The 72,089-nt window shown below is 35.2% G+C and overlaps 1 protein-coding gene across 1 annotated transcript; it reads right to left on the bottom strand.

Moving 5' to 3' along the window:
* Positions 1–37,943: 37,943 nt before the first annotated feature.
* On the bottom strand, positions 37,944–62,779 carry LOC119634398 (T-cell leukemia homeobox protein 3). Its single transcript, XM_038028532.1, has 4 exons — positions 62,222–62,779; positions 58,030–58,424; positions 47,526–47,754; positions 37,944–38,294 (listed from the first exon to the last, which is right to left on the bottom strand). Exons 1-4 carry the CDS (start codon positions 62,371–62,373, stop codon positions 38,093–38,095), a joined length of 978 nt encoding a protein of 325 aa, XP_037884460.1. The 5' UTR covers positions 62,374–62,779; the 3' UTR covers positions 37,944–38,092.
* Positions 62,780–72,089: the final 9,310 nt, after the last annotated feature.

Below are 72,089 nucleotides of genomic sequence, written 5' to 3'. Positions count from 1 at the left end.
AGAAAGAATGATCGTCTAAATGTAAATAAATCTTTACGTCTTCCTAAAGATTATAAAATATTAGATCTGGCCACTCTAATGTATATTTCAACTAATTAATAGTTTTTCTCGTAGTTTTTCAACAAACTAAACTTCCTGTTAAAAATTGTTCATCAATATTTTTAACCCCATCGTTGTAATTAATTATCAATTAAGGCAAACATTAAATTAAGTATTTTAGGGAATTTAGAGAAAGAAAAAAAATATGATTTCATTATTTTTATTGCAAAGCATTAAGAAACTTATGGAATTATTATAGTAATTACGTGAAAGCTTAGGTAAGCTTAGATGCTTTGTTTTTGTTTTGCTGTTAAATACACTGTTTACGCCTAATGAGTTTTGCAAAATAAAAAAAGACTTAATTAAAGGAATTTTTCTATCGACTCTGATTAATATTATTATATACGCGGACATTAATTATTAATTAGCTGGCGTAAGTCTTAGTTACCCATGATTAACAGATTAGATGCGATATTTATGTAACACAATCACAGTCGTTTTGTATTTTGATTACGTCATCCTAATTAATATTCTTACCTTTATCTGCAACGTCACCTTTACATTCTACGCAAAAGTTTAATTCTCTTTCCGCTTTTCGCAGCCTAACTGACTCCCGACTTTGAATCCCTCTTTTAAGCGGCACAACGATTGGCCCACATACGCAAGCGAACGATTATGCAGGCATTAGTAAACCTGGTAAATACCGTTACGCCTTTCCCCATTTGGTTGCTCTTAATAACTCCTTACTTACTTTGCATTCGGATCGAGGGAATTGTAATTTAAAGAACAAGCTCAAGTTGTTCAAGTGCATCAGCAGGCTCTATAATTACTTTTCTTCTCTCAGCCGAATACTGAGTCGCTTACTACGCTATTTCTTCCTTAATTGTCTGGCTTTCACTTAAGATCTCCTGCTGGTCAAAGACGAACAAGTTCGAATCGAAGCAAGCATTTTTATCCTATTTTGTGCGGTTATAAACAAAGGCAAGATTTCGAGGCAACGCAAAAATAAAGTCATCTTCTACCTCAAAAAAAAAATTAATTAAAGCCATCTGCGGTTATTGTTGCTATCGTGGCGGGTTTGCAAAAAAAAATAAAAAATAAATAAATAAATAAAAAAATAAAAAGAAAGGAAAGGAAACAACAAATATTACATGCAACGAAAAAGAATATCTGACGAAATTATAATCGAAGGTGCTAAGAAGGTGTTGTTCTTTAGCGCCTTGACTGCACAAAGGATAATTACACCTTATCCAATAAACGAAGTAGCCGCAGTTTGTAAACCATATAGCAAAACAAAGAGAAGGAGAACAAGAAGAGAATTGATCTGTATTGTGTTTTTATTGTTGCAGTTGTTGCTATGTTTCATTGTTCAAGACAAGAAAAAACAATTTTCGTACAAATTGTTCGGTTCTTTTGCTATCCTGATCGGCTCTTTGCAACAAGAAATATAACAAGAAGTATACAAACATTCGCATATACAAACGCTCCTAAGCTGAATTCTTCGGCCTTTTTTTAATGCGGTATATATGCGGTACGTATGCGGTATGTATAACTAAAGTCAAGACAAGGATAACGAATGATTTAATGAATTTTTTTAATGCCAGAGAAAAGATTTATGCGGGTTTAATGAAGACGCTCTCTGCTGCGTTAAAGTTAAAGCGGTTAAGTTAACTGAAAGTTAATATGCCGCACACACACTCTCATATATAGTTCATGCGTATGATAATCAGAAATATATACGTTTAGGACACGTGTTAAATCTGATCATTGATTTCCATTGTCATCGATAACAATAAAATGTTTAAAATGCTTTCAACTAAGAGCATTGCTCACCACTTCTACTATGGATTGTGCATACACATTGACACATTTGCCCCACACAATCGTACCTGATGCAACCTGAGGCTGTTTTTAACAATGAAAATTCTGTGAAGATTGCTTTTTTTTTGCAAGTTTTATAAGCGATAACACAAACGCTGACCGGCGAGTCGCTAATAGGTAATCTTGCATAAATAATTGCATAATATTAGGCGCCACATCATGTTCGCTTTATTTACTCAAGTTCAAGCAAATAAAATGCACGTAAAAACGTGTTTTGTACCACCTCCTAACTCGTGCATACAAAGAGTTTGTGCAAGCTACAAAAATCAAATTGAACTAAGCGCAAGAGTTAAACAATTGCGCTGCCAAGGCACAGCAAGCACGATAACCGCCACCACCTTACCTAGCACACAATGTTTTATCAATGCTTCGTTCCTGTATTCACTTTATTTCATTTCATCTTTTCGCCGTTGTTCGATTGCCATTGACGATTACCTACAGCAGTGCATAGTATTTCATCTGGAGAAACGTGACGTTTGCTTTAGTTTAGTTTGGTTATTTGCTCTTCTACGTCTTCCTTTCTCCACTAATAATGTGGAGCGCGGCTAATTTCCAACTGTGCTATTTACCATTGTAATGGTGTGGCACACGATCGGCAATTTATGAACACCTGAAATGAAATCTCTTTGCACACAAGCGTAAACTCTAGTTGAACACAAATCTTTCAAGCATCGCCATATTAAAGACACTTGCTTCAAATTATGAACATACAGGATAGTTGAGGCCGCCTCCCCAGTATCATTATTATAATATGAGAATTGAGTAAAACAAGTACATAGTAATATAGTGATTTGTTAAGTTAATATTTACGATCAAAACTATTTACAAAATGGCATATATTGTTATGCTTAAATCTATCATTTCATCGTTGCAGCAAAGCATTTCAATGAGTAAATTTCCACTAAAAGACAAGTCGACGTTATTACGACTTTCAGTTACTTTTTGCATAATTTTTTTTTTTTTCTCTTGAAACTACACAATTACTTTGTTGTAGTATTTGCCACAGCCATTGGATACATCTCGTGGGAATTACACAAGAAATTTTTGTTTAACGATCAATCGTTTCAAAGTTGCTCGCTCTCTATTTAACCGTAAGTTTCTTGCAAAAATTTGTGGCTTCATTTAATTGTGTATTTCAACAGAACTATCCCTGACTTTCACTACTTAAATGTGTCAGGTGGTATTGCTGCAGTTAAACCTAGGCTCAGCCTAGAATAACTGCACCAATCTTAATTCTAAGTGCAGGACCCAAATGAGGAAAGTTCGCAAGTCAAGTTTAACAAAGGAGGGAAATAGAGTTAATGAGAGCGACGTCAATTGCAAATCTTTTCGTTCCCTTTAATCGCCCCTAGGAGCACAATTAGGAACTTTTCGTTTCGGTCGGGCCAATAGTTCGGCAAGTAACTGAAACTAAAGTCGGTCACATATGTTGTTACTTGTAACAAGATAACAAACAAAATTGATAAAAATTTGCGGAAAAAGGCGCGGAAAACGCTGTGACATTGAAGAGCTCGCAGTCTCTACCAGTCTAAGAAAAGTGATCGTTCCATTAGAATGTCTTTCTTCAGGGATGCATTTCGTATCTAATTAAGTATACGACTATTCTTTAATGGAATCAAAACGTCCTCTAAAGGATACAATATACGATTAATTTTCGATGCTATAAAGAGAGAATAATAAATTTAGTCACACTTTGAAGACAGCCCTCAGGGGAAAAATTGTAATTGATATCATTATTATTGACAACAAGAGCTAGAGGCAGATAAAGCAGAGATTATTTGTGATTGCTGCGCGCATCAGTTTCATTTCTTTTTAAATGTGTTGCTTTACATTCTTCATTCTTGCGTTTAATTGTGTAAAGAAATAGTTTTTGAAAAGTGATTGAATTATAATAGTAAACAGAGAACCTTAAGAAAACAAGCAAAGACAACCGTATGCTTGTTCTTCTTCCTCCATGGGATCGTATGCGCGCTGCTTGTGTTTTCATAAAGACAGACAAGTTCTGGGTGTTCCCATGCTTTGTTTCAAGAATTATGAATGCAATCAACACAAAGCCTAAAACAAATTTCTGATACCTGCACGAGAAGGTTTGTTTGTACAAATGTATGTTTTTTTTTCCAATGATTAACTAACTCTTTGTTCAAATTATCCATTTGGGTCTAACGCACATTTAGGCATGGACCTTACAACTTTATCGTCAGTGCTTCGCGGTAAATTAATTTGTACTTAGCCTTGCCTTTTATTACATCTCCACTTCTGCTCGTATGTTTATAAATATATGTGCATGCGTGTGTGTACTGCATATGTTTTGAAATTATTTTATACTTCCTAAATGTTATTGTGGTTAGTATCGATTAAACATAACGTTTAATTTATTTATTTTACAGCGTTCTCTCCCAATTACTTCGACAACCGGAAAGGAAGTCTGCCTTTTTTTTACTCATTCTCTACGAAAGTTTCATAATGTTTTCCTTTTTCACAAAAAATTTTCTGGATTATTAAAAAATTATTTTCGAAAGGAATTGTTTAGGAAACCACAAACAACATATGTATGTGGTGGTTAAGTGTTCTATTGCGTCTACAATTACGGGTTTTACCAAATGTTCTTTAATACCCGCTAACGAAGGTTAGCTTTTCCCACATTTTTCTTCTATATGCAGAGCGATGTATTTCGAAGCAATCAAAGATTTTTGCTTAACGTGAACGTTGTTATTAAGCCTCAAAGAAAATATCGCTAAGTACACAATACATTTATTGTAAAAATTCGAAGTTGAAAACTATTATGTACTTCGATTAAACAAAGTTTATTTGATCATCGGTTTTGTTGTTGCTTTGAGAACTTGATGTTCACGAGCATACTTTTGTTGTGTGCTAAGCGTTTTCTTTTCGTTTTAACATTTATTACTTTGCATAACCTGATTTAAGCAAAGTAATCCGCCTTATGTCGCGTCAGCCACACTGTTGCAGCAAGGATATCTCCTCTCATTGGGCAAGACCAGCCCCGATCTGATCTTGTATAACTTATGGGCAAGCTACCTTCACTTACATGTTTACCGGCTCACAAACCCTCTAAGTATTCCATTTCGGATAATGGCACTTCCACCTCAGACTAGCGAAACGTAGGTTTCCCTTCTCTCTTTGTTCATAATCAAATTAAAAAAATGCTATTACCGAGTAACCGGCTTTAGAAGATGAGATTAATTTCAACATTCCTAACTGTTCTTCCAGGAAACTTGACTTTCATAAAGCCAATAGAATTACATCTACAGACTTTTCGAACCGTTTAAGTTGCTTCGCTACGATCTAAGCGAAGTCTATCGAAGAAACTCTTCTTAATGTGGCTACGATGTCGTACTTGAGCTAACTTTTATTCTTTAATGCGTTAAGATGTTTACTACTAACAGTAGGCTTGGATCCATATTAGCTATAAGTGTGCCTGTTTACTCTGTGCCGCGTACCAGATGTGTAAACGCTTGAGCTTCTTCTTTTTTTTTTAATTCGTATTTTTTATTTACACATTTTATGAAAAGTTAAGTTCAAACATTTCTTTTAAGAGTCCGCCATTACGACTTTGTAGCCTAATTTTCTATGCATAACATTTAAATAAAGAAGAAATTCGTGCAGATTGTGCATTGGCACAAACTTTCGCAGTAAATAAGACATTGAAACAACTTTGCAACTCTGTTGCAAAGATCTAAACTATCTAGCCTATCTTTTCTATAAAATGTTTATATGTTTTTGCCACTGTTAAGTGAAAGAAATCCTCCCAAAATTAACGACCTGTAGAAGCGAATGAGTATTAACAGCTTCATCGTTCAAGTTCGTTCCATTGCTTTTATGCTCGCTAGCCGGTTACCTGGTACTTCCTTTTTTACCAATCAATCAGGAGCAATAATAAGAGATCTTTAAGTTATACCTGCATTCTGGGTGAAGAGGACGTCTGCAAATGATTCATTTATGTCCCTTTGCCCGTCACTCTACTGCTAATATTCTGAAAGTTTTCAAAAAATGAATAAGAAAAAGGAAATTGGACTGTCAGAGAACTGAAACAATTTGAAAAATCCGACATACGTACCGAATCCGAAATATGTATTCAGATCACCAAGTATGTAGAGGCAAGGGTCAAGTATTCAAACTTTTTTGAATTTACGATTTGGCAGTGCTATCTTTATTATCAAAATCGTTGACTTTCAAATTGATTGTAGAGCAATTCTTGGTTAAAGCCAAGCTCCAGCCCAGTGTTCTCAGTAACGATTGCCACACATATTTTTCGAAGACTAGCAATCAAAAAGAAGTTTTTTTGTGAAATTCAAGCATAGGGTTTTATCACTTATGAGGACAGGCATTAATAGGAAGTAAGTAAGCAAGTGAACAAGATGGGACGTGAACGTGAGGAGAGTGTCCCGTGCAAGCGGGCAGACCAATTTTGAAGTCAAACAAATTGATGCTCGCAAGGCATTCGTGCCATTAACTTTATCAACTCCATCGTTCGTGTTGCAACACTACGTTTTTTGACGTCTTCAATATAACTATGCACATAAGCATATTGATGCTATACGGTAGTAGTTGTTTTAACGGTAGACAGACGCCTCAATACGCCTCTTCCTTACTCTGTCCTATCAATTGAAGAATGAAGAGTGAATTAGATCGGCAACAGCTTTTATCGAAGCCTTGCTTTCTTCTTCTCATTATGGATGGAACATTCTGAACGTCGTTAGACTGCCAGTCAGTTTAGGGAAAAGCGTTTCGTAAAATTGAATATATTATATAATTCTTAAGAATTTTCAATTAACCGTAATAAGTAACTTACTAATTAAGAATATGCCGAAAACCAAATTGTAAGCAGGCGTAGCGGAGATTCTTCACCAACGCGCAATGCGCAAGAGCGCTAAAAACGAATAATTTAAGAAAAATGTATTGTAGTTTTAAGATATTCAGACAAACATATGATCGTCGGAGTACATCCGCTTGATGTTTATTTATGTGAATTTATAATTTTCGCTAATTGGACTGTCATAGGAAGAGTTTCGCTTTCAATGACGGCGGCGGCACATATCGTTCTATACAAATGATTCTTTTGTGATGAGAACGCAACAAATAAATTTCACTTTAGTCTGGTTAACGCCTTAACAATGCCGCAAAGGCAAACGAATATTATACGCGATATGTGACAGAATGTCAAAAAAAAAAAAACAAACAAACCAACTACACTACGGGCCAAGGTTTCTGGGTTGGTTCCAAAAGATATAAATACACACAGTACTATCATTATATATATTTGTTTCGTTTCATACGAGTTATTATTATATGTGCATATATTTTAAAGAATTCTGCGAATTGCGTTCAGAGTATTTTTCACATAATCTTTTTTTTTTTCGTTTTTGTCTGCCGAGTGTAACGCTTCACTGCCGATTAAGCTGATGGTGATACTGTTCTGGTATGATTCTTGAAAGCAAATCATCGTACATTTAAATAAATTTATTGTCAGTCAAATTATTTGACTTGATTAATACGTCACGTACCGTAAAGGTTCATGGAACCTAATACATATATAAAAAACAACAATTTTTCCGTTTTTATTTATTTTTTTATTTTATTTTTTTTTTTGTTATACATCCAGCGATTGGAGTCTTTCTTAACTGACCTCTCAGACGCCTTTCGATAAATATTGATTTTAAATTTTATATGCTGCTACTATTTTCTATGATTGCTGTAAATACCAACCTTTAACTTTGTATCTCAACCTTTTACGACCATCTACTATCTATTAAGAATCGAATTTTAACCACAAGAGATATAAAATTATAGAACGGAAATTACAATTGAAATTTATTACTAATAAAAGAAAATTTTTCACATTTTTTTCACGTCTCCATACAATTTATTTGTTTCAAAGCTATATAAAAGTGCTTAGAATGCATAAATAACACATATATACTAACCCATGTATATTAATGTATACCAGTGGCATAAGAAGATTTTTAATGTGCCAACAAAAATGGTTAGTAGGTGTTGTAGAACGCAGAACATATTATATAATTAATTAATAAAAAAGTATTATTTAATGAATTCATTACGACGTGTTTGGTTCATCTTATCTTCAACTTATCTTTACTAGGGCAGCATGAATTGAATACTGAGGGAGCATAGTAATACAAGTCTGTACTTAAGTGACTAATATTATCTATGTGGGCTTTGATAACTTAAACAACAGTAAAATGAATATTTCTTCGACGTTTTTATTCGTAAAATTAAGCACAACACCTCGCCAACGCTGCCATTTTCGGAAAGAAAATATATGATAATAAAAAAGATTACATAACCAAATTGATGGGTGAAGTTAATAGAAATCTTACAGGAATCTTAGAGTAAACATCTTAGTTTACTTTGAAATGAAGAGAGACAGTATGACTCTCAGGCACTTGCTTGTTTATATTCAGAAAGAGATGTTTTTGGAAATGCGTATACAAATATGAAATAATCAAAAATCTCAAGTCGAATGTCAAAATGTGAATTGAAAAGACACATTGTGGGTTGGTTCGGATTAAATGTTCACTTATCGAGATAATGTATTGATGAATATTCAGAGTTTAAAAGCAGCCAATGAAACGAGGCTTTCTTCAAGCAAGAAAAAATTCTTGTAAATAATGGTATTCTCTCACTTCAGTATTAAATACCTAATTAAAATCCATTAAAGAAAGGATATAAACGCAATTAACGGTAAATAAATAAAACACATTCACACTCAAAAATAATTTTAAACGGCTCCATATGTCTTCTCATCAGCAAAATTATCAACAGATTTTCGTTTGTGGTGCCAAAGTGTCATTAAATATTTTCATTTACACAATTTTTGTTTTTGTTTTTTTTTTTTTTTTTTTAAATAATTTTAATGGATTTGTGTGTCATTTTTGATGGAGCAAAACCCTAAAAAAATAAAGCTAATTAGTTTTCTTACAAAAAAAAAGAAGACGACGAAGAAGAAGAGGAGACGCAAACGAAAAGAACTTGAGAGGAGTCTGCAGAAATGTAGAGCAATTGCTTTTCGACAATGAAACGAAAAACGGAGTCTCATTAAATTGTCACGCATGTCGTACAATTGCAATACTTTGATGTTCAAATTGTTGAATGATGAAGTTCTTAAATGAAAAGTTTTCTGAAAAAATTTCTTCCTTTTCTTTTCGAAAGATGTGGTGAAGGGTAACACTTGATATGTGTTGATGATGGTGACACAAACATTGCAAATATGTTAATATTTACATGTGTCAGCATATTTGTATCAATGCATATAAAAGCATTGCTTGACACTTGTGTGACATTTTAGTTGACAAGCGGTTTGCTGGTGAACGTCTTGCAGCGAGCAGAGCAATCATCCACAATTCTGCCTTCTTCGCTCTTGGCCTTACTCACCTCCGACCTAAAATCAAAATTAATTAAAAGTGCAAATATTTGCATTCACTTATGCCGATGGCTGTTGCCTTACTCTGGTGCATTTGCGCAATTTAAAAGATTTTTATTTAAACCGTTATTTTTTGTTCCTTAACATTGTCTTCATTAGGCCAACTAAGGCCATTGCCATCTTTGATTGTACACATCAAACATGGAAAAGGAAACTAATTTTGCGAAATAGATCAATGCTTAGTAAAGCTGTAATAGTGTGTATGCGGATTAGATTCGTTGAAGCGTAATGAGAAAAAACCCAAATCCCTTCTATAATATGACGACATAGGCCCATCCCTTGCGCCTTATACAATTCCCGTATAATCTATGCTGCGGTTGTTTCTCGTAATTTGGCTTATTTAGCTCTAACTGACGGACGTACGCACTTTGCCCCATTTTGCTTTGTTTATCAGCAATCAATTCTCATACTAAACGTAATGGCGTTAAATACTTTTGTTTTTTTTTTCTCTCTCTTTCGTAATGGTTGAGCTAAGTTGTTGTTATTGCGTTGTTTTATAAGTACATTTAATGCTCGAGTAAATTTTAATAGACTTAACAAAACATACGCAACACCACCTCCTGATAAGTAAGACCTTTTCAAAATATTGACAAAGATAAATTTGTTTGTGCTGCGTACCAACAACAACAATAACTTCAATAATGGTGGTTGATTGCGTTGCTATTGCAATCACTACAATGGTTTTATTACATTTGCTAAACGTTTGGAACGCATTTAGTGCAGACGGCCTAAAGTCTATCTTCTTATATAATCTCAGGACAACTGCTGACAAGTACACGCCAGCTTAGGTGTGTTCGAAGAATCGATTACAAATAGCAAACCTCGAAGCTTTAGAAAGAGAGACAGAGACAGAGAGAGAGAGAGAAAAGTCTCGTTATTGAAAAGTCCCTGTAAAGCTAGTAAATCAATTAAAATGAGCCAAGAGTCCGGTTACAAATACCATGACATCTTCAATACTATATGCACATCGAGCGAATGAATCTTCGCTATATCGCATGCAATCCGATGACGGGTGTTGAAAAATTCGATCCAAGCCAGCTTTCTTGCTTTCCTTATTTCTGTTTTATTGACAAATTACGAACGCATACATAAATGAAGTTAGTTTAGGTTAAGTAAAGGAAAACGTCTATTTGTGACAGTTGTATAAACTGTGGTTGAAAACTTAATACAGTGCAGTAGCCTTACCATTGCGTGCATGCTGTCAATGGAGGAGCATTTCATTTAACTTATGTTCGCATGTTTATACTTATGTTTTAATAGGTCTTTACTGCCTAAAAGCATTAAGGGTGATTATTAGTATTATTGTGTTTCCAGAAAGTAATTTAGTTCTAAACTCCATCTTTAATTTTAACGTGCTGTCAAAACATGTTCCATTCTGGCGTGTGAGGCCTGGAGTTGAATTAATCTATTACTCTCACAGCAGTGGGATAAGCTATGCCCTGTTGTTATACGTGCAGTGCGCAGCTCTATGCTTTCCACTCCTACTGCACTTTTGTGCGAACGTTGTACTTTTGTCCTACGTCCTATGTCAACAAAAAGATGGCGCCCGTGAGGCGGTTTAACGATAACTGGATTAGCCCACATTGATCTAGGGACCTCTTTGGTCCCGGCAAATTCCGGTTTTGATTTACCTGAAAGACGGTTTATGAAATTTTCAATCTTGCTTTCCACTAAATATATGTAAGCATGACTTACCCACTAAAAGATATTTTTTAGTATACAGTAACCAGGTGTTGGCCGGAATAAGTTGTACTAGTTTGCGTAGTTAATTCACATAATATTTCAATGCAGAAATCTGTTGCTTAAAAACATGTCAATGCATTAGCCTTTGCGCACATAACACAAGGTGACAAATAATTGCCATTAGCTATTCCTTAAAACGAGAGAAAAAAGTCACTGAAATAGTTGCTATTGAATACGTATGTATATCTTGGAATTGAAAAATAATAACAAATATTTCTTCTTATGTATTTTCAGACGCTGCGTTATGCGTTCACCAATAGCTCGTATGGTAAGTAGCCAAGAGGAAGAAGAGTAGTATAGTAAAACTTTGATCATAAACTCATGTAGACGTCATATTTTATTTATGAATTGTGACGCTTGGCACGTCTATCCCAAACTTCATTTTAAAAAAAGAAAAGCAATAAATACAAACGCAAACAGCTTCAATCCATCTCCTGCTATTAGGAACTCTTTTTATTTTTATTTTATATTAACATACAATTAATTGAAAGATAAAGGAGAGCATTAACGCGTGCAGCATATGGCCTTAAGAGACCGCTAATGTATAAAAAATATAGCTGCAATTGCAGTTGTTATTTGCAACTTATCATGAGTGATTGCTTTAAGCCCCATTACAAATCGGGTAAAGCGAAACGAAAAAATCTCAGACTTGTTTCAAGTTTCACGCAAAATTCCGCTCATTACATTGCTCTTTTGTTGTGTTTGTATCACCAATCGTTCAGACGATGTGCCCGATTTGTGTAATACGGTGGCGGTCAGGAAGAAGTGACGAAAGGAAAATAGATAAGAAGTCAGATTGGATGTGCGCCCAATCGGGAAGTGCTAAGCCTTTATCGACTGAGCACTCACTATAACATCGGCCAAGGTAAACTTTCCCGGACTGAGGTTTGAACCCGGTACCCCACTGACTCGGGTCTTCTTGTGGAAATATTAAAAGGGTAGGCGAGACGGCAAGAACACAAAAAACGGGCATCGAGTAAAGGAAATTATATTTTAAAATAGCTAATCTAATAATCTATCTATAGGAATTTTCCGATTTGATGAAAAATATCTTTTTAAAGTTTTTCGTAAAATGAAAACGGTCCATCAAGACAACCATTAAATACTAAATCAGAAATGGAACTGAAAGACACAACTGAGAACGATATGTTCCGTACGATCAAAAACACTCATGGCTTTCAACGGCTAAATGTGTACACAACAATGAATGCATGCGAGCCGACTTAATGATCTGGGTTGGGTTAAATTTAATGAAAAGTCACATGCCATACCCTTTAACAATTAGTGCATGGTCGGATGGTTGCAGGCACACAGCCCTGTTTAATTTCTTCCGCCAACAAACTATGATTAATGACAATCAATATATTAATATTAAGTAAATATGTGGTAATTAGCTACCAAAGGTCGAAAAATGTTTTGTCTGTACGCTCTTTGTGAGCTAATCATGGGTTAAGCTTAACAAAAAAAATTGCGAAATCGCATCTAACAACCTAAGATATGCAATAATGTAGTGAACACGAGCGGTTGTTTGCGATTTTTTTGGTTCTAATTTGCGAATACAAAGAAAGCACTTTATGGCTTTTGCTAAAAGCAAGACAAAAACGCCAGCAGAAAGTCGCAAGACACCTTGGCTGTTACGATTGAAACGAACTTTTTGTCTCTGCACTAGTAAGCGACAAATATTTCAGGTGAAGTGTCGATTATGTCTCAAAGAGAAATAGACCGAAACAGCAGTTAGTGCTATAGCAATAGTATTATAATAGAATTTTCCTAAAGACGAGCACCATAAGGCCACTTATCGGAGGGCACTTCTTGTTTAATGCTTATCTTAACTAAGGATCAATTGTGACTATTTTTGGGACAAATCTTTAGCTCGTTCTTCTGCTACCTCTAAACTTATTATCTAAATCGACTTGGAATCTCATGCGGAATAAAAACTTTATAGGATTTTTGGAATTGGGGGCACAAACAAAAAAGGATGTAACCTAACGTAATACATCTAAAGCTTGTATTCAACCAATGAAAATCGATGTTGAATGCATAAGAAAAGTTTTAGCAAACAAATGAATTCGTTTTAAAGTTTTAAGCAGAAGGCAAGCACGGCTCTAAGAGCAAGATTTAATTACATCTCGCAACACATATTAATGCAACAGGAGCCGTGCAACATAAAAATTTTAGTGTCTGATTGCAAAGAGTAAGGAAAAAAATTAAAAATATATCGAGGCGAAGGCTGAAGCTGTGGAGAGCAGAAATGCAATAAAAATATTAACAAATATGGCGTTTCATTAAGGCTTGAATATAAGCCGAGACAGCTTTTGGTGGCCAACAGCAGCAGCTCCTATAGTAACCACCGCCATCATTACATACACATTTATAGCTTAACATACACATAAACAATTCATCTTTGATCTTTCACCGATCTTCATGTAAAAAGGAGAATGGTCTTTGACCAATCAGACCACTTCTTCATGAAAACTTTGGTAAAGGGTTTGCGCACCGTGTGCGGCATGCAAGTTGGCAACTTAAGTTTGACAACAATTTATGAGCCACGCGAAGCTAAACTTAAATGGCTAAAGTATATAATAAAGTCATAAATTCATGCATACTCTTTTTTTTTTATTTATACAGAGAAAAAAATATCTCACAAAGCTATGATATATATGTATGTATATGCATATGTATATGTACATCTATACGGACAATTTGTATATCTTTTGAAATCCAATTAGTTAGAGTACGCAGACAATCATTGGGTTATGAATTCCTTCAATTGTAATTTACATAAATATAAAGCAAAAAGTTGGATTTAAGCCGCCGCCATATTATGCCATTATGTTTTGAATTTGAAAACCAATATTTGTAAAAAAAAAACGTACACAAAAAAGGGAAAAAATTAATGCGAACAGAACGCTTTGAAGAGGAAAAGCGGCAAAGAAATAACAGTACCACCACCTATATATATTCGTTAATGTTTATTGACAAATGTATTCGTACAGACAGAAAAGTAATTTCGCCATGCAAATGGCATAGGATTCGTCAAGAGGCTCTTTACCATGTAATTTTCTTAAAAACACTTTGCATTTAGTTAGCTCCCAAGGTATACATACACATATATATGTATGTTTATATATATACACATATATATATATATATATATGCGGCTTTTTTTTTTGTTGCAATTTACATTTAAATATATGTCGGAAAGTATTTAACTTTTATAATGTTGACAGCTTAGTAATTTGCTTATTTCAATGTAGAGTACGTATAATTTGACAGCATGAAAACATATATATATATATATATATGTGATATGTATGTGTTGAACTGACAAGACAATTGTTATCATCCCATAATATAGGATAATTTATTCAGCTTTATTACATGTACATGCATGCTAATAAGAGGAACATTTCTTGATTTGCGTTCTCCGGTTATTTTGATCGATCGGTGACGTCATCCTTACAAATCCGAAGGTATACAAAAGCTTAACTTTAAAGGCTTGCACTAAAAGAGTTCAGAAATTATTGTTTAGTAAAAACTCTTTCCTCGAAATGTGTTTGTTTGCGATCTACCTACAATTAAACATCTAGGAATCAAATATTAAGTATCAGACATTAAAAGTATCAGTATATGAAGGAGTGGTCTCTTCAGTGTTCTCACTTCATAACTATCATGTAAGAAGTCTAGGATAAGGCGTTTTATGAACCTACTGTTAAAGCGTGTTTTTCCATCTATGACTATCAGGACATCAAGATCGAATGTGGTTGCTCACGAGCCAAGGCAGAATTGTGATTAGCCTTAAGTTCTTAGATTGATATCTGCGTAATATATTCACGTTATAGTTGCTAGTTGTCCCTCATAGCTGGATCTCATATGTCCATAATGGCTTCAGAATGGTTTGCTCTTCAGCCTAAGCTTGGATTTTGGTGCTAAAAGCCACTTAGTTGATATTGGTGTTGACTGTAATGCATATGCTTTCTCCAAGACAGTCTTCTGTCGATATTAAATATCTGAATCTCTATTTTAAACATTTATTTATTTATTTATTTTTTGATAACTCACTTGCTGCCTTTTAACGTAACCTATAAAGCCAAAGTAGGAAAGACTAATCAAAACTAAGATTAAGTAGTGGGAAATTCCACTCCACGAATTACTCACGAATTCACACACTCAATAGTTATTAAGAATCGCTTATCATCTCTCGGAAGGGAGTATTTGCTCTCTCATAACATAGTACCGTTAGCTTTTGAAACATGTTTTGTCTATTGTAATACAAACGTATTTCCACTATCTCGCCCTAAAGAACTAATCTAAGTGCGGTTCACACTGCCTGTGCGTTCATCTCACCGCGAGACACAGTATTACTTTCATCCACAACATTTTTAACTATGCATTTAGTTCGTACGTGTAGATGCAACAAAGCTTCAAATTTTCGTTAATTTAGTTATTTTAATTTAGTTATTTTAGTTAATATTCATAGTATATGACATGAGGGATAAGAAGCGAAGTGCAGACCAAGAGCTCGCACCCGATATAAATAGCGTGTACCCCCTGGCTATGTACGATTGCAAAACACATTTTCGGCTCATTTTTGATAAGAAACAAAAGTTATTCTAATTAGATCGATATAAGCCAGTAAGTAATCCTCTGGAGAGGCCAAAACGCCAAATGCTAAGATAAAGCTTTATTTTGTTTGTTGACGCGATTCTATGTCACAAGAGTTGTAGTTCATATCCAATAGTGGATATGAAAAGTAGCGAAGATTCGCTCATGCAATGACATCTGCCATCTTTTAAAAACTTTCGTAGTGTACCAAAGGTTTGCTTGCGGTAACCGTAATTAAACCACATGCAAAGGCAAATAGTGCGTTTACATAACCATGTGACTTGGCGACGATTTTCTTTTCTAATGGAATTAATAGCTAGCTAATGCCAGTATGCACAACAGAGTCGGAACAAATTGGCACGATTCAGGAGGGTGGTCTTATTTGGTTCATGGAAAACCTTATGTCACATAAGAAAAGTATCCCTTTGCTTCCACTCCCTCAAAAAGTTTGTTGAAATTGTAAAACCATGCGGTCAAACAATCGCGGGACGAAAGATGAATCATAAGAAAACTTAAGTGCGAAGTAACGGCAAACGTTATGAAAACCATTTGTGGGTAGGGGTTTTTCTCGCACCTAAGGCATTAAATGATCAATAGGTAGAGTAATGCGCTGGGGATTTTGAAAAATATTGCTTTGTGTGTAATCGGCGAGTATTTGACTTCTGGTCAAAAACGAGCTAAATTTTTTACGGGCGGATAATGTTTAAATTGATTTATTGATAATATTCTACTTATTTCTCCAGCCGTTTCGTTACTTTGGTGTCTTTCTTTCTTCCCCTTTTTCATTTAAGTAAAGGCCTTTGAAAAAGAGAAACTCAATTTTCCCCAATCCCCTTTGCCGCTAAACCCTTCACTCACGTACATGAGCGTATAGGTAATAATTTATGTAAATTCTGACCAACATGTCTTAGGAGGTAACAAGTCTTTGATTAGAAGGGCAAATGCATATATTAAAAGCACATAAAGTATATACTTAAATAGAGAAGTCATTGCTAATTTCTTGTATTCGTCGTCGAAACACAAACACAAAAAGGAAAAAACAAAGAGACGACCATATCTATGAATATTGTTAACATTTCTAATCGACTTCTAAGATCGCGTGTAAATTCGTGCTGGATATTAAAGTGAACATGATTAAGGTGATATAGCATATTTACATGCATACAGGCACGTACATAAGAGCAGTGTGCGTGTATTGCTAACATTAAATTAAAGCAGAAATGCATTTAATTAATCATGTTACTCTTACGAAATGCACGAGAGTGTGCGAGAACGTTGTGCTGAGGAATGGTCGTGGTATTGATATCAAACTGCAGCCAATAAGATGCTTTTGTGCATACTAGTAAGAAAAACCCTCATAGCTTGTAATTATAGCTTCTCTCGAACCTCTTAAGAATAGCTTGCTTTCTTTGCTTTAAGAAATTCATTTAAATTGAATTCAATAGCACTTACAACTTGGCCCAATTTATAGTTCACGAGTGAAAGCACTCTTATTTTCTGCTTTCCCATTCCTACCGTGCGCCTTGGCCAACACCTGTTTTGCTTAGAACGTAGTTAGGCATTAGGCTACATACGGGAATGCATCGTAGAATTGCTATAATTGCACAAAGTTAAACGAAAAATAATTTAATGCTTTTGAACGTAATAGTGCCTCCGTCAGTCAGGAGCCCTTATAATAACAAACTAAAAAATTTGATTAGCGTTTTGAAAAAGGCAAAACAAATAATATCGTTCGCCACCATCATTCCCCATTCTGGTTGTTTGTTAACTGCCAGAATAAAAGGTCTTTCATTATATTGACAGCCGACTCACACTATGACATCCACCCTTAGCCACGATCATTCAAATGTTAGTTTAATTGTTTTCAGTCGAATCGTTTTCTCCTTTCAACTCATCACCAACGGATCAGAATACAGTAAGTTGTCATTTCGCTTGTAACACTCAGTCATGTACCTTTCAGAGGCGTCCGCTTAAAAGGCAGAGAACTCTTCGATCGGCTTGCAATTGTCTGATGGTACGATTATAACCGAGACCCATTTAAATTGGCCGGACCGAATAAGACGTTCAGGCAGTTTTTATAAACGCACTTTTTGTGACGAGCAACTGAGATTCGTCTCAAAACGCTAATGGCATTCTTCAATGCTTTATTTTGGTTGTTAGTAGTGGCAGCAGAATAAATAACAAAGATCTTCGAAAGCAAATTTCAAGCAATTAACTACGCTCCGGATACTTATGCCGGCCAATAGCCAGCCACTTATTGAATCTTTTGCCGCAAAAACAAGAATTGCTTTATGTACACAACATTAGCAAACAAGAATGCGCTCCTCTGGCGGCACATTTGTAACCTATCAACGCCGCAGTCATAGAACGCCGAGCACGTGTTTTTAAACTGACTTTTTTTTTTTCCTTTAAAAATGATTACCGTAATTAAATCATTTTAGTGGTTACCGAAAAGAGTATGAAAACAACATTTACAGCCGCAAGGTGATGTTTAAGCGAATTTGTTGATCAAATAAATGTTTTTGCTTTTGGTCGCAGCGACCAAAGTGCTTGCATATCAACACAAATGCAGACATTTGAACGCCTACATACCAGGCTTCTATTGAGTAAACATATGCTTAAGAAATGAATATATTTTTGAAATAATCAACGGATATCCCCTTGTTCGCGCTCGCTGCTTATTACCAGTGCGTACATACACCTTAGGCATTTGCCTTTATCGTGAACCCTTTTAGTCTAATATTTAGAAATTGATGTTCTTTATAATTAGTTGAAATGAAGCATGAAACAGGTGTTGCGCGTTAAAAAACAAAAAAAAAAAAACGGGAATAGGATTTTAAAAGGTCATCTCTCATCTAACGCAGACAGGTGTCTGTCTCCCAATCATTTTTGGTCAATTTACAAAATACAAAACTTATAATGATATCATTTCTGCTTCCTATTTTCTCTCTCGTTAATCCTGTAGAATTCCTTTTCACGTACACTATCCTTAAGTTTATCATTGCTTTAAAACACAATGAATTTGAACCAAATATTTATCATAAATATTCGGTCAGATAGATGTACAAATGTGTTGCGGTTTGGGGGGAAAGAAGAGGGGGAAGAAGGATATGATGCGGCTGCAGCTTGGAAGCTGCTGTATGCAAGGCCGATGGAGCATTCACTGCACCTATGACCACTCTAATCGAAAACGAGGTGCATACTACCGCGCTGGGAATTGAACACAAGCACGCCGACTAAGCAGTTTCGCGACTCATTTACTAGGCCAAGTGTTTATAATCCCTAGCATTAGAAACTCGTGCGAAATTATGTGTCAGGTGGTGGCTTTTCTATGCAAATTGCTCTGAATAAGGGCAGTAATTGGCGGTGGTCGAAGGAGTGATTCAGAGCGAACCACTTTCAACAACACCCATGGTTGGGCCAAACTCCGCCAGCGTCACAAACTTTATCAAAATATCTCAAAAATTGCGGCCCGTAGGTGGACCACGACAAAACAAGACAAGCAAGACGAATGGAAATCGTTTCAGAATCGACCGGCATAATAAAAGTTGCGTCTATCCCACGTCCTCCCTGCTTACGTCTACACAAACTTAATATATCCTTGTACCACAAGTAGTGTAGGGCATGAAAACATCTTACAGTTTCTCGAAATGTTTTGATGGAAAATACCACCCAAGACCAACTTGCACTACAGTTACGATTGCATTTACTAAAGTTAGTCGTCGAATATGTGGGTATTGAGCTAACCTTCCATGAACAACCTTAAAAACCTTGCTGCGAGAGACTTGCCTACATTTGAAGCCTGAGTCAAGCTGCCTAAAACTAAACTTAGGTAGTACTGCTTGGGAGCTGCTTGCAGCTCTTCGTCTTAGGGAGTCGAACACCTTTGGAAATGCGTTTCGTAAGACCAATCATTAAACTTTGCTAAGAATAATTTATTGATGATGGGAAGAGGAACAAACACAAAAACGAATGGAAAACTCTTAGTAAAGTGCAGGCGGAAGTACTATTTAGTTGGAACTAACATTGCGTGCGTAGCTAAGACCACTGCGTTCAGGGAAGAGAGAGAGAATTTTCGCATAAAAATATTATCGTATAGCAAATCCATTTAGTCTTCATCGCGGAAACCCAAACGATTCTTATGCCCCTCGTTGCCATCAGTTAGACGATTTTAAAAGAGATTACGTAAATGTGCGGATTAATTTTGTCTTAAAATGAAACGGTTTGGCTTTGAGCCCGCATTACATCTCTCTCTCTCTCTCTCCCTCTAAAACGTAAAACCAATACTGGGCTATTAATAACTTTCCCGCGTGCTGGCGTTAAAGGCAGCCTTTCTCGGTTACAATCTCTATGTAATGCGATATGAAATCGATGATATGAATTGTAGCTGTAACAACAACAGCAAAAAACTAATAAAAAATCCTCCTTCAACAACAACAACAACAACAACAAAGCAAACGCGTTCTCTTTAAATGGTGGTGGCAGAATAATATGCTGTGGAAGACGTAACTAAATAAATAGCAAATAATAATAATTGACTGCCATATTTAATTTGATGCCGCATAATGTAACAAATATGCAATGAAACCAAGAAACATTAAAATTAGAAACGGAAACGTATACCGTACACCGACAACCGACAAACTTTGAATGTACATTTTATGATGGTATTGCTCGAGTGTATTATGTTAATGGTATATTGTAACTGCAGTCGCAGGTTAAACAAGTGTTCGTGTGAACCCACATTTATATTGAAAACAGTAAAATTGTTTGTTTTATTCCTTAATCATTTTGTTATATGGAAATTTCATGATGAATTCGTGACATGACATTTGAGGTGAATTGAAAATGCAAACATATACACAATCGTATAGCGATAGGTGTACAATTCGTACATATTAAAATTGAAATGGTAGACAATAATAAAAACAAGAAGAAGAAGAAGAAGAAGAAGACGAATAACAAAAACAATTCATTTGAGCAACTTTGTTGTTGCTTTTCAATTAACTTTATGACTTTGTGGCAATAGTCCGTTAAGCTGCTCATAAAATGCCAACCAAATGACTAAACCACAAAGTGCGAAATAAATGAAACAGTCGAAGCAATGAAATGCAAAAAAGGCAAAAAAATGAGAAATGAAAAATGAAAAATAAAAGAATTCATCATGCTGGCAAACAGGCTGGAAGGCCGACCAGCCCTGCATTGCTATCGATACATACATGTTTTCGACAACAATATCCAACACAAAGCATTTATAATAATAAGTGCTAATGAGTTGCACAATGCAAGCTGCATTAAATACATGCAAGAGTGTATGTAGTGTTACAATAACAATAGCGGAACCAACACCAACCAACAACAACAACATTTTGCATGATTTCTTTTAGCAGAACGCTGCCTTTTCTACTTATTTATCTTTAATACGTTTTCGTCACCAACAAAACGATGAAAAAAACTATCTCATTACTTTAACCAGCAGAGCTTCAATGAACAAACAAGCGAGCACCTAAAGCCTCTAAAAAGCTGTTGGCTAGTTATAGCGACGAGCGGGGCAAAGGAAGGCCACGACGACACGTAACCGCAAATTATATGCTTGTTGTAAATGTTGTCAAATGCAGACAATGAAGACGAACGTCAACCGAGTTGTCTTCTCTGCCCCTTCGACAACGGCTGATCTATAAATTCGTTAAGAAAAATGACTCTTAACTCTGAGTAAAGCAATCGTTCCAACCAGTGGTTGCTGTAACTTGAAAAACGGAGAAAAATGCATCTAAGTGCGTATAATAAAATAGACCTCGCAGTTTTAATCATTTGCCAGCATCCAGTGACTTGAAAAGAAGTGTGAACGCCTAAACCGCATGCATATTTATGTTGCTCTTCTTCTACATCGCATGATTGCGTTTTAGTCGAAATGCAAACTCGACATCACTTCTTCTTTTTTTTTTTGTACAGAATATAGTTTGAAAGTTGTCCTAAACGCAAACACAAACTTGAACACGGAAGTCACTGTTACTTCCTGTAGCTTGACTGTAAGGGTGTAATGGTTGCAAATTAAGTGCTCGTCGCTCATCGGGTTCCCCTTTCTCATTCGTATCCATTTCATTGCATTTTATGAAGTGTTTAAAAGATGGTTTAGCGATCATCTCACGTGTAACGTAAAAAAAAAACTAAAATAATCACGTGATCCTTGAGCCAGATCCGACTTGATAACGACAAAGCTTTAATCGATCGGGAATTTATTTTCATGAATGTTTTCGTTGTTGACACTGATAAAAATTTGCGTCCGGTTATTATGATATACTAATCGTTACTTATCATGCATTGTAAAATTCATTCCGAATTGAATCTGTCGGCGTAAAATAAGAGAAATAAGACAAAATCTAACGCACAGTCTTCATCCTAGCAGATGTAGATGCTTCAAGCATAGAGAACCAACTCGCAAAACCTTTCCAAGGCTTTCTCTTGCTCCTCTTCTTATAAGTAATATGCTCCCATCCCTTGGTGGTGCGTAAAAAGTTGATGGTGTTTTTTAATTGCCTTCGTTGCACGTTGCACATGTACACTAATGCAAACTCATTAAGACCAATTACGTGAAAAAGATGTCATTGAGTGCAAACGAAACAGCAATTCAGAGCATTTCGTTAATTAGTTAAGGCTCATGAAATGTATGCTACATAATCATACAATTATGTAAAATAAGCAAGAAAATTTATTTACACAAAAATTTGCAAAAAGATAAACGTGACACACAAACCAATACTGCGCATTTAGTTAGCTACGCGTTGCACACAACAATCGCATTAAATACATTTTATATTTTCATCATTTTAATATACGCAGCATATGAATATTCATTTGTCACAGAAAATTTATTTTAATTCATTCACGGTTTAACGTTAATGGGTGGGAAGAAGAACAAGAACAAGACGAAGAAGAAGAAGAAGAAGAAGAAAAAAGGAATATATATAGTGACGGTATCACGTCAGTTGTCAGTTGCTTTAAAAGACTGGCTGTTACGGTTGACAATGTGTGCGTTTCGAGTACACAGGCCTATCATAAATGTTTTCGTGTTGTTCTTTCCTCTCTTTCATTTTTATATTGCATTTATTCATTTCGAGTTGTTTAATCAGATTTATGCTATTTTTGGTAATTTTCCAAAAAATAATTATCATTTCCTTCAGAGCAATTACTCATATCACATGAAGTATATACTGTTTGTGATGCAATGATAAATAAAACGTGTACGTCACAATCGCTTGGCAATCGTTGTGCTCGAATTGCAACCGCAGACTTATACTATCCGGCCGCCTATGCGAATAGTAATTAAGAGAGCAATGCAGGCATTTTTTTTGATATCGTTTCAAAAATCAAAATGTATGGAAACTTGTATAAATAAAAATTGGTTTTTCCCTCTTGTTTTTCTTTTTTGAAGTTGGATTCTCATTGAAAGACAGCGCACCGAAATTGCATTCAAAAAAGCTATTTGCAGTTGGTGGAATACATTTCCGGTGTTTGTTTGTTTCCTACTATTCACTGCCATCTTACCGTTGACATTGCGACTAAAGCTGCACATAATCAACGCTCCAAAACGGGTTGCGATCTTAACTAGCAAAAGTGACGTATAGATGGCGCAAGAATTGATTAATAAAACAACAACAAATCCTATAAATGAAAAATTCGAAATTTTCTTTGCGTTAGTCTCGAAACTGTACATGCGTTTTCTGGCTCATAGATAGCGACACTCGTTTCGCTGCTTCGTACTTGTTAAGAAACAATAAAGTGAATAAAGAGGTTAAACTCGCAACTTCCTCTAGTTAAGAGAAACAAGTGATTAACAACACGGTATGAGAGATATAGTAAAGGAGAATAAAGAAGTTCAAAAAGGTGTAAGATCAAGTAAGCAGTGCCTTTTGTGAAGAATTGGTTTTTTGTTTTATTAAATAAGATTTGAGAGATTGCATTTAAGACAAACAGATTTCAGTGTTGAAATAATAAAAATCATTTCTTTATATGTTGCTTAAAAGGTTTTTGGCTATTAGAGGTGGATTCAATCTCTCGACTGCATGTATTCATGCAATAGTTAGGGTGTTGCGGCTTCGCAATCCATCTCTTTACGCATTCAATGATAATCATTTCTAAATCCACTTAACATCGCGTTATTATCATATAATTAGCCTTACAATCGGCGGATTTATGTCACAAGTTGTTCAAAAAAGTGAAGAGTAATGAAAGTGCTGCGTATAACTGATATACGGCAACTCTCTGATCGCAGTACATTTGCCGATTTGGGATCATTAGGTCACAGAAAACATTAGTCAATCTACAATTAAATGATTGATTGGGTGATTGACTTGCGGACGATGTTGTAAGCAAAAGCGATTCCATTAATTCTGTGAAAATCTTTAGCAGGACTTTGAATGAAAATTTCTGAAAAGTTTTATTAATGTGTAGGCATTAATGGGTGAAATCGCAGGCAAATAAAATAAAAAAGCGAGAACGAGATGGAGAAAATGTAAAAGTTAATTTTCTTATTGACGCAATTTAATGTTGCTTTTTTCGCAAAGCAATTTTTATCATTTCAAACATTAACTTTTAATCTTACCACATAGAACAGAGCAACGATGGTATCAAAAGTCAGATAGTAACAGCAAATCGTCAGTAATGTAATAATAAACCAAAACAATTCAATACATGCTTAGTTAAGATGTAGATAATATTAACAAAAACAACAGCAACAACAACAACAACAATAACAACACCGACAATAAAATAATACAATAATAATAATAAAACAATTTAAAAACGTATTCATCAACTCAAAGATATTGGATTGAATTGAGTTGTGCTGCATTGCAGTGAATTGCATTGAAATGGCTTGAAATGGATTTCTGGTTTAATATGCTGTTGTTTTTGTTAATTTTTTTTTTTTATTATGCTTTTCCATATTATTATCGTTTTTAAAGTTAGTTGGCTCGGTTTAGTTTGGTTTTGAAGCTCTGCGAACACATGCTACGTCTTGCTATAAACCATAATAATAATAACACTAACGTAATGTAATGACGTTGTAGTTGATCGCTATTTAAAATTGATTTACTGATTGTTGCTGTTGCATGCTCAACTATATAGATATTGTTGTTGTCATTGCTTGTACATATATTGTTATATCATGTCAGTGTCAGTTAGTCCGTTCGCATGGTTATTCACAATCAGTCAGTCAGTCAGTCAGTCAGTCAGTCAGTCAGTCAGTCAGTCAGTCAGTTAGTTAGTCAATCAATCAGTTAGATGGCCTGTTGTTAAGACAGTCAAGTCAAATCTTACTTCGTTCACGTACTCACTGACTCACTCACTCACTCACTCACTTGCTCAACGACTAGTCTGTTCATTCATTTACTCAATATAATACGTTTATGTATTGCAGCCATTTTTCTTAACAATTTGCCATTTGGCTTAAAATGTGCTTTGTGTTGAATGGTGAATGTAAAGCATTGGTTGCGGTCGTTTTAACGAATCCTGTAGTTATTGCAGCGCAGCCATTATAAAGTTGATGTTGATGATGTTTTTGTTAATACGAAACGTGCTCATTGTAGCATAGCAACCGCAACAGCGGATATGATGCAAATTTCCATGTGAATCGTTGGCATTTCGGTTGTTTCGCTCAATCCAAGTGATTTTTTTTTTCTTGCCATTAAAATTTCTTTCTTTGAAAAGCTTTTAAGTTGATTTAACCATTAAAAGTTGTTTAAATTAATATTTTTTTCTTTCTTTCATTACATTAACTATGGCAATTATTTTGGCGAACTGTAATCGTTTTTTTTTTTTTTTTTTTTCTTTCTGCAGTTGTTCGTAGCTCTTGCATTTTATCTTTTCAAAATGATTTCCTGTTCGGCAATAAAAGCACTGAAAATTTTCAAAACTAATTTGAAGAGATCATCTATGTTGTAGGTTCTTTTCGAAGCCCCTTAAGCTCTTTTAAGATTAAAAAAAATGACATTTTAGTTCAACGATTGATAAGATCTTTTGTAACTAATGCTTTAATTTGATGTGAACGATTCAAGAACAATTCAATTTGTCGACGCTTTCCGCCCGAAGGAAATCAAGGAGAAAAAAGTAGATTGATGATAGTCAAAATTACATTTCCGTCGCAACGTGCAAAAGAGTTTTAGTGCAATTATCATCTGTGAGAACTCGGTAAATACCTCTGTCTCTCATCCACTTTACCCTTTCGATACATACGATAATACTTTCCATTATTTGAAGCATGTTATACGATCAATTTCTACGATCATGATTATATCCTGAAACCTGGGCCACTATAATAATAGCAGTCGCAAAGCCTCAGAGAGAAAAAGTGCTGACAAGTACAAAAAGAAAACATAACGGGTGTAAGTTCGACGGTCAATATCAGCCAGCGAGGCAACGTTGCATGTGTAGTTATTTGCCTACAAGCACTACTCGATCTTTTATTAACGACATTTTTGTATAATTAGGAGTTCGATTTCGTTCTCTAGCCCAGTGCTAATCAATTTTAATTTGCAATACCGCGCTACGAACACAAGGTTGAAATTGTTCTCCCTAGCCGTACTTAGTCGTAATAACTTAACAATTTAGTTATTTTATTAGAAAAGCTTACTTCACGGAATTCTCATAAGATTTTCTGACCTAATTTTGTCTTTTCCGAACCGTTGATATGCAATAAAGGTATTCGATTCGAATATTAACAGCAGTTAAGTGAGTTAAGTGCTTTGTGTTTTAGTGCACTAGAGTAAAGTACAAATACTTTGTGTGTTTTAGGACGCTAAAGTAAAGTTTAAATGTCTTTCCTATAAAATTTCCATTACGCTTCTATTCACTCTCTTAATAATAGTTAATAATTTAATTGGAAACTTTTTGTAATTGCTTCGTATGCAAGTGCTTACCTATTCAATTTAATTTTCATTTATGTTTTTTTTTTTCTGCCTTTTTTTTTTTCTGTGTACATAGATATATATATATATATATATATATGGGCATTATTATTGGTTAGACAATCAATTTAAAATTTCAAATTTTAATGATGTTTTCAACATTTTGATTTAACTGATTTGCGGTCAAAGTCTGGGCTTGGAAAACGTACGCTAATAAACATTTTGTGAAATCCAATTTCGATTTGAAATAAATTTATTTTCAGTAATTCAACACGTTACGTATGGTACGTGTTGCATCACTCTCTCACAGAAAAAAAAACAAAAACCAAACTGCTAAACAACTAAATGGCAATTGTTTCAAATTGGAGGCGATTAGTAAATGTGCGCTGGCACTTTTCGATTAAACGCGAAGAGCACAAAATTAACAAACAATAAATTGTGGCTTTAAATGTTATAAAAAAAATAAAAAAACAATAAACTGAATATTAAAATTTTTAGACGATTTCTTGTCGCCCAACAACTCTGCTGGCAGCTACATTTATTTTGGACCGAACCGTGCTCTTCTTACCCTAACTGTTGCCCTTGCCCGAAGTTATAGTTTACCTTTTGCCACAATATAAATTTTCTCAAAACTTGATTGAATTTACCTATCAACGCGCTTTTTGGAATCCAACATATATTTTGCTTCTTTTACACGGTCTATGGCTGGGAGGTCTTTAACAATTCCAGATTTTGAAAATTTCTTAAAAAAAAAAAAGTTTCCAATGGCTCGACTATATCGTTGGCTGGCAAAAGGAGTTTGCGACAACAACAAATGCCAAATAGATCGCCGAAATATCCTTCCTCCCACAGAGATGCGACTTGGCGAAGTTCTTGCGTTCCTTTGCTGCAACCAAAAGTCAATACGGCCCCGTACGTAACTCAGCAAGCGCTCTCTCACCTTTAGTCATGACCCAGTCGTGAGAAAATCACGATACTTTCATTTCCCGACGACGAACTTAAGACCAAGCGCTTACATCTGTGACTTCGGTAATATTTTACTTAAATTGTAAGCAAATTTAATACAAAACATATGTACATTACAAGAGTGAAGGGTGGTCGAAATATTCCTTGGGAATTTTTATTCGATACAAAGAGTAACGTGTGCAAAACAATGAGAAAATAAAAATCATTGCAAATTGTTTCCATAAATATTACGACGCCACAAAGCACATAAAAGGCTCGAGTTCCTTCCACACACACACACACGTCTTACTCTCATACATATGCATGAGCGTTTGGATTTACTAATGTTGCCATAAATTCATTGTTCATTCCATATAAAATATAACAATATTTGTCGGCTTGTGTATATGTACATACATACATGCATATATATGTATATATACATGCTATCCTTTGAAACAATCACTTCATTCTGAATTAGTTAACTGCATGCCAATTACCCATAAATGAAGTGTTTGAAGTGCTTGAAGGGGTGTCGAATCATTGGCTTTGTACAAGTGTTAGAATGCGCCGAGAGTGCTACGAATAATTTATTTGCATTCATTTCTCCCACGTACCCCGCGCTTGCAGTGTTTTCTTTCATAATAACGTCGTCGTGCTATTGTTGTCCTCTCATTCCGAATGCAAGATTTTACAAGAATTCTGGAAAATGAAGAGCAAAACTTGAAAAGAATCTTAAGAAAAAATAGGAAAATGTGTCGAGCACGGGTCCTCGGAAAAGTAAACATTCGATGTTTAGCTTTTTCTTTGGTAAAAGTTACCATTGCTTACTTTAACCCTACTTTAAAGAAATTTCAAAAAAGTAGCTCACCACTAAAACCGTCTTAGGCTCATGTTCAGGTCGGTAAGACATTTTGTGTGCGCTTTGCCCTCTGTACTCTTTCAACAACATGATCTTACATATGTGCACTAATAACTTTTATACTAAATCTGTGTAAAACGTAGACATTTAATAAAAAATAAAACAGTGTCATCTTAGAAAAAAGTTGTCTCCCCCTTCTTCTATAGTTAGGCGATAAAGGGCACATTCTAGATGTTTTTAAAAATTTATCGGTTTTCTCAAAAAGGATTTAGAAATATTTTTCTAAAAGTTTCATAAATATTTTAAAAAAAAAAACCATTAAAAGCTTCGAAGGGAAGAAAATAAATTCTCTTAAATTGTTTAGGGCAAACTTTCTATTATTTGGTTTCGTTATCATGAAATACGCGTCATAGACTCATCAAAGCGTGTAGGTCCTTTCGAGTAGAGTAAGACATTGAGATGGAGGATTTTTACTGTTAGGTGCACAGGAATAATGAGTGGATTGCGTATAACACAAAGAGAAACAAATTTTCTCTTATTCGACTTAATTACTTTCATTCGCTTAGTGCTTTTCAGGAAGATTTGGAAAATCGACACGAAGAAGTCCTCAGAAAGTTGGAAATTTTAATGTTAATGCGTGAAAGCGGAGCTGCCTCCAAGAGGATGTTACCACGATTGCCTCTAAGTACTAGCAAGAGTTTAGTGAAGACAAGAGTTCAGGTTACGCATGGTAGGCGACACACACACTTGTTTATATATAACAATCAACTTTACATTCACATCTAATACTCGAGGATGCTCGTAGATTGCTATTCAATGTTATTCTCACATATCTTGTACGCGATCTTATTGATATAAGATTGTGATAAAGTTCTCGCTGCTTCGGAAGCTTTCTTTTATTGCTTCTGTTAGAATATGACTGCAATATCGTAGTATATACGAACACGATTCAAAACACACGATTGCATATATAACTTATAAATGAAACCGACATATGGACGTATTGAATGCACGTATTTAATTCCCCTCTCTTGTTCCCTTCAAATTTGCGAAATTATTTTTTACGTTAATTACTTCCGCTCTTAAACAAGCACTTTTGTTGATAAAAATTTTCGGTTCGTTTGAAAATGATTTTATAGGCGCCAATAAACTTGAACATCAATTCTTCTTCCCCTTCTTCCTCCTCTCTCTCGCACTAACTAACAAGGGGCAGGAGCATTTGATGTTATAAGAATTATCGATTGATTGCGATATATAAACCGAACGAATGACAAGTGTTTTAGCGTCATTATCACATCGTCACAAGCAAACGTAAGGGATCGAAGAAAGAAAAAGTAAAACAATCAATAGTCACTGTCATCATCATGACCAATAATACCAAAATCGAATGTGGTCAATACCTATGAACAAATGTTGTTAGCAAATAAGTTTTTAATTCGACATGAAACCGACATAATTGCGATTTTTTATAACTGCGGCTACAAATTAAAGTGATGATCCGCCACTCAACATAAACCATGTGTGAGCTAGAATGACTTTGTATTTGTCTTATTCATCATCTATTATATAAGCGTTCACGACAGCGGTAATTAAAAAGTTTTGTAGAAAGAGTCGTTGTCGATTATTATAAAACGCGATAACTATTCAAAATCTGCAGACTTCTAGGGAAACGATTACCTCATAAAGATACAACTATCGCTTTTTAACTTTCAATTAAACTTTCAATTTCGCAGTGTAGCACATGGAAAGCCCATCCTACTTAAGATCCCAGGCGTCGTACTTTGAAAACATTATTACCATTAGTAGTTTAGCTAGGGACCAAAGTGTTAACGCACTACCGTCTAAGGCCATCGACACTATTGACAACTCTTCCGCACTTGAGATTTGGACTCGGAATAATTGAGTTGCTTTTAGTGGACCAACCTCTTCACTTATAACATGCTTCTGTTTCTGTTGAACGTATAGAGGGATTTCAGTGTTATTGACAGAGAATCCTGCAAATCCATGCATTTCGCCGGCGAACTCTAGACTTGTCTTTCTATTCACAACACATGGCATTTTTTTTAGATGTAAATGCGTTCAGCATTATTGGCAAAGAAGGTAACTAAATCTCCAACATACATTATATAGTATCATCCTACAAATCTTATATATATATTTGTGAAGATTATCCATATTGATGGCTTGTGAGCTTGTGCTTTATATAGTTGAATTTCGAATTCAAAAAAACTTACATCAAATTTGCTTTCAAATTTATTTTACTTACAAAACTTACTTTCATTCACTCGTCGGTTGGAGCCGCTTTAGAAATTTCATTGAGCAGAAGTTGGCTGAGCGACATTGCTGCTGCCGCATTCATCGCTGGTCATCTTCGTGTTTTATTTACATTCCTTGACCATATTTTCCAGTCAATTCGAACGTCCCTCGCCTTTTGCTTACTTACCAAAATTGGAACTTTGCCTACTCGGCCACTCAAGCGGATACCTTGAAAGAAATAGTTTTAATAATGAATGCGAAGCTTCAATAAAATCCGAAAACAGTTACAAATCCCTACCCATTTCATAGCAGTCCTGTTCTGGCTTTTGTACTTTCATTTGTTTGGCTGACTTGTGTATCTATTTCGTTCGAAAATCCCTTTCGCTGTTCCTATGTGATCCTTTGACTTTAATAGATTTTAAACACCGCACGTATATGTCATTCACTTTAGTTACGGGAGATGTGCTTGTAATCATACATATCGCTAGGTTAAGCTATGTATTTGGGGAACAGCTACCAAGGGTTGTGTTATGGACCGAGATTAATCGTCGATACTCCAAATCGAGATTTATCACTACACGTTCAATTGTTTGCTTGTTTGAGGTCCATTATGACAACTAAATGGCGAGCTGTCGGAAGTGGACACATAATACCAATAATTTTGGCAACTTGCACACTTGGCAGAACCTTGAAGGGCGTAAGCGAATATGAAATTGCGCTATGAATGAACAAAACCTTTAAAAAAGTTTTGTTTGTAAGACAACTCAACTGCGAGGAAATGAATCAAACGGGAATGACTTTGATAGGTTTTATAGGCTCGCATTAACGAGTCGATTACTTTACTTAAATAGATTGATATTCGCGTTTCCAGTGACTCAGTGTCAATGAGTGAGTAAGCTAACTGTTTATGGCAAAGAAAACTTGTGATGTAACCGACGCCGGCTCTTAGTCTAGCTTGTTATGCAAAATTCATTTCCAAATCGTATACCAGTATAGGCCTGTTCGAGTTAGGCTTGGAAAGTGCAATACGAACTCGTGCCACGAAGACGCCACGCGAACATACAGTGCAAATAAAAATATAATTTTAACGTGTAGGTCATAAATATCTTAACTTACTATGCTGAAAGTCGTGACGTCCCGTATGATGACAAAACGTATTGTAAAATCAACACAGGTTAGCTTATCTGTAAATTTTAAATGACACAAGCATAAATACAATTTGTAAAGACATCAGGACCTTTTAAAATTTCCAAAAAAAAAAAAAAAAAAAAAGAATGCAGAAGATACGGAAAAAATACAACTATTAACCTAACAGACCTTGACATACAACTGTTGACAGGACAGGACAGGGGGCCATCGGAGCACTGAATGCATTTGATATTATGATTAAATTCTTACAGTTAAAGAGCACGAGGCACTGACAAAGAGTTCGGTTGAATGTTTTATTTTGTTTTATTTAATTGACACACAAGTTCTTTTGATTTGCGATAGTGTGGTGACAATTAATCAGTCTCTTTCTCTTTAGTTTTTTATGAGTGCCAATGCAACAGAACACCTTCAGCTCCATATGCTTGGGTGAATTGTTTAAGTTAAGTTAGCTTAGGATTCACATTTTACAGTGTCATTATGAACGCCATCATCATCAATCAGTTCGCATTTAGCATTGTAGCATTAGCTGCAGTGTAAACCTGTGCTGCCCACAACGTTACATAGTCATTACGTACCTCTTACTGACTCTATATAATGCCCCGATGACTTTCAACCAAGCAATGAATTAAAAAGCGTCAATTTGTCACAGACGTTTTCATACAAAATGCTCTAAAATGGCGACTTATTTTAAAGAATGTTTTCACGACGATCCAAATGTGTTTTAATTGCCTGTTAGCCGTTGTGCTTTTGTGTTAAGTGCTGATTGCCTTACCTTTATGCATTTTTGGTGTTAAAACCGCGCTCGTTATATCCACGTATACTTAAGGGTATACTTATTGTCCCTATCGATTTGTGACATTCAAAGCCAACACTCTCATCCAGACTAACACAGTGAGTATGATCGGCGTCTGAATGTCGACATTATCTCTAATCATTTTATTCTATTGTGAACGCTTTATTCCAAAAGCAAGCCACGATTATTGGTCAAGGCTATAGCAATATGTGGGCATACGCTTCGTACCTGTTGTAAAATGCATTTTCGATTCGAATGAGTGTAATTATTGTGCTTTAAAAATTACACCTTAAACCACAAAATTCTTAAGTATCTACTCCCACTTGGAACGAATATTACTAAGCTGTTCATTGCTATGTTGAATACTAAAGCCGTCTTACTTACGGCGGGCAATTGTTTTGTATTCTTTCAAAGCATGGTATTTGATGAACAAGAAGATACTGAAAAATTCGGCTCAAGCCGATCTAGTGCGATGGTATACGAAGTTTGTTAGTTACACTTGACACACTTAGAGCACATCTGAGTTCGGGTCAGAGCCGCGTTACATTTTCTGATTGGCGAATAGCGTACTATTGTCAGCGCCATACATCAAAATGGAAAATGGGCGAGAGGCCCATCGTATGAATTCAGGATACGGCAGAAGAAAACCAGGTTTGGTGAGATATTTCATTATATTGCTATAAAAGCAAAGGACGATTAAAAAATTCCGAATCCGTAACAGCATAGCAAAAAGCGGTGAGTGTTAAGCCGACTTTGATCCACGTTTGCTTTTGTTTTCCTTTGACTCCACAATCATCATTTATTTGACTTGTAAACAGTTGTAAATTATGTGGAAATGCTTTACGTTACTTTCTGTGAGTTTGTGATACAACTAAGTCCGCTTTGTTCTTTGACATTGCATGGGCTATCTCTTTTCGTCTTTTATTCGCTATAGCACATTACCGTTTGTATGCTTATGGGTGATTTGTCAAATTCAGTTTTGAATTAAGATAACTGACCAAGTTTGAAAATTAACCCCTTGCAATCCATAAATTAATTAAATGTCATGTATACGCTCTAGAATTTGTGCTCTATAGACAAAAAATAGTTCGATTAATTAACAAAGTCGGGAATTCGGCTTCGTGCATGAAGCAAGCCAAGACTACCACAACTTTTTGCCCATCTTCTACAGCCTCTAGCAAGACAGGGGCAAGATAGAATTTTTCCATTGTTAATGTACAATATCCAGAGAGGCTCTTCCAACACCCTATACATACATGGTTGATTGGTGTAAAATTTCGAAGCGGTGTTATCTGACTTGCTTGCCTAAGATCTGCCGCCCAAAACGTCGTAGTAGCTAATATTAATACAGAAAGTACTATAATGGGTTTTGTAGCCAACGCACAACAATCTATAAACGATGTTATACGAATTTGATGTTGATCTCAAGTTTGGTATATACTTTTGTGTAGGGGCTGGTTACGTCACTAATATTAAACTAAGTAACAAAATCTTAATCTATCAAAATCGCGTAAATGCCGCATGTACAAGTGGTCTGAGTGAAGCCTTACCTAAGCTAGTGATTGTTTGAAATTCACATCAAGGTTTGCTTGCTGCCTTCTCCGTTCTGCTGGAAATACCGGCTGTAGATATTCATATCCTATATCCGTTTTGTTTTATTACATTGCACACCCTTTTATCAACCATAATCCATAATCAAGCACGTCCATCAAGTTGAGAGGAGGACACGTGTTCCTTATTTGTATGTTACGTTTATATCGTACGTACATATCGTTTACTTAAAACAAGTACTCAACTTTCAGTATAAATACATACATGCACATGCACACATGCATAGAAGAGGCGACCACTTTTCATTCATCTTTGATGGAATAGTTAAATCCCCTTTTCTTCTTCGTTTTTGCTTTCTGTTATTTTATATTTGGTCAAAAAATGTTCACTTTTAATTTGTTTCTTGACCAAATGTGTTGCCCCTCTTCTCTGTTTTTACGTCTGTTTTCATTCATTCATACACATGTCCTTGCATTTCATGCTACAGAAAAGTAACAGTAATCTTCTCTGTCTATACTGCTTTACCTTTCTGGTATTCTTTCTTCACCATCTTTTTTTTTTTTAGTTCTTCCCTTTTTTTTATATTTTTTTATTTTTTTTTTTTTTCCTTTTTTTGGAAAAGAGAATTACATTGAACACGACATGTTCGTATATAAACAGATTAGTTAAATGAGAAACTGTCCACAACTTTGGTCAATAATCAATCAAGGTCTGCCATATTACTCGTGCGCTGCTACTTTAGCACAAATTTATTTCGATTAGTTAAACTCAGTTACTGAGTTACATGTTAGGGACAAACATATCTTTAACGATTTCCTAGCATTTTAACCAGTTGAAGCAGTCAGCTTAGAGATCTGATTTTTTAGCTGACATTGAACTAAATATAATCTTTTTGATGGCTAGATATTATCGTTTGATGATGAGCTCTACGCCAACTACGAACGACATGTTACCACGGGTCCAAATTTTAGTTACAATTATTGCATATTAAGACAACCTTTTTGCAAAGGGACTTTTGGCTATCTAAAGGCGAGCTATAGATGTTAATGGGATTCCAGGAGTTGGAATCGCTTTGCAGAAATTCCCGCAGGTCACATACGATTGAAACATTTTCTTCTTGCTTTGCAATGCTTTCTGGTAATCTAAAGTTTTGATTTGAAAGACGATTTTAATAATAGTTAAGTAAGTTAGTGGTTAGAAAAGTTACTTTAGCGTAGATTAATCTATTGCGACCAACATATCATCATTGAGAAACTTGCAATAGATGGCCAAAAAGTTTAGTCCAACAATTTATTTTTAAGTGCGATCGTGATGCTTGCATTTTATTCTGCTTTTCTCCTACAAATGCTTACGTTACTTCTCTTGATTTTTTCAACCAGTTCTATTAAGACAGCCGAGTTCAGCGGAACTCCCTCCAACTGGGTTGAAGCGCTTTGGGGCTAATATATAGCTTTTGAAATTAGTCGTCGTCTATTGTACAACACAACCCCATGTAATATGAAATAAAGCAGATAATCTTTCATAGCCCAGATATATTTTTTACATGTTTTAATTGTTAGTCGCCTTGGAGAACCTGCTAATAGTAGCAATATCCTCTAAGAAACAGTAATTTGATCTAATTTAATACTTTAATCATCCAAAAGAAAAAGTAAGAAAGATGTTCGTATATGTTATATATAAGAAGTTTTTCCAATTCGTTAAACATTTATTTCCCTTCCGTCATAAGTACGCAATCAAAATTAACCTTATTTACCGCATCTGAAAATTATGCAAAGTGCTTTAAACAGTAGATTCATTAACCTTCACATTACACTCGTCAGTCTTCGGCAGAGAAAGAGTTTCAATCAGCTTAATAATAATAATAATAATAATAATAATATATAGTAGTAGCAAGAGTAGTAAGAGCCTTTAGCCAGTTGTACACCCCAAGTTATTTTCCTAGAATCCTAGAATTGCAAAATTCCAATTCTTGCAATGCAAGGATATTGCCCCTCACGCATCCCATTCCAAAGGAATGAACTTAACGAAGTTTCATTTTCGTTGTTAGCCGTTACCGTCAGATGAACAGTGCGAACATGCTCGGCGGTAGTGGATATGAAAAGTGTTGCTTCTGAAAGGCATATAAGGATCGTTAAAATTATTTTATTGCTAAAGAATTGAAGAACTCATTAAAAAAAATCAAAAAAAAAAAAGAAAAAATTACGGTCAAGTTGTGAAGAATACGGACGGCATTCTTATGATTAAAGAGTGAAGCATTATTAGAGAGTAAAGTAAAGATAATTTGAAGAACGAGATATTTGTGCGCACGTTTTCCTGCAATATGGAGTTAATACAAGTGGAGGTGGCTCTGCAAATTGCCGAGAAAAAAGCAACATGTGACATAAACGAAAGAAAGAAGAAAGAAAGAAAATATCCGACGATGTTTATCGGCGCGTTAAACATATAATTATAGTTTGGCTCTTCTTGGGTTTGATTTCCGGCTTTTTTAATAGAGATGGATTGTTTATTTGTTTGTTTTGTGTTTGTTTTACGGAAAAATACAATTATGAATTATATAATAAGAATAAAGCGACTTTGCGAGCCTTGACCAACTATAGAAAAGAATTTTCCATATATATAATCCATTATACATACATATCATATTTTCTTGGTTTTCTAAGCGCTGTCGCTGTCATCCATTTCCCCTTATTCCAGTTCAAGTTTCAATTAAACGACTTGGTTTTCAATTTTTATATATATATATATATATATATATATATATATATTTTCAGTGTATTTTTCTTGTTTTCATAAAATTTTGAAAATTACAAGCAAATTATTTATAAATTTGTCTTTTTTCTTCTTCTCAAGCCTTAAGAGATTTCTAAACTATTTGCTAAATGCTAGGTTACATTTGTGTAGGTATTTGGGATAAAGGAGCGAGAAGGATATGCTGCTATTATGTTTTCTCTTTAACTATGTTGTTGCAACTATTGCTTGCTTACCTCGAGCAGTTTGCGGCAGAACGGCATTAACTACTTAGTAAAACTTTTATAACATCTTCTGTCTAATCCATTTATATGAATTCGTATTAAAATGAATATATTATATACGTTTACATTTTATGTACATTGAACGAACTACACATACGCAGCTCATTCCGAATTTAAAAAAAAAGGAAAAGGAAAAGGAAAAGGAAAAGAAAATCACTTTCGGCCGAATCCGAACCAGAACCAAATTAAAAGATGGAATCTGCTAGCACTTATATAAGACGTTGCTTTGCAATGAGAGCAATGTTTCGTAGTTTGGCTTTTTTCCAGCTTTGCGGACCGACTTTTCTTTTTTTTTATTACAAAATTTGTAGGCGAAGGTTTAGTTTTTTCCTTTCTGTTCATTTACGGACTTCGACCAAACCAGGAAATACATCTTATGCGGTCAGAGTTTTATGCGCGTGCTTGGACATCAAAATCGAGATATGAAAATTAGTCTACATCTTATAAGGGAATATGTAATTTTTTCAAAATTACACGGATTTTCTCTTATTTTATACTTTATTGCTATACTTTCATTCCTAATCCGCGAGAACACTTGAACATAATAGTAAAGCGGAGGCATGTTCGATATAATTCGGAAGGAATTTGCAAATGGATAAAAGTATAAATATTTGCATATGGGAACATCGTGTAAAATGAGTCAGGTTTTTCAAATTTCTTATAAATTTAATACTTGAGACAGAACAGAAGGGCATTGCGAAAGGTCTTTGTTGTATACTCTACAAGTGATCTTTTAATTATCATTTTATACGTGTATATTGTGTAAGTGTTAGTTGCAGCTCTTACAATTAATTTAATTAATCTTATTTACATATACATATACAGTTTATCACAAATTTAATATTTAAAAGAGATTTCATGTGTTGGACAAAATTAGCATCCAGCCGCGTGGGTTGTTTCAGCCCACGGCTGTAGGCCGTGCAACGCTGCTAAAGGCGCTCCGTTTACCGTTTGTGTAGCTAAAGCGGCAGTTGGTGGAGGAGCAAATCCTTTACTTATAGCTTCTGCCTGTAGAGAAAGCATTAAGCGATTGGCTGCCTGTCGCTCAGCTTCTCTTTCCTCGGCAGTCTGACGCCTGTAAAGACATGGAGAAAACAAACAAGAACATGAAAACATTTTTTATATGCCTGCATATATCGATTCTACAAATATATATATATATATATATATATAATGACGAACTTAACTAAAATTAAATGCACCGACTCTTTAACATATTAAATGTCTACATTTTCTGGGCTTACTTAGTTCGTGATAGGATTCAACGCAGTACGAGGCACTCAATATGCACAACGCACAACGCACAACGCACAACTAGCCAACAAGAAACTCGAGAACTGGAGAAAAAGGCGCAAAATGAATACTTCTGGGTAAAGCAAAATTGTTCCTCCTGATAGAAGGAAAGCCTCTACGACTGTTGCAACAGACCCAAAGCATTCCTTAAATTCTCCCTTTGAATATTCACAAATTGTACGCACATTTTAAATTGCAATCTGCGGGACAGAACGCCGTTAGGTGTTGTACGACGACGAGTTGTCCGCATCCTATGAACCCGATATGATTAAAAATATCATTGTCTCGAGTCTCGAATATTATTAACACTCAGTAATAATCGTTATTACTTTTGTTTGGTTTAATTACTTGTTATGTTTAGTGTAATTGCTGCAAAATTGTGCGGCACACTTATCCATCATCCCCCCCATCGTTGAGGGGAATAATCCATAACCGAATTAATAGAATCAAATTTTAATATTTAATAAAAGTGATGTTTAAAGTTTACCCATGAAATCTCACATGATTTTCGTACATAATTTATAGTTTCATTATGGTTTTCGTTTAGTCAGCATATTTAATTAAGAGAGAAGAGCTTGATGACAAAATTATGAAAAGTTTTGAAAACTATCTGCTCTTTACGTATAACATTTCATGCGTGCATATTTAAATATCACTCCCTCCTGCCTTACACATATTAACTCATCACATTGTCAAAATTTGACTTATACGCTTTTATAACGATAATCACTTTTGTTAAAATGGTGTATACTCTATATAGGATTGCGTGGAGATTTTAAGCAATATATTACTATAGGTAGGAGGGTGCGATAATTTTACTTTCGCATGTGTGTCGCACAATATTTGTTGAGTGCTTCTCACAAATATTCAAATGTATTTCTAATATGTAGTAAACTAAACTATAAAAACGAGACACTGTTTACACGGGAGTGACCGCAGCCCGGGAGGTGTGTGAATAGTGCCTTCCTTTAAAGCAAGTTTCTTTGTTTTTCTTTATTAATTTATTTAGCGTTGATTTTATTGATTCTTGTAGTCTCGCCCTTTTAACAAACTTATCTTGCACATCCATTTTTAGTCCTTTGTGATATAAAGCATTTTGGGAGAAGCTAAACGTATTAATACTGACCCTGAAGTCATGTGCAATGTTGGTAACGCCCCTTTTTTCATTGTAAATATTTAATACATTCATACATTCATCAATAATTTTTGGCTAAAAGATAGCCATTTTAGACTGTTCACCCTATCCCTTGTGGGCGTATGCTTATAACACTGCAAGAACCATTGAATTGCTTTATCTTGTAGACCTTGTAGCCTCATTTCCTAGGACTGTTGAACAATCAACTCAAAGCCAGTTTTCACCATTGTGTTGTATACACTTACGGCGGCTATTTGTGAAAAGCTTTTTCGAATTCTTTCGAAATAAGCTAACAATTCTGACAATTGTTTGTAGATGTAATCGAAACGCAATTGAAATTTCAAGGATAATGCCATGGTATTCTCATGTACATGTATTTAACGCCTTTTTTTAAATATCGAAAACGAAGTTCAAAAACGAAAATGTTTTGCTGTAGATGGATTCAAAAGAATGCCCTAAATCAGAAACGCAATTAAAAGGAAACAAATACAAAAAACATTCATTGAAAGGAAGGAAAACTTTTACGCAAACTCCATAAACAGACATAAGTGGTGGAATATATTACCTGCTTTATGTTTACTATGATTTAATCTAATGACTATATGGATATGGCAGCATAAAAGTACTGCTGCTGCTGCTGCTGCTCATGTTTAACAGCAAGGAAAAGCAGATGTGATACACTTACTGCAGTTGTGGTATTCTTGCATAAGCTAATCATTTTTGGATGAATTTTATTGCTCCCTGTACTTAATATTCGCCTTCGCATACGCTCGTCTCAACTATCAACACAATTGAAGGTGCTTTTTATTATATACGTACCGAAGGATAGTTTTTTTTAGCCGAACTATAGGTTATTAGAGATACCAACCGCTACTTGAATTACAAATTAAAATAAGAAAAATCGTTACTTTTGCAAACGAGTTACGGGTTTCACAATCTACTTCTATGTGAATGCGTTTAATGCACGAATTATAAAGTTTGAATCGATGTCTGGCAGCCTTCCAGGTTTTTAAAGAATTATTATTGTGAAGAAGTGAAAGAAGGAGAACGAACGAAAGTCGATAAACCGAAAAAACCGGTTGGGCTTATATTTCGAGGGTCTTTCAAAGATATAAGGGCCAAAAGCACGATTGTCACAAACTAACTTTCATGACGAAAGGCTCGCGGGCCTGAATAATATTAACATAACCGGAAATTTCAAGTTTGTAGAAAATATTGGAAAAATGTAATATGAAGCACTCTGGATATACTAAACATAACCTTTGGCGGTCGGTTTCTATAGAAGAGTTGTCAAGGATGCTATCCATATTCGTCCCGAAACATAAACACAGCCAAAAGTGTTAGTGAGGCGGATTTATCAGTAGTTTAAAGCTTTTTGAATTTTTATTCAAAAATTACCGTTCGTATGTCTTGATGGACGTATTCACCTAAAATAGGTGCCTTGAACTGCCATTGACTGAGTCGAAAAGGAAGAGATTTTGAGGAGAGAGAAGTTTTTTCGGAAACGAAAGCCTTAGTTTAAAAATTAAGAATTTGAATATATTTCAAGCGTATGCTTGTAGCAGCCTCAACTGTTATCTGTTAACTTGTGCGAATTCCCCTATCTCTGCCCATAGAAATGATGATCGGAATTTTTCGATCAACGCTCATATATTCACAGCCGATATTTTGCCGAATGTGTGCTTGTGTAACGCACTTAATTTATCACATTTTATTGGAGAGTTATAACAATTTTGTTGTTATTGTTGTTGTATGTTATATATGCGCGTCTATGTGAGTTTTAATATTTAATTTAGATGATTTTGTTGTTTGCGTTGTTTGTTAGAAACATGAGTTATTGCGTGTGAATGGATAACAAACAGTTTGAAAAAATTTCAATTGCTGCTGGTGTTTTTTCGCAAAAACCAACCAAACCGTATGAATAAAAACAAAAAAAAAAAAACAGACTTGATAACGAAGCGAGCAAAATAACGGGCAATTTTTGAAAAAAAGGAAAAAAGCCAAATATTTGGCAGCGAACATACAGCGAGCGAACGTACAAACAACATTAGATTTGTGTGAAATTGTGTGTTGTGTCTATGGTGTGATAGAATTTTAATTAAACTTTTTTTTTTATTCTTTTTTTTTTTAATTTTTTTTTTTTTTTTGAAAAACAGAAAATTGCTTTAACAAATTCATTTTTCAATTCGGATGACAAGATAATATTTAGTGGCGATCCGGTTTATTTTGTAGGCTTCGCGAAGATTTATTACCGAGAGAGAAGGATAAGAAGGAAAATTGCGTCGAATTATTAAAGCGATTCGTTTACAATGTATTTATTTATAAGATCATAGATTGTAAAATAAATGTTAATTGTTTAAGTTTTTAAAAGCTTCTACTTATTTACAACAAGCGAGAGAGAAACCATTTTAATAATAAATGCTATCGTTTTAATGTTGTTTGTTATATCGTCACCGCCAGCCGTCGTCCTCTTAGTGCTGGTGTCGCAAATACCCCTCATTGTGTTCGGTCTATGTGCATTTAAGATGGAATATTAACACTTAAAACTCTTATAAAAGTCATCATCATTTATTACAATTATCTCCCCGTTGTGGGTTTTCATACCTACATATTATTTAGGGAGAGGGACATTGTGCACACGCATACATGTATAGTGCGTATGTTGAAAGTCTTCTCTAAAGATTACAAGGTTTACTATTACTTTCTTCCCTAAAGCTTCAATTGAATGGGACATTAAACGGAACTTGAGAAAACCAAACTTACAAACCGAACACACATAAGACTGTATCTTTGTCTATGTATTTAGGTAACATATGTATTATAGAGTCCCTTGTAAGTAATTAATTTTAAAGATTTTTTTGTATATCATCCATAAAACGCAAAGTTTCGTTTCAAGCTAATTGCTTTTCACTTCTCCTCTACCCCTCTACCTATCTCTCATGCTTGGCTATGTGTGGTTTCATACTTTGAAACTAAATTGTTTACAATTTTCAAAAGTTTCCAAAAAAGTCATTTATAATGGTTGTGTGTGTAGCAAAAGTTTACTGGGTAGTTATTGGGTAAACGAGACTGCACCGAAAGGAAGAGGACCATCACACGTAGTGTGTATAATAAGAATAAAAAGTACTAAGCTTCTTGATTGCAAATTGGTGTTGTTGCTTCAAGTCTGAGCATAAATATAATGCAGCACGAAAATCGTGGAGAAAGTGAGAACCTTATGAAACGCTCGAAATATTCAATCTAACTATTCCACCCACTCGGTGCACCTGGACAATCACAGCCATTATCACTGTCAACATCAGCCTAATACTTTTTAGAACAGCCACCATCTATACTGCTACATGCCCCGCATATGTGGCAAACGTAACTTTCATAAATTTGTTCGCCATTGTTATTGTTGTTGCTAAAATACTGCTATTTTAACATGTCCTTCATGCTTTCAACTTTCTTTTGCGCCATAAGAAGAATTAGTGTTTAGTGTAGTAAATTAATAATTTGTGTCTTATATTTTTTCCTTTCCCCAAAAAGATGTATGTTTCATCTAATTAAACCCTTATAATACTTTCTGTGGGGGTTCGAAATTATTTTAAGATGATTTATAATCAGTACGACGAGAGAAGGTTGAATAAAGCGACTGCAATTAAATGTTGGTTTAATAATTGATGTGTAGCACGAAGAACATCAAAAGGGCTACAACTATGTACAATTGTATATACGTTTACGTATAAAACATATCATATGTTAGCGCACTGTTTGCACGCGTAAGATTTTAATTACTTCATGTTACATTCCGTGCAGTAAACGCTCGTTGATCGAAAAGTCTGCCAAAAGTGAAGCGCTTTTCACAGAGTATGAGCTGAGTTTGATTCAAAAATCAAACACGAGGAGTCACAGAAGAGTTTATGGAGAGAGAATGACATGTGCCAAAACTTTTGTACCCTTTTGCCCCACTATGGAAAGAGCAATGAAGTCTGTGTTGTTGCTCTTTTCATTCGCATATTACAACTCAAAGGCCGGAAGGTGTTCTCAGATCTGCAATTATACTCGATTTTGCAACCGATTTTCAGATTATTCAGCAGAAAAAGAAGGAGATAAACATTTATTACGTTTTTTGTATCACGCAAAACTCTATATCGCTATATTGAAAGAACACATTAACGAACCAAGCTACATGTATGACCTTGAAGTAGCTAGGAATGATTCACCAGCTTCCCATTTTTCGTATAGAGGAGTAATCTTCGGAGCACCTTACAAATGATTCCATGAACTTTCCAACCATAATTGGCCACCAAAGGTCCACTATATGTATTATATTTATATCGTAGGACAAAGATTTGTCAATCAATTATTTGCAGCATATGCTAATTAACTCCTAGATCGTCTCTTAGTTGCATATAATGCAAGTAAAGAAACGTATTAGACCTGAATGATATGGCATATGTAATTCGTATTATCAGAAAAAGAAAGGAAGCTAAACTACTACAGTCCTCCAAGCGCGACCGTCACATACCTCATACCATTTCTCCGAGTTTCTCAATTCTTTACCTTTCTTTATCATAAAGCCACAAACATTATAAGTAAACTTCCAAAAAAAGGATTACTTCTCATGGGAATTCTTGGATGGGAAAGTTGATATCTGAAAAAGAGGCCAATACGGTCCAAATTGGTTAAATTTATATCACAATTGTGAACTAATTTTCGCTATGAAACATTAGAAATTAGTTATGATCGTCCTCAAAAAATAATCCCCTCTCAACCACATTTTCTCAGGATGCTCCAATATGACCTCTTGCCTATTTCTGCTGGAAAAGGCTAAAAGTTGTAAATTCCTTTCATACAAGGATTTCTTAGAATTGGGCCAAGGTACAGAGAATGATGAAAACTCTTTCTGCATTCATTGCTATAATAAAAGATGGATAATTCTTGAGCTCTCCGAACAAGTGGTATTCGACACCACTAACAAATATCATCAGAAAATTAAAACCATTTCCGGACGTTCATTCTATATATTTTGTATTGTCTTCTATGCGCCTGTCTACTTGCCAAAAAAGGAAATCTCCAAACGTAATTAAAACACTAATCTCTATTGGTGGTGGAGTGCTACCAAATATAACTATGCATTAGAAGTTGTCGCTAGATTGTCATCGAAAATTCCTAAAGCATTTTTTAATATTTTTCGACTACAAAATATAAAGAAAGAAAAAAAAATACAAACTCATTAAAAATTCAAAAGGACATTAAAAGGAAGGTTAGCAGAAAGTTTAATATTAAATTGAAAGAAAAAACATGCAGGAGAGTGAAAATTAAGAAAAAAAAAGAAAAAGAAATATCAACCCCTATGCAAACGGGAAAAGTCGTTCGCGTAAGGTAAAGTAGCTCTCCTCGAAACGAGGGTGGTCTCTGATACGCGTATGGCGTATTATTCTGTTGTTTTCGCCGCTTTTCTGGTGTCTGTCTGTTAACTAAACTCATTTGTTATTCAGTGAAAAGCAACAACAACAAAATGGCAGCACTTTCATTATGATAACTAGACGTTGCGTTTAAAACATTAGCTTTTAGTGTGAGACAGTCCGTATGTATGTATGCACCGAAGTCGAATCGCATTTACATATTAATGGCCGTTGGTCATTCCATTTGTACGTTTCGGATATTTGGAGAGCCTTTTGCGAGAGTTGCAGGTTCAAATTGAAGTTAACTGAAAGTGTGCTGGCTGGTAAATGTATGCGTGTTTGTTGTAAATTTTAACTTAATTGAAGCTCATTAATTTTTGTTTTTATTAATGACAAACTAAGCTTATAAAAAATTTACATATAAAATTATTTACTTTGCCCGACAACACGATAAATATTTATTTACAATGTTCATGTGTGCGTATTGCGCGATAACTTGAAATGGTAAAAAAATCAAAAGAGAAAGAAAGAGAGAGAGAGAGAGAGAGAGAGACATTACTACTACACACGATAAATTCTGTTGCATAGGAAGCAAAAAAAAAAGTGTTAAATATTATTTTTAATAGCAACAAATTGTTAACTAATTTCCAATTTATATTTCCCTCTATTTATTATAATGTATTCATAAAATATTAATTAAAGTATTTTATAAATTTTATCACAGTCAATAGTAATTATTAACGTTTTCATGATCGTTACTTTCGTTCGTACATTTTAATAATTGTGTCATAATTCTCCAAGTAATCATTAATTTGTTTTTTTTTTTTTTTTTTCTATTTCTTTGTTTACACAGAACATTACGATATCTACCAACTGGTAGAATTTAATGTTTATATATTAAAATTAATGACGCATTCGTAATGGATTTTATCGCTAAAACTAATAAGTAATTATCGTTATTATTATTTAAAACAGGAAAATATTGCCAAAAGTTTACTTTGCTTTGCTTATTTTGCGGCCGCGAACATTATTATTAATCAAATTGATTCAGTTGTATTCTCTAAGCACCATCTCCTCATTTCGCTTATGTTTTATATACACATTTAATCTCTCTTACTCTTTGCAGATTCTACGCTGTTTACTTGACACCTAGATCAAGCTACCGGTAAGTTTGTAATTGCTCTCTATCCTTCATCTCAGTATTATGTGTCCAATGAACATTACAAAAGGCCGATACAATATTTTGCAAATTTTTTTAAGAAGTTTAGATTTTTCCTCTCGAATACTAGGCGAAAAAACGAATACCCGTCAATTCGAGAAATTCCATGAATTCGAAAGACAAATGGAAGCGAAGCGAAATAACTTTGAATAGCTTCATAGAAACTTTATCTGTATGCCGCGGAGACACAGACATGCCAACAGACTACAATCAGATAAGCAGAGCAGCCTACTTGAAAGAATTAATAGGTAGCATACGCCTACTTAACCCAAGAGGTCTGGCTTCTCTTTAAGCATATTCTAAAAACCTGCAAAAGTTGCAGAAAATTTTGTCAACAAAACTTAGGCTTGCATATGTCATACACTCGCGCAATGCTAACCTATAAGAGCGAAAGCTTATTTCTTACATTTGATTTCCCTAAGGCCAAACTTTCTTCCAAAATAAATACATCTTGCCTTTTTACACCACTTCCTTACTCGTACAATTAGCATACCTTCTATTTCCGCCGATTGATTTCAACTTTCGATTGCAGCTTCATAACAACATTTTCTTTCCAAGTAAAGGGAAATTGTTCCAATTTTATTTTTCGAAAAACTCTGTCAAAAGTCAATTCTAAAATTCGTTAAAGTCAATCAATCGAAACAATCCCTCATCTTCCACTCGGCTAAGGATTGAGGTACTCCAATAATAACGCCATTAGATTAGAGTTATTTAGGAATTGTACCTTCAGTCCAAAAATCGAGTTATTGAGCCACACGAAGTACTCGAGCACCCTCAAAGCTTCAATTAAAGGACAGTTTAAGGAGATAGAAAAAATTGTAAAATATTAAATTTTAAAGATAGCGATACCCCTTAGCGCCCCATAAGTGCAAATCAGCAAACCCAATTCAATAACCCAGGGTTCGTAGATAAATCCGCCAAACGAAAAAAATATTTTTTTTAGAGCGGCATAGAACTCTAGAGTGATTATAACTCACCAGACAAATTTTCGATTATTTCTGTTAATATTCTTATATCTATCTATTGGTCAGGCAATCGGATGCCAAGTGAATAATTTTTTACACAAGTAGTGCAGTGCCTTACAATAGTTAATCTAACCTAGGCTTTAATGCGTATATCGCTTAGAGGAGGTAAGCTTTTCCTCGGGAAATTTTTATTTACCCTAAGACTTTGATAAGTAATTTCAGAAGAACAAACACGAAACATACATACACACAAACACAAAAACACGCGTACATGTACACGCTTTCTTTCCTCCTTTCAACTTACCGCCATTTCGTTCGTCGGTTTTGAAACCAAGTTTTCACTTGAGCATCAGTCATTTTCAAGCCTCGTGCTAATGCAGCTCTTTCAGCTGAGGCTAAATATTTTTGTTTGTGAAATCTTTTCTCCAATTCCGCAACCTGTATGCGGGTGAAAGAGGTTCGTGGCTTTTTCCGTTTCGGCGGCGTACGATTCTGATATGGATGCCCGATACGCCGTGCTATAGGAAAAGCAGCTGAAACGATAAGAGAAATGTAAAATATTCTTATTAGCGTCATTTAACTTTCGACATGAATCGTCTCTGTTGGAATTAAATGTTTTCGTTAAGATAATGAGCAATTTCCGGCAATTACTTCCGACGACAAACAAATGCTTAAAAGTAGAAGCTAGTCATGCAGTTAATTGCTTAAGTGAAGTGTTAATGAATAGAAAAAAAGATATATTTATTACTTCTACCTGCTGTGAAATCAATTAGAGACTTTGTAGACATATAATTTAGTTTGCATGTAAGAGAATTAACCGAAAAAGGATCTACCAACACTATCGTATTGGGAGATTGTGTAGCTACTCATAGCGACGCTAACATTTAAAATTTATCAGCTTAATAGCCTTTGTTAAATAATTTCCGCCGGTAACGAGACGCAGCGAAATATTCTTTTATTACCTGCTCTCGCATATTTGACGATTTATATCAAATTATGACAAACATAGCCGAGTGAACCCATTGAATTTATTTCCTTAATACATTTGCTCTCCCCATCCATCTAACTTAATCTTCGAGTCACATTCGTATCTTGTACTTAATGCAAGTTGAGGGAGAAGAAATTTCGTTTATTAGAAGGAGCCGAGGAAAACCTACCCACATTTTATGTTGTCGGAAGCAAACGTACATGAGCGGACAAAATCCTGTAACTGTGTAATTGTGACAATCGTGGAATCGTCAACAGCTATTTCTCATTGCTCGCCGGACTTGTTGGAAATGCCTTCTAGAGTAAGTTCTGTTCTAAAACAACTACTAACAATGTCGGCCTACGCATGCTCGGTATATTTGAACTTGCGGCAATGACTAGTCTTACGGAGTAGATAAGCGCAACGTTGACTTTGCGATTAGTCACAAATCACCCAAATAACGCACCGAAACTGTGTCAAAACACATAACATAAGCAGTTCCTATCATCGCAGTCAGTATCAATGAAAATTTTATTGACTGAAAAGAAAAAGTTAAAAAAGTTACCGATTGTTTTGTCGCAAAGCTCGTCGATCTTACTTTATACTCGGTATGATGAGTAAGCTGAAGATTTTGTTTATCGACATACGATCTTAGATTATTCGATGCAACCTTTTCGATTAGCCATAGAGGAAAATACATTTTTATTGATTCTTCTATTTACCTTAAGTAACATAACGTATTCCTAATAGCAAGTATTATATATACATATATACATATATATATACATAACAGATTTATCGTACAAAGGTGTAATGCGTATAAAAAGAGTTGAATAACGAGTTTTCATGTGTGTTTTTCATACGTAATTTAGTGCGCACGCGACAATTTTTGCTCCTTTATTGACTGAGTCATTTGAATGAAAGCATGAGTGCGTTTTTAACCCAGTCTGGCTACTTTTGTATGACTTGACCGGATGGCTGACTGACTGACCGTCTGTGAATATATTTATCCACAAGCCGCAAACAAATCTTTTAAGATTTTTAATGACGTTGACGTTTCCTTTAGTTTTCAAAAGTGTAGTTGTCTTTATTAAATGCGATAGCAGTTAAAATCTTTTCTTCAAGTTTTTCTTAACCTTTTCTCGATCGAAATTTATATATTTTAATTTGAATATTCAACAAAAATATGTCTTTTAAAGTATTTTTTGCTTATATGCATATTTATGTGTGTATAATATATATGTTTGTACCATTTATCATTACTTTGCATATAACTAATGTAAACATTCTCGCAGACGTAGCGGCTCTCTGTGCATATTTATAATTCATGTTAAAAGCTTTTTCCATTACGAGTTGTTGGTTGGATGGCTTATAATCTTTCACATTGCTTAGAAAAAACACGTTTACGGTCGAAGTCATAAAAAATCCTTTTGCAATATTTTGCCGGAATAAAAACTTCCTTTTTAAAAGTTGTACAAACTCAGAGAATGTATTCGTAAGGCGTTAAATAAATTTAAAAAGGTTTTTGAAGAAGAAATAGGAGCGGGTGGAAACTTTGAAGAAGCAACGAGGACACTCCTCCTCGAGGAATGGCGTATACTAGTTTTACTATACCGCTTATTGCACTCGAAATCAAACGTCAAAGATTACATATTTGCTGCAATAATAGCACAAATAATATGCTCTGTCCGTCATATTAGCGTTTAGTTTAAACGCTTAGTAAAAAAAAAAAAAAATGAAATAAAATTAAAGCCTCTTTGTATTAACTTACTCGACTTGAATCAATTCACTCAAAGATTCTGACAAATTTATAGAGCTCTTGTAGCCAAAGTCGCTAATTACATAACACAAGTATGCATTACTGTCGTAGTACGCCCAACCCATGAAGAGCTATTCATAAAATTTATGATTTCTCTTCTTTTTCTCGCACCCGCAGAAGAGTAAAAATGTTTATGATTGTCTCAGGCTTTATGATAAAGTTGATATAGCTCTGCGGGAGTGTATGGAAGAACGTTAAGCATATAATATTAGGAGATAAACCATAAAGCGTTATAAAAATTTTTTTTATTGTGCGGTTTCGCCTTAAGAAACAGTCATGTACGTAGGAAGGCTTGACAAGGGTACACAGTAAAAAGGAAACTTCCTCTTTTTGAGGGAGGGTGGGGGCATAACAACATGTGATAGTAAAGTATCATATCAAACAATATCATGATTTTCGCATCCGATGCTTATGTGGTGCGATAAATGGTTGTTTATTGAAATTGAATATGTGAAAGCGGAGCGGAGCGTACATAAAGAGGGGAAATTGCTTATTCAACGTATTGATCTTTTATGCACGCTTTAAGTATAAATTATTGAAACGGTTTCGAGACATTGGTTGCTGCGTCTCTTAAGTCAATTTGTTAAAAAACTTTATAAAAAACATTATTTGTTCATTTTAACACTTTTTCTCGCAAAACAAACAAAAAAGAAGGTTCATTAAAAAAATATCAACATGTCTACTTAAAAAAGTGCGCTTAAAAACGAAAAATTCGAAAAGTTGTTTTAAAACATTTTAAAGAGTTTCTTCTCTGCTGCATCGTTATCACAAACTCCATTCACTTCTTTTTTGCAATTCTTTCATAATTAATTGTTTTATGTCAATGTATCGTTTAAACAAGCTGTACTACTACTAAAAAATATCAGAATGAAAGCAAAAAATTGTCCCAATAAAGGCTTTTAAAAGCCTTTAAAAGGTGGGAAAGATGATTTCAAGGCATTGCTACGTCTGCCTGGATACGTTTGAAAGGCGAATGCACTTCGTGTAGGCGCCAATTATTGTACTTCGACGGAGCTATTAAGATAACGTGGCGACAAAACACTACAAGAACACAAGGACAGAATAGATTAAAAAGTAAATAACATACTCTGAACGCGAAACGAGGAGAAATCCGCAGAGAGGCAGCAAGTCAGCAAATACACATTCATTATAAACCCTATGTGTGGAACACAAGAAACGCTAAATTATTACATTTAGGTCAAATTTATTCTACCAATTAGCGAAACATTGTAAAGCTTCATATGCGAAATAGGACAGACTCTGCGTATTCCAATAATAGTAATAATAACAAACTCAAAAGGTCAAAAACACCCCGAAAAGTGATACATAAATGCCATTGATAATTATGGTTAACAGGGTAGAAAGAAATAACGCCTACGATAATATTTTCTGCTGGCATTATAGCTAAAAAATCTTGGAAAATGGAGTAAAAGAGCTGGGATTAAAGCCTAAAATCGATAAAAATAAAAGCGTTTAAGATGGTATTACTCCAGACTGTAAGACGTTTCATGGCCGGCTTCAACCAAATATGATAATTGTAAAAGTTAAATAGCAACATACCTATATACATATGCTTTCATCTTAAAAGTAAAAGATAGTAAGAATGAAAGAAATAGCAATAATATTATTATTATTATTATTTTAATTTTAGACTAACGAATTGAGTTCTTAGAGTAAAAAAAGAGACATTGAGCACTAGCAACACAGGTTATCGGCTCGGCAATAATAATAAATTGGGATTAAGGTTATTTTTTGCTCTGCACTGTTTACTGATGACTGCCCGCTAAGGATCGCCGCAAGTCCCAAGTATTTTGTCGTTCTGGTTTTCGGGCTTGCAGCAAATTGTCTTTGGAGGGCCTTGTAGTGATGGTGCCTGCGAGAAGCAAGCACATTGCGTTCAATTATGACTAACGATTCATCGCAACGTCAGAGTTGGGCTTTTAGGCACGTTTGGTCCTGAATTTGATTAGATGCACCTTATATTGGACGTAGGGTTTCACTGTTGTTTTTTTTTGTTTTTTTTTGTTTTTTGTAGTTAATTGCTCTTCTCTCTCTCTCTCTCTCTCTCTCTCTCTCTCTCTCTCGCTCTCTCTCTCTCTCTCTCTCTCTCTCTCTCTTTCTTTCTTTCTTTCTTTCTTTCTTTCTTTCTTTCTTTCTTTATTTCTCCCTCTATACACTGCTTTCTATATGACTGAATTCTTGCATTCTTAGTGAGATCGCTTCTCGTAGTACCGCGAGTAGTAATTACTGGTATAAAATATATATACATGGACGAAGTACCCAAGACAGTAGAAGCATTTACTCTGCGACATTTGTCTACGGTGGCTATGCTACAGTGCAAAATCTGTTGAATATTTTTCTTTTCTTATCTTAAGTCTGCTTCCAGCAGTTGCAAGTTCTTTACATATGTCATAACTTTTCATATCGTTTGCAAAAAATGAAAAAAAAAGTTACAAAAAATGAAAAGTTTAAAAAATGGTTTGATCACCATTGCTACTAACTATCGCATAGATTGTGCTTTTTGTCTCATTTCTCAGAGGTAATCATAAATCATATCTTTTCCTTAAAAACGAAACGAAGCTCTTAATTCTCTTAAAAATAGGCGCCAGCTTATCAACAACAACCAATACAAACCATAAAAAACTTGAAAAGTAAAGCAAAAGGAAACAACAACAATGAAGTGCGAGCAGAAAAAAATAAGCAAAATGAACCAACAAATTAAAGATAAAACGTCAAAAGGTAAAAAAAGAGCAGGGAAAAGGCGAAATCAACTTGGAACAATCATCATATTATAAAGTGCCAGTGACAAAAGGCAACAAAGGAGAGAACGTATTTGGGTTAAGCTGAATTTAAAATACCTAACGAAGCGATAAATAAATTGTAAATGGAAACTGAAACGGAAACTGAAACTGAACTTCACACAATTCATCCAACACTTCACTTTCCATTTCTACCGATCTTCACATCCCAAAATTGGATTCTCTTGCGGATATAGATGCAGTCACATACTTATCCTTTAAATTACCGAAGAAGTAATGCATCACTTATTTGACTTTTTCCTCATACCGATGTTAAATTCTGCTCATTTTCCCCCTTTGTTCTACCCCTGATATACTAATCGGTGTTTGTTTATCTCATATTATCATTAGAAGGCATAAGAGTCGCTATTACGATCAGAAATTGAGTCGAGCATGTACAAAGTTGTCATAATAGAAAATGTATTTTGAGGAAGAAAAAACGATTTGGATTATTTTTGCACAGAGCTTATTGAAGTGTCCTCCGACTTGTTTTTGATTTCTTCTTTAACGTAAGTGCTTGCGCCTATTTGTGTTGCTGACCTAAACCAGACTAAAAGACAGATGCAGGTAGACATATGTTGCGAACGACATCACGAATTGAATATGTCTAGTGCAAGCGAAGTTTGATGGCGTTTCTGGTTTTGTTTTTCTCATGATATTTGTCTGAGTATTATTCACCTTTCGATAGGACAAATGGAAGTGGATTTTGTGAACAATTAATAAAAATGAAATTAAAAGCCCAACATGTGCACTTGTATGTATGCGTATTGCTGTTGTCGGTATTCAGTCTGCGTATTCAATATTATTGACAGTTGTGTGGTGGTGACGATAATAAATTTTAACTGTAGGCAAACGGACTTTATACAGTGCCAACTGTAGACCGCCCAGTTAGTAATTAATTCCCTTCGCTGCTTTGAAAATTAAAAAGTCATGTTAATCACATCATTAAAATAACTGACGGAAAAAGGAAATTTAATAAAAATCAATACAAAAGAGCAAAAATATTTGAAACAACAATAACTGCAACAACAGCAACAATGGGAATCGCCATCAACAACAAGATCATTTTATGCTCATTAAGCTGAGTGTGCTGAGATGTTAACGCGTATATATAGCGACACTGAATGAGAATGAATGGGTTTGTGTGTGTGTGTGTGTGTATATATATATATATATATATATATATATATATCATGATGGCACTTGTTCTGTCATAGCAAGTGCTGAGCGGCAAATATTTGAGCCTATTCTCTTATGTTAGACGATCATCACACGATGCTAAGTAATCAATAAAGGTCAGACTGCGGAGAGGGATCTGTAGTCATTTAATTTCGTTTCCACATGAAATGTGTTTGCTCGAGCATTAAAATAGGCTTAAATTTTAGCAATCAGTTTATCTTTGGCATCGGGGAGGCCTCTTCATTGTCAGCATTGTCAACTTTAAAAAGTCGACAACAAGTGAAGCTCATAATAAAACAAATTAGCATTTATTCGAACTGAATCTTAAAAATGCCTCCAAATCGCACAAGACCTGGCTCGGCAGCGCACATACGCAGCAAGTTGCATAAAACGAAACTTGTAGCAAGTGTTTGCATTTAGTGTTATGCAAATTCATTTGAATGTATACGTAGACGTAGACGATGCCGCGCGCGCAATGTATTTAAGGAGCATCATCTACTCGAGAATTGAACACAACAAGCTTCTGGGCGGTTGTGTACGTTACGTTTATTTCAGTGTCCGCTGTTCTCGTTTAGAAAGGTGCGATTGCATACTGAAAGCAAACATGTTTTGTTACTTTAGAAAAGGAAAATATTTTCATTTCTTTTCAGTTCTTCTTATTATTGCCTTAATATATTTATATAGCAGAGTAATATTCGTATAACAATGCTTAATGTCAGTGCCACGTACGCCGACGCGCATGTAGGTTTTTCATTTGCAGATTTGTTACTTACGAATGACATGCCGATACGCATGTTGGCTTAAAAGACTTCTCTGATCGCACTTATTAGTGTTACATAAACCAGCATGTGCACGGCAACTGCTGCAGACGAGTAACAATTTTAATAAGCAACCATTTCTGAAATTGTTAGCACTTATTGTTACCACAAAGTTCTTAGCCCTCCCTTCTCCCCTTCCTATATAGCCGTATGCCAACACAAACAATGACAATGATGATTCTTTTTTTTTGTTTTTTTTGTTTTTTTTTTTGGTGTGCTCCGAAGTGCGTGCTCTGTGGCAATCACAAGAGCAAAATTTCTTACTTTTATGTTTCACAATATTGAAGTATCTTAACATATTTTCTTGCGCATAAGTGTTTGTTTGTCATTTGATGTATGTGTTGCCTTGTGCAGAAAAAGGCCAGTAGCTTGCTTCCACGTATACCGGTATTTATGGATGCTTGTGCGTACATTTTTCAACAGACCTTCTTCTATATAAACGCGTTTCTATATACATATGTTCATGTTCATGTTCATGTTATTATTATATTCGGGAGCGCTGTTAATGTTTGTGGCACGTGATTTTCAATGCTTGCGTTTTTCTTCGTTTTATACCCATCAGCATGGGGAAACATTATTAAACCTGCCAAACGTTTGTAACACATGAAAAGACGTAGATTGCATCGGAGACTCTATAAAATCTGTACATATATGCACATCTTGGGTAGACGCGTATTACAATATCCATTCAAACATTTCCATTCGTCTATAATTGTGCTGAGCCCACAATTCTCCTTCTTCCTCTAAATTCCCGCCCCCATTTAGGCCTTTAAGTTAAGAGTGTCGAGTATTCATTCTCTTGTAAAAATCCAACTTGAAGGTCAATTATCAGCTTACGAAAAGCAGAGTAATGCCTACATCGAGCAGGGAAAAAGGTGAGTGCTTTCGTCTGCGAGTGGTGAGTGCTAAGAAATTCGACCTAAGACGAATTTGTTTTGCTGCTTGTTCTCCGTTCCATCCATTGGACGTGTCGGGTGAGAGAAGTCTATATGACTTATTGCTTATCTGGCTCGTAGGAAATGAAGACACATGTACTGAAGCACACACATAAACGTGCATGTAGTTACTTATATATTTTTGATAGGTCTCCTTAAATGACATTTGTCACATTAGAGTAATTAAAAGTACGATGCTGATACTGATGAAAACTCTCATTACATTCGCAGTTTATTCCATCTGCTCTCAACTAAATTTCTTTGCATTGTTATCGTTATTGTGTCAATAAACTAAATTGAGGAGATCATTAGAGAAATGAGTTAAAAAGAAAAATGTTTAAATTAAAACAACTATCACGAACGTTGAAAACAAATTAAAATGCTGTTATAGTAGTTGTGATAAATAATAGCAAAAATATTTGTAATTTCATGCTTGCAATCTTTATTTGCTGAAATTACTTTATTCAACTTTCTAAAAGCGATTAAACGGCACGTACGAATAATGCAAAATCAATGCAATACGATTTCGTACTAAAAAGATCTATAAACGGACGATTTTTAGCCAACATACGATTATAGCGGAGATTATCTAAAAGAAAGATGTTCACTTTAACTTGAAGTGAGTCTTTCGTTGTCCGTCGCTTTGCCGTTTTTATTCGTTTTAATAAATGCTTTTCTGACTTAAGGCAAGAAATATTTCACTGAACGGGTAAATGTTAGTTTACAAGTCTTTTTACAATAAATGCGGCATCACAGCTCATAAAGCTCATAAAGATAAAACATGTATCTCTTTGGTTGATGGTCGGTCCAAGTTCGACGGCAGGGCTGAGTTTACGTTTACAATTTTAAATAATCGAAGAGATTTTATTTAGAAAATACTCCGCGATATGCAAATCAATTGACAAAACTAGTTTTTCTATCGCTGAAAAGCGCCATCTGTCTTCTTAAACAACAAGCACTCAAGTACTTTTGGCTTAAGACTTGCTTGCAGTCCGAGTTATCAGGCGATGCAAACTTCTCCTATGAAATGCAAGTCGTCAGGTTGGAATCAGGTGGAAGTCTAAATTCCACTAAATTTCCTCCTGGAGTGTATGGTCTAACGACGCAACTTTGTTTTTGAGATGACCCCCAAAAAAGTGTTGCGACGAAAAGCAACGTCCAAAAATGACTGAATTCACATTTCAAGGAATAACACGCACTATTTGAAATTCTAATATGTGCACCTAATCGTGCTCTCTTGTTGACCTGGCCTCTCTTTTCCAAGCAGTTTATCTGCTCATCTATCTGTGGACGCCCTTTTAATAGGCAAGGCGAGGAAGGATTGCGGCGGATGCAAGTAGCCAGCCAAGTGAATTTAAACAATGCAACGCAGACAAAGGAACGCTTAGTGTCGTCATATTTAGTACAAGAAAAACCCCGTTATGAGGGTCATGGATAGAGTTACTCTACCTCAAATAGATAAACTCTATTTCACTATCCAAAATCAAAGACTTTAATTTAGTGTAGAACAAGCGCCACCAACCCACCGATAAGATCACATGCGCTGCGGGATGGTCGCAAAACAGGCTATCAAGGATGCGTTACGTCCCCTTACAAACAAATGTTAAACAAATGTTAAAGGTTAGCACTCCTCTCTTGCACTAAAGAAACCTATTCAAGAAACGGAGTAAGTAGAGAAAATTAAGCATGTTCGGCAAAAATGCCTCACTAAAGAAGATGAAAAATAAGAAAATGACGTAGATTTTAGCGAAAAGCTTCGACTTCTATACCCACTATCGACCAGCTTTTCTTCAGTTCTGCTCTATTGCGCCGATTTCACAAAACTCGTGACTTTAGCTTCTTAATTCGAAACTTATTTCGATGTAAATAGGAGGCAAACATCTCAAGCCGACTGAAGGTGTGATGTATCTTGCCTTCTCGATGAAGAGTGTATAGATTTAAATTAAGAAATTAGCTAATTAACTAAGTCAAGCTAAACTGCAATGAGTCAATGTTTCTCAGTTATGATCGATCGCAAGTAAGTGTTCTTCCAAGATTGCTGCCTCCAAAAGAGTTGTAAAAGGAATGGAAACCGGATTTAATTTGAAAAACTCTTATAAATAATTAAAAGTTATTGCTTATTAAGCAATAAATAGCGATAAGGAGGAAAGCCCCCGTTGCGTTTGTAAAACATGGCTTTAAAAAGTCTATAACAATTAATGTTTCGCTTAGCGAAAACTTGATGAAAACATAAATTGAATATCATTAAAACAAAAAGTTGTTCGAACGTATGTACTCATGTATTTTGCTCACCTGCTAGTCGATCTTTGACAGCCTGATGCGCTAGCGCAGCATGATGTAAAGGTGGTAAAGCCCAAGTTAATGGCGTTCGTTGTGGTGGTACTCTCAGCACATGGCCAGCTGCCGCCGCCGCTGCCGATGGATATAGGTGTGGGTATGTGTAAAGTGCGGTAGCCGCACTTCCGTACGTAGAAGATGCTAGACTTGTAGCCAGTTTGTATGCGGCCAAATCGTGTTCGCTCGCTATGTCTGGATCACTAGCCGACTTATTGCTGCCGTTGCTACTGTTATTGTTGTTGCTATTAATATGATTGTTGTTCTCAAAAGGCTTCGAAAGCAGGCGTGATATACTAAACGGTAAATTTTCGCTTGATGATGAGCGCGTTTGCTCCGATTGTGATTCACTGCTATTGACAAGAATGATATAAAACAAAGAAAAATTTTTTATTAACTTTTTTGCGTTCGTGCGTCCATTGCACAATTTTCGCATTTAACCACTTAAAGACACTGCTTATGGAATTCGTGTGATGTTCTTCTTCATATTTTATAATAATCAGAGACGTTAGTTGCTAGTTAACAAAGAGAAATTGCTTTTTTGTATAAATTTTTCAATTTATTTATGAAGTAGTAGTGAGTCGTTCATTTCGTTTCGTTTCGTTTTCGTTTGAAAGAATTAATGATTTTTACAAAAGTGTCAGCGATAACAAAATGATATTAAATATTCCATTGCTAAACAACGAAAGGCCATAAAAAGATTTATTTAACATTTTTATGTTCTTATGTTCTGCTGTCTGCCCGAATACCTGGTGTAACATATATTATTAATTAAAATACATTTGCGTGAAAAAAACGACCTTTTTACATGCGTGTGCACCCCAGTACAATGGCCACGTTTGCACTGCTATATCGTGGAAATGAGTATAAGTTCCATATGGCTGTACTTTGTAACGCCACTACTGCTACTCTATAAGGTTGTGGTTAGTCATTTCAAGTCGGACTATGCAGTAGCCCACGCAACTTACGGCGTCAAATGATAAGCATTTTATATTGCAATTAACCAAAGACAAAATATTACATATGTCTGCGAGAATATACAAGCATGCTGTTGTTGTCAACACATGAGAAAATTATTGCACACGAAATATTAAATAAAAGCGATTGCTAAATACAGTAGCTCGCGGGTTAAAACCAACAACAAGAAACCAAGATTTATGCTTAAATTGGTTTTTGAAAATAAACAAAAAAAAAATAAATAAAAACTAAATATCAAGACAATTGCGTGACTGTTGATGAATTAAATCTTTTTCTTTTTTTTTTTTCTCTCTCTCTCTGTTTGAATTTCAAAAAATGAATGATTTTCTTAAAGCAATTTTAGAATTTTTATCAACTTAAATATACGTATTTTATTATTTATAGCGAAAAGTGCTGGCATTGTTACGCCAGATAATAACAAATCCAGAAGTAGTTATCTTTCTCAATAAATTCAACGATATTATGATTCAAGAGGAAAATTTATTAGCGTTAGATCCCCCGAGAGATCAGCTGCAATTCTTACAAAATAATGAAGATATTTTTAGAAACGTAGACTTGAGTTGCATATGCATAACTTTTCTATGCCCTACGCCACACAAATTCATTTCAATTCAAAAATAAGTTACGTATGTACATCAGCAAGAGATTAATGCAAAGAGTAATACAATTGGTTGCCGAAAAGGCAGGCTCATGACTAGACAATCAATTTTTGCCAAATTTGCCTGGAGAGCGCAATTGCGCGCTTTAATCGCATTCAAAAATAAGTTACCTATCTACGTTACGAGGGACTGATAAGGGCCAAGGTCATTTTGCGCAACCTTTCTAATGCCTTATACTCGGAAATAAGGGGGTTTCGTTATTTATACAAGTTTTATTATTTGAGTTTAGAGCTTCGAGATAGATTGGCCCAATAGAAGCAACTTAGTATTGTGTGAAGAAAAACTTAATGGACGGGCTTTCACGGATCTCTTTTGAGGTCAGCAAGAGATGAATGCAATACAATAGTAATACAATTGGTTGCCGAAAAGGCAGGCTCATGACTAGATAATCAATCTTTGCCAAATTTGCCTGGAGAGCGCAATTGCGCGCTTTAATCGCATTAGTCGTCGAGAGTACAGGGCAAAATCAGTGGTCTGGCCAAATACGAGCGGCTGGCGATGCACGCTTGCTCTCCAGTCGCGCCAACCAAACCCAACACCTTACGTGGCATCAATCTGGCCTTCTGCTACCTTTCGCGTGCCTTCAAGCATGAAGCCACGAATATTTTCAAAAACGGATCGATTTCGATTTTCGTGAACATCGCTCCTCAAATGCAAGCCCGATGCTCTTAAATTGCTTACGATAACAGTATCGAGTTTTTTTGTATCCAAGCTTTTCTGAAAGGATCAAGACGCTTTGGGTTAACAGTTAGTTCTGCAGCCAAGGCACATCGTGAAGTGTAACGGCCTCTCTTAGTTTTTTGAAGAATTTCATCGACAATGTTGGATTTATGTACGATCCCTACCTACTAATTACCGATAAAAACTTGAACGACTGATTGACCCAAGCACGAGCAGCATCTTGGAAACTAAAATCCAGGCAGCAAGATTTTGCAAACAACATCGGATACATACGCTCTCTTATCCTCCATATGCGTCGCATATCTTTTTGTTAGTTTACAAGTCTTGGGACATAAGAAACGAAACACCCTTTTGTTTTTCTAGATTCAACCTATTGTTGCGGAAAAGTCGATATAAACTCCAACTTCAAGTCAACGGGTGCTATATTTGAAGGCAACCGGGGACATATATGTGGCACAGATACGTTTAAAAGACAATTTCCTAAGCCTAAGACTTGCGTCGATATATTTGTGATAAATGAAAAATGTATTTTGCTAACCATAAGCAGACCAGTTGTTCGATGAGATCATTTTCAAGCTGGACGTCCCGTTACACACTTGATTTTTATTTAAGAGTTCTGGAATCGGGCTGCAACTATATTGAAGTCGTTATGTTCTCTACGATTACATGAAGTTTCTCAGATTTATCGGCTTGCTTCAGCTATTTACATCACTTCCCAAGACACCTCCGCCGATATGATTATTCAAACAATGCTCCCATACTTAACGTGACTTCGCAAATTTAGTACTCTTTAATTCTCAGCTTTTTATTCCGAATTATGAGTTTTTAGAGGACGGACGTGACCAAAGGAAAAACAAGAAATTTTGCTGTGCAAAATGGCTGCTAAGTCCTGAGAATTGAAGACAATTTTAGTTTAAAAAACCAATTGCAAGAAACATTAAGTTAAAGTGTTTAATAGGTCTTTACATATATTGCCTGTGCGAACGATTTGCTCCTAAATAGTGAGTACACAAAGTAACGTCGTACTAAGAGAGAGTTATTTTGTTAATCTGCTTGAAATATTAAGAAAGACATTTTGAAAACTTTCCAAAAGTCGCTTATGGATATTCCAATGACTGAATGATAGGTTACTATTGCAAGTTGTACGCAAGTATCGCTGTCGAAAACTTAGGAATGAGTTTTAGATAAAATTTTAAAATAAGTGAAGATTAAGTTAAGCCTGGAAGTATAATAATCGCTATTTAGCGACCACTTAGCTTACGAAAATTTTTCCGCTGACTGTAATCCTACAGGTCATCAATATCGAATGCAGTTACCAATGCTTTTCGGAATTGTTAAATGCATCGTCCGCTTTCTTATTCCTTCGTTTACCATAAATATGTTCGACTTGATGTATATACTTCACCCGTGAAAATCAAATATGGTGGCGTCTACAGCCCACATTAGCGGCCATCAAAAACCGATTATATTATAATTTGATCTTCATTTCATCCTCATGGGACTAAACTTCAAAAACATCAATACTAGTTATCTCCTAAATGGAAGTCCAACTATTCTATAGCAGAATTGCTAAAAGTAAATGTCTGTAGTTCGTATTTCCCGTGTAACCGTAGGCCCGTCGGTAAAGATCTATGGTAGACCACCTTTGACCTTAAGTTTGAAAAATTTGTGACTTTTAGGCCTTTATCAAGGGAGATAATATTCTGCGGCTATCAGCCCACAGCATGCACTGGTATACAGGTAATCAACGTTTATATGCCTACGATAAGTGATACACTTTTTTACGATAACAAAAAATGTGTCGACGATATGATAAACCTTGGAGCACATACCTCAACGGGGCTTCTACTTCATCGTAGCAACTGCCACCGTCCATATCGACATCGGAGCCCGTGCCGCACGATAAGCGTGAATCTGAATCGACATCGACATGTATTTCCTGTTCCTCCGTATCGTCACGATCGTCGTCTTCATGAGATGACATATTGAAGCAGATCGAAAACAAAAATCTAAGAGACAAAACACGCTAGTATTCGAAACCGGCGATTTTTCTTTTAACTCAAATGAATTTGATTGCACTTAAGGGCGACACTTTGCACGCAAAATGTTTAACAACAAGCTAAAGTACTTAGCTGCAGTAAATTATGAGGCCATTCAAGATATTATGTAATATTTTATTGTTCACTTCTTTCTATTCGAATTTCCGTTGCTTGCTTGTTTTTCGCGTAACGCTTAATCACACTTTAATTCTGCTCGTTTATGGCAGATATGTTTTTTTTCGCCATTTGCAACATTTATTCACTAAATAAATCGAGATTAAGTATTTATCATATATGAAGTCATTTATTTATCCGTGGCTAGCGAGGCTGTTTTGGGCAAATAAATCTTCTCCTTCTTTTCTCTGAATTGAAGTTAGAATCGTTTAACGTAAAGCGCTTCAGCGAACTCGACAAATTGAGGTGTTAACGCCAACTGAATAGTCAAGCTACCCCGTTACAAACACAATGCAACTTTAACAATCAACAATCACACAAGCAGATATATTTGGTGGCTTGTTAGGCTCAGCTAATGAACAATATCTTCAGTAGTTTTACTTTATTTCATTCACAAGTAAACGATACTTAAAAAGACCATCATCACACTACCATCAGTAACCAATATCAGAACACAACTACCACCAATACCACTAAACTACCACCTGAAAATACCGGCAGCTCTTTGGCTTGTTAAACCTGTTTAACTGCTTCCTTCCTTTTTAAATGCTTTGGTTGTGTGCGAAGATAAACGAATGTTCTTTTACATACAATCAAATCAGCCAAGGCCTAAAAACCTAACCTATGTTAATATAATAGCTTTTACTCTTCCACTATACTACTACTACTACTACTACTACTACTATATCGCGTAATGTGCACAGTGCTTAACCAATAACTAAACTCCGCCCTCTCTCTCGCTCCCGTCAAACTCCTTTTTGCATATGTTCGTCGAGCGATACGAACTGGTTTCTTTCGAAATGAAAACTTGGCAGCATTCTGTTAAATTTGGAAAAGAGGCGGTTACCTCGTCGCTATTGGCTTTGCGCAAGCGCAAAAAAAAAAATTATTTTAGTTATTTTTTCTATCCACATTCGTACAAGACTGAATTGACTGAATGAACGTATGGCTGCCATGTAGAATTGTTATTATTGTTGTTGTCTCAGTTGAAATCACTTTGCACACAATATTTGCAGTGTGACGACATTTTAAATAGAAATCGTTTTGCTTTTGGGGTTTTACTACTCATACTCACATTTCGTATAGACGCGTGTGGGTGAGTAAAGACTTTCTTTCCTATAAATGTCTTTGTCTCTCTTTCCGTCATTGGATAGAAGAAGAGTTAAATGGAGATATACTTGTAAAGGCAAACATCGCCGTATGTGTTAAACGCTCAAATATGTGGAAAGTGCAAATGTGGCAGATTAATAGCGCAATTGGTAATAGCAGCACTTTGTCAGTGTTGTTGTTGTTATTGTTTTGTTTTGTTTTGTTTTTTTTTTTTTTTCTCCCCATTTTTCGGTTTTTGCTACAACATTTTGCCCAAACATTTAAGTGGTGTTTTGTGTAGCTTGGTTTGTCTTTCTGTCCCCTCTCTACTCGAAGTCGTAGTCTTTCGAATAAAAGCTAAGTTTGCTATGGAATGTGTTTAATTTTATATTGTTATCTGTGATTGAACAATTTCTGCCACAATATGTTTTCGGAAATGGATAACTTTATAAACTCAATCTTTCCATTCTTCGTGTATACTCTTGACCCCTTCAAGCATGTTTATCATATCATTCGTTGTTTTTTTGAAAGTGCACCCATTTCCTTCCCACTTGTTTTGCATTTATTCTCAGTCAATTTGAGATCTTTATTGCTTTAATATATTTTAAGTGACCAGTGTGTGCACCGATCCGTCCAAACATTTACTCTATCTACCTAGACTTCATTGCTTGAGCACTTATAATATCTTTACTGATTGGCATTTATTCGATAGATGTAAACGAAACGAAAAATGTAAATAATGCTATTGTTTTTACGTTGTACTGTTACCATTGGCCTAATTGAGATGAGCTTTCCAGCTAACCCATGCACGACTTTCAAGTGCCACGTTATGGAATAAAGAATAATTGCAGATATATGTTAAAAATTTATTTGCTTTCCTTCTTTAATCCTATTTACAATAGTTTGTGCATAAATTAATTATTTACAGTTATTGGGGTGAAAACACCGTAACAGATGAAAAACAAAGCAGCAGTTTTTTGCAAGTAATATACCGAAATATTGTAATGTTAACCTTTGTTGTTTCAGTTAATGAAATATTTAGTTCGAAATAAACTTTAGCGTACTCATCAATGTGAGCGCACAAGTTCGTTGGTTCGATTGATTGCATCACTAACGAGACGTTCGTCATCTTGGAAATGCAATCATTGCAATTTTCCCTGCTTTTATATCCAGCATCGAAGGACGAGCATATATTCGCTTGGCGAACCATTTGCCTATGCAGATGGTTCAGAGGCAGAGATACCTACTGTAAAGTGCATGTATCCTTGATCAGCAGCAGTATAATTAGTTGATCAAAGTGTGTCCCTATGGTCGCTTGCGTAGTGTCCACGACAACCACTCTCGAGATCGCAAAAGTGAACGTGTTAACTTCGAATTTGGTAAACACCATTGCAATTTCTTGCGCGCAGATTGGTATTGAAAGTGTGTCAAGTCCGTCAGGAGATACGTGCACAGCATCGTAAAACCCCAGAACACATCTATTTTAAAAAGCAAAAGCTTGCGACAATAAAAGTTTGTATATTCTATAAGGCCGTGAATGGTTTTTCCCCTCCAAAAATTTCGTTTGCGCTTCCGACCTATTGCAACAAGTAATAGGATTAAAACGTTCAATATTGATTAACAGAAAAACAAAAAAAAATTGGTCGCATTCGCGATATTGTTATATAGTGTAGGCCTTCTCCTATCCGACTACGATTTATTTTACTAGCTATGGAACTCTCTCAGCTCGCTGTTATCCAAAACATGCATTCGGAATTTACTGCGTTCTGTTTTTCGTTCAGATATCTAAAAAGTCGCAGCAAAGAAAAGTCAAACGGCAATCGAATGATGGTTTGGACTATGTTAGATTATGCCCCGATTTGAATGAAAAATCTGGAATGCCAGGAGTTCTCATTTAGTTCCTATACTATACACACATTTCGCTATGTCTACCTATCTCTAAGATCTACCTAATCTCCGATAGGTTCCGTCCGCTGTTACTAACGCTAAGACAAAATGAATATATCCTTTGCCTTGATAATGAGGAAAGAAACATTAATTATCTACCAAAGATGATGGTCGGAGATATTAGGCAATAAAATTTTGAGGAAATCCAATACATTTTACATAAGAGTTGTGAGGGAAAACTAATAAAGAAAATGACTTTCATAATTTAACAATGAAACCACAAAACAGACGGGAATGCTTGAACTCTAGAGAGTCGCAGCCGAATCGCAGAGATTTACTAAAAACTCAATCTCGATAATGATATTGACACTTGAAATACTGCATTGAATGGTCGTATAGTTGATTGTTGGTCGTGTGACACAAATAAAATTGCATAGTAAATTGACATTATATTGAATAACCTCACATATAACGCTCCGAGAGCATAAAAACATCAGTACATCAGTACATGCTATCAGCAACAATGGAATAAAACCGAATATGCCAAGTGTTTGTTTGTTTAGTGTATATGTATTGATGTATATTAATATTCTATGTGTGTGCAGTGAGAATAGATTGAAATGTATGTAAAAAGAAAAAGGCACCAAGTAAGGATACGGCAACGTCTATCTACATAATGATGTACATAGTTGTGAAGAGAGTTCAACTACAGACACATATTGACTTCGCTGCCAAGTGACTCCACGGTAGTTGGTTGCAATGGTATGTTGTGTGCATGTAAACCATGTACGAACTCATTTCGTATTCATACCAAGTATCAATTTCGTATATTGTTTGTTATTAAGACGATATAAAAGAAAAGGAGATAAAAATGGAAATAAAAAAATTTCGCTATACTTGCTGTTCGAGGAGATTTCCTCTACCTTACTTACTTAGTCTTACTCTTGTATGTACGCTCGCATTCGATTTTATACGCAGATGCATATGTGTTGTTGCCGACGTTCGTGCGTCTTGGTTAGCAGTGCAATATTGTTTTGTCCGTTTCTTTTTTTTTCTTGTTTTTCAATTACTTTTTTTTTTCCTTTTTTTATTGCACTTATAAAATTCAATTAACTGCACTCTCTCTCGGCCGATGTACATACACATGCACTTAGATTTAACCAAAAATGTCCTTTTTCTGTGTACTGCATTTACGTGTCTGCGTCCGTTTGAATGTCAGTTTGCCTGGCAGATGCGTACTTAAGCCTTCGTTTTGTATACAATTCGTACGAAATGTGTAAACTTTCATATGCATATATACAAGTGCAAGCGAGTGTGTGCATGTGTTTCATGTTACTTAAGCTTTGATTGCTTTTTTGAAATTTCATAAACATTTGCGGATTTTATGCGAGTATTAGTGCTCTTCATGTGTAGGTGGTAACGTCTTGTTGCTCTATTATTACAAGCGCTATAACGCACGGACACACATATACACACGCACGCTCGTCGTGCATACAGCTCGTCCAACGCAAATAATCGTTTTCACCCGTTGCCCTCTTCTCATTTAAAATGTTTATAGTCGCAAACACACACACACATACACACATACAAATTAATGTCGTTTGCCGTTTTTTATTGTTGTTGCTATTCGTGGTCGTTCGTGGTTATCATTGTTGGTGGAAATTTAATTTTATACTTGTTTGTTGTGCTTCATATTCACGCTCACACCATCTCGGCTGTTCATGTTAATTGAAAACATCTGCATCTGAAAATCTCATGTTGATCGTTTTTGTTGCTGCATTTCAACTCGCAAATCGAAAATAAACCAAATGAAATTTGAGGCTAATTGATAATACATTTGCAAAATTTTGCTTTGTTTATATATGTTCAAGTGCTCACACTCACACGCTCGTGTACATATAATCAGTAAAATTGAATTTGTAAGACAAAAAAGAAAAAACAAAGAAATTAATAAGAATGATTTGTAAATAATTGAATTTTAATCGCGTGTGATTAACATATACAAAATGCAACGAGTGAGTCCGTTAACACTCGTACTACACAAGTTTTGCTGTAAACTTAAATATGTTCTCAACTCGTTAGGTTAACGTACATAATTTTTCACAGAATCGAAATTCTAACGAGATGTGGCGGATTTATTAATGACACTATTTCTCCTCCCGACTACACAAGAGTAAAAAACATCCGTTTTTCTTACGGAAGGAAGAAAACTTAAATATGCCAGATATGAGCACAATTTGGTGTATATCGTCGTAATGTTATGTAAGCTATAAGTGAGATAATAATAACACAATAATTTTTGTTAATATGCGTTCGCGCAACCGTATGAGGAAACTATATTTGCTTTGGAATTACTCATTGACTACCATCACCTGAATCGAATATCAGGCTGCCTAAGTAGTAGATCATTACTTGTTAATTATTATAAATTATTCGATTAACTTGTTACGCTTCCTCTGCAAAATCGAAATTCCAGGCTTTTTAGCATACTTACGGCTTTAGCTGTTCGCAGAGAGTACACCACATACATGTAACAGTGCCCTTCCTTACCACTTGCTTACGTTGCCGTAACCCATTCCTATTTCACAGCCCCCGGGGTATGTTATAAAGTCGGGAAGAGAAGCGATATTTAAATTAGTTGTCACCTCAGGATATTTGACTCCAGATGATTACACGCGACAAACTTATTTTATCAATTCGGGTAATGAATGATTATTTGTATCCTTACGCAAGAGCGCGATTCATTTTGATTTAAAAGCGACTTATTTGGGCCTTCATCGTCAATATTCGTATCTTGGTCCAGCGTAATTGAAATTCAAATAATCTTTGATGGGTAAATTTCAGACAGAAACCAGGAAACCTATAACAAATGAAGAGCTAGAACAAGCGATGGCTTCGGCCAACGGTAGTGATTGTCACTCGATTAAACAAATCTTGGAAATTTCCGAAAAATAATTCAACGATTTTGGTTTTTGAATAGCACTGAGTAGAGCTGAAGCAAAGCGTTGAAAGCGGACTGTGTTCAACGAAAGGCGTAGACCGTACTGTAAAAGAAATGTAAGAGTAATTTCCAATATGGAATATATCAACTGGCACTAAGCGGCCACACAAACACACTATGTTCCTTTACAATGCATGCTGTTGAGTAACGTGTTCAATAAAGCATTAACAATTATTTTTAAACCAATGGAAGCGCTTACTTGCCACGTACTCCCCGATTAAGGCGGTGCAGATATTTTTTTGTTTTGTTTTTTTCAAATTATTATTATTATTATTATTCTGTATAAACAAAGGTCGTTAAAAGATGATTAGATTTTTCTAGGGTAAAGTTAATTGATTGGAATCCACACCATAAAAATCACATTAATGCTGCGCCTTCGTAATGCATAGGTGACTTGACCGGTTAATTTTAAAGCAGTATACCACACAAAGATACACGTATTTAAAACGTTTAAAATATAGTTTTTCTGTAACTTAAAGAATGAGGAAAAATGTAATACATTTTTTTGCTTTAATTTTCTTCACTGATAAGGAAACTAGCCTTGCTTAACAACGACAAGCAAAGGTGGACATTATAGTGGTTATTAACTAATTGACGAGAACCCAGCTAAGAAGAAGAGAAGAGGTAAAGAAACAAGATTATCATAATGAGTCATAGGCTTGACGCCAACATTTGTTGGAATGCGCTGGCATTTCCTACATAAGTGCAAGGAGACCGAATAAGCGTAGTGCTATTATCTTCAACTTAGTTCCAATATCAGGTAATACAGCAGTAATTGTGGCAGCATTGGTTTATATGATAGTTTAAATGAAATTCTCACAAATCAATAGCATATTATCTTGAAGTAAATATTTCCCTCTTTCTCTTCACTCCTCTTCACTCCTCTGCTTCAAAAAACAAATCGAAGTCGTTCTTGTTTATTGTAAAAATCAATAACAAATTAAGCGATTTAAGTGCATATTTAAGATAAGAAATTTTTAAATGTACAAAGAAATATATTTTAATAGCCTCATAACTAAAGGTGTCATTTCAATGTTTCCTTAGCAATGTTTCTTTAGCATTAAATGTGTGTTCAAACCAGACTTAATTGGCCCGCAGTCAATGAATTTTTCATTAATTTTCGTCTTTGCTTAAACTTAAACGGACACAAGCGGTCGCTAAATGCAAATATAATTTGTACGGATACTTGAATGCGTTTTTTGGTCACATTTTTTACGACACAACATTTTATGACATTTAAATGTTTCAATTAGTTATTTACTACACACATAAGTTCTTATTTGCTTACATTTGTTTACGTTGTTAACACCTCCTTGATGGGTTAACTATTATATATATTAAAAGCTAATGTCGCTTAAAAACGTTATTCTTTTACGACCACCACAGCAAATACAACACATATAAACTGATATTAGAATCTAAAGGATGCAAAAGTCTCTGATCAACGTAAGTTTATAAATCAATTTAATCTTGTCCCTCCATTGCCCATGTCGCCCCTAAGATTTCTCACAGTTGCGGAAATTTGAATAGGGATATAGGACTTCACAGCCGCCACTAACGCTTCTACACCTTTTATCGGATTCGCCAGCCGCAATTTGGGAAATGGGCGAACTCTATTAACAAATACGTACCAAACATTTACATTATAATACATTCAATGCCTACGATTTAAAGCCTGTAGGAAAAAATCTCGTTTCAAATCATCTCCTGAACCTGTTTATCTCGAGTTATTTACGAATTTTTTCAATGGCAGTGAGTCCATTCTTTCGCATTGCATGGCATGCATCCGAAATAAGAAAACTTTAGCTTTTCATATCCATTACCCAAAGATGGGAGCACATTCGGCACTCCATCGATTCAGTAAAGTAGTTTATGCACGACGGCCATTCCATCCTACCTCTTGTGCCAGCAAAGCTAGTCTATCTTACGTTGAAATAAATTTAATGCAAAGTTGACTCAGTAAGACGGTAAGGGATTACGCAAAACCCCAAAATTTATAACGAAGTCCTCTCAAAATGCTAGAATATTCAGTTGCCATATTCTCGGCTAACTCTTCGCCAATTGCAAACACTTTCTCTTTAATTACGGACGTCAATCTTAGTTATAGAATCTTGAGAGTGGTAAGAGAAAGGTCACCTACAAAGACAACGGCTTAGTTCTTCAGAATTGTGGCATCACTGTGGCATGTCCCCATGCAATATGTGTATTGCTTTTTATACATTTTGCTTCTTCTCTGAGAGATTACAATATATTACACTTACGCCATTAATTACAAAAGACTTTACTTAATTAAGTTGTTACAATGCGCCTAACGAATCCTTTCATAGGAAATTAATACTCAACCGACTAAAATGCCTGTGCCAGTCTGACAAGATATTCAAGCATTTGCTTTATTTTTCGCAAAGCGCTAATGTGTGTGTTGGTCCTAGGAAACCAAATTTTCATTCAAAGAGATTCCTGACCATTTGCGTCCCATCAATGCGCTCTGATTGTTCGAAGTATTTAAAGGTTGTACATAAAAAAGGGTTTACATAGATTTTGTTCTCCTCTAAAAAGCAAGAATAATTTTATTTCAATCTAATATGGAATGTGTCAACTTAACTGACATTAATAAATAAAAATAGCAGCGGCCGAAAAGTGTATAATCCATCATTAGGCAAATATATCAAGCATTTTCCGCAAAAAAGAATTGAATGAAAAAAGAATACAAAGTGAATTTTATTTAGAAACGCCTTCTTCGCCAGGTAAACAAATATAAATAATTTGATAAAATGTCAGACGTTTTGTGCCTACACAACCGTTACCAACATAACTTGTATGAACTCTAATGACAACATATCAGCTGTCATATGCTTGAAAAATCCATTAAATAAACTCACTTAAAAACTAACAAATTCACTTATGGTAAACTCTTTTCTAAAGCGGACTACAGCTTCTGTTTTCATGTTAAAAACGATCATTAGGAATATATACTATAAACTACGACTATAAATTGTAATTGTAGTGGAATTAAATTTGTAGTAAACCCTGATGCTGCTGCTGAAGCTCATACCTTTCGATAGGAAAAGAAAATCCAACTAGAAGGTTGCGTAGTATTGGACTCGCACCGGCAAACTGCCCTGTTAGGTGAGGCCTACGCCGACTTTTCAATAAATAACATGAAAAGCCGCCGTAGATTGAGCGAACTGCTGCAAGCGTCTCACACCTTACGCCATTACCAGTAATAGGTGAAATAAATTTCTGCTTTATAATTCCCCGGACGCACAATCAAGGCTAAACTGACTTTGAATTTTTATATATAGTGCACAAAGTATCTAATGCGTAAACGAAGAAAAAAATTCTGTCCACACTGGGCATTCGGGATCTGCTTTACCGGAGTCGTTCACATTGAATTTCCAAGTCTTCTACAAAACTCTACCGATGAGTAAACGGTCACATCCCGCAATGAGAATGTTAGAGACGCCTGACAGTTCGCATCAGAAGGAACATATATATAAACAAAATATAAGA

Source organism: Glossina fuscipes, unplaced genomic scaffold (assembly GCF_014805625.2).
Source record: "Glossina fuscipes isolate IAEA_lab_2018 unplaced genomic scaffold, Yale_Gfus_2 3, whole genome shotgun sequence".
NCBI lineage: Eukaryota > Metazoa > Arthropoda > Insecta > Diptera > Glossinidae > Glossina > Glossina fuscipes.
The sequence above is the reverse complement of the archived record's forward strand: the minus strand, read 5'-3'. Positions and strand labels throughout refer to the sequence as shown.

Excerpts from the sequence above, each read along its gene's own strand:
- LOC119634398 (XM_038028532.1), bottom strand. The coding sequence starts at position 62,373 with ATGTCATCTCATGAAGACGACGATCGTGACGATACGGAGGAACAGGAA. Across the intron at positions 58,425-62,221 it reads GAAGTAGAAGCCCCGTTGAG|CAGTGAATCACAATCGGAGC; the intron begins GTATGTGCTCCA and ends TCTTGTCAATAG. Across the intron at positions 47,755-58,029 it reads TGTCAAAGATCGACTAGCAG|CTGCTTTTCCTATAGCACGG; the intron begins GTGAGCAAAATA and ends TTATCGTTTCAG.